At 40.0% G+C, this 72089-nt stretch overlaps 2 protein-coding genes and 2 long non-coding RNA genes across 13 annotated transcripts; 1 reads left to right on the top strand and 3 right to left on the bottom strand.

Moving 5' to 3' along the window:
- Positions 1-27927: 27927 nt before the first annotated feature.
- On the bottom strand, positions 27928-30266 carry fzy (cell division cycle 20 protein fzy). Its single transcript, XM_067769889.1, has 2 exons — positions 29697-30266; positions 27928-29636 (listed from the first exon to the last, which is right to left on the bottom strand). The coding sequence occupies exons 1-2, from the start codon at positions 30033-30035 to the stop codon at positions 28386-28388; spliced, it is 1590 nt and encodes a 529-aa protein (XP_067625990.1). The 5' UTR covers positions 30036-30266; the 3' UTR covers positions 27928-28385.
- Positions 30267-33986: 3720 nt separating this feature from the next.
- LOC137240625 (mitochondrial inner membrane protease ATP23 homolog) lies at positions 33987-63666 on the top strand. Of its 6 annotated transcripts, XM_067767118.1 has the most exons (4): positions 33987-34502; positions 45141-45294; positions 61728-62387; positions 62470-63666. In XM_067767118.1, the coding sequence occupies exons 3-4, from the start codon at positions 61758-61760 to the stop codon at positions 62665-62667; spliced, it is 828 nt and encodes a 275-aa protein (XP_067623219.1). In that variant the 5' UTR covers positions 33987-34502; positions 45141-45294; positions 61728-61757; the 3' UTR covers positions 62668-63666. The 6 variants fall into 6 exon arrangements, 5 of the variants coding, with proteins under 5 accessions (XP_067623219.1, XP_067623220.1, XP_067623221.1 ...); XM_067767119.1 differs by lacking the exon at positions 45141-45294; XM_067767120.1 differs by lacking the exons at positions 33987-34502; positions 45141-45294 and adding an exon at positions 57065-57129.
- Positions 45329-49369, bottom strand: LOC137240628 (uncharacterized). 4 transcript variants are annotated; one of them, XR_010949784.1, is made up of 7 exons: positions 49253-49369; positions 48854-49196; positions 48513-48800; positions 48275-48453; positions 48086-48219; positions 46631-46916; positions 45329-46390 (listed from the first exon to the last, which is right to left on the bottom strand). It is a non-coding gene; the product is annotated as an uncharacterized lncRNA (long non-coding RNA). The 4 variants fall into 4 exon arrangements; XR_010949783.1 differs by having other exon boundaries at positions 45329-46916; XR_010949785.1 differs by lacking the exon at positions 46631-46916.
- On the bottom strand, positions 49524-50875 carry LOC137242614 (uncharacterized). 2 transcript variants are annotated; one of them, XR_010950307.1, is made up of 4 exons: positions 50667-50875; positions 50334-50588; positions 50059-50268; positions 49524-49998 (listed from the first exon to the last, which is right to left on the bottom strand). It is a non-coding gene; the product is annotated as an uncharacterized lncRNA (long non-coding RNA). The 2 variants fall into 2 exon arrangements; XR_010950306.1 differs by having other exon boundaries at positions 50334-50875.
- Positions 63667-72089: the final 8423 nt, after the last annotated feature.

Raw genomic sequence — 72089 nt, 5'->3', positions numbered from 1 at the left:
AGGGGTGATGCTATCGTCTCTAAGCCGATGCTAAGCAGTGACGTGAATTCACATCCATAGATCAATCATTATGTATCTACATAAACGAAACAATAATTGCGTCTACACATATGTACCAGGTATGTATACGAGCAGCGGAGAGTCAATACACAAACACATGCATATATCTGAGATACTCCTGAAAGTATGCAATGAGAAAAAAATCATGCAATTGTAGTTACAGCTGAGAAGTTTGAGAGCTGCTGGACTAGTAGATTCTGGAAGCGCCTAGAAGATGCGAACGTTGAAATCCGAGAGTATAAAAGGCGGCAATTGTAGAGGCGCTGGAATTCAGTTTGATTTGAGATTTCGATTAAGACGCTATCTAGCGAGCAAGAGCAGTATTATTTTGAATAGTAGAGTTTCATTTGAGCTATCAATCAGTTTGGATTAAGCAAGCTATTCGTTGCACAGTTTGAGTGTTATTGTGAAGTACTTTAATAAAGGCCGTTTTTCCATTATTCAATATTGGAGTTATTTATTCAACAGTTTAGCGATACGAACTTAGCAAAAGGGCAAATAAGAGGATTTGCAAGTAAATTCGTTACAATATTTTGATATCAAAAGTATCACTTTAATGAATGTATTTTGCGAACGTTATTGTCGCTTATATAAATGGCAATTACGCAAATTTTTGATTAAATTTTAAGCTTCGTGCAAAATTGTAGAATAATTATAATTATTTTATAATTAATATATGTATATATTTTTTCGCCCTTCAATGTTGGTCGCCTTGTCGTCGAGAAGGGGCTTAAGTATCATGTTGGAATCTCCTCTGAGGAGGGGTTCCAACACGAGACGAACTAAAAGGAAAGCTCCATATGTCCTACAGCGTCGATGGCATATTCAGAGAACACATCACTTGTCGCTGCAGGAGATGTGAGGATTGCCGTACCAACAACACCGAAGCCAAGGTGTTGAGGTACCCGTGCCGATGGCGGTCAGCGGGTTAAGATTGAAAGGCTGATCGCGAACGGTCCCCTCCGATGCCCGGACAGGTCGGTTGTATAAGTACCTTACCACCGGTATGCTGGCTCTGCCGGGGGCTGCCTAACCATTCCATGCAAACTCGTGGGAACTGTATGCCTAAAGCAAATAAAAATAATAAAAAGGAGGGGGAGAAAGGGAGCGTTCTGTGACGATCTTCTCGCGACGCCAACAAACTCCTGGGGGAGCTCAACCTAGCGGAGCTGGGTGAGGATGGGTCGTCAATCCTCGGAAGGCGAGCAGGCGAGTCTTAACCCAATGATCAGGGTGGCTCGAATTAACCTGCAGTCGCCTCGTTTAACCTGCTGGTCCTCCTCAGGGAGGAGGACATTGATTTCTGCCTAGTGCAGGAACCATGGGTCTTGCGGTCACAGGTTATGGGCCTAGAGACACGAAACCATAACCTTTTTTACTCATATGGAGAAGGTAAACCGAGGGCTTGTATTCTCGTTATAAACACTATTAATGCTTTCTTTTTACCTAATTTCAGTAGTTACGACGTTGCTGTAGTCAAGGTCGAGTCAAGAAGCGGCCGAAGCATGACGAACGCCTCGGCTTATATGGCCCACGATCGGCCCGCTCCTGCAGAGCGCAACTGGTAGCACAAACAGCCAAGGAGGAGACGGTCGTGTTGGTTGCGACGCCAACGCAAGGCACGCGGTTTGGGGGAGCAGCGAGATAAACCAACGGGGTGAGTCTCTGTTTGAATTTATATTAGCTAACAACCTTTACGTATGTAACAAGGGCAGCTCTACCACCTTTAGTTTTCCGAGTACGGCGAACTACCCGGGTGGGAGGAAGTCCTTGATATAACACTAACATCTGACTCCCGGGAGCTTACGGTTAGAAACTGGGAGGTGTCGAAAAAACTGTTCCTGTCGGATCACCGGTTGATCCTTTTCAACATAGACTGGGAAAAAGAAATAAGTCAGCCGCACATAAACCATAAACGGACGTCCTGGAACCTATTTGACAAGATAGTGATAGTCTCCATAGAAGTAGGACCTCTATTCAATCTTCAGTCATCCTTGACGACCGAGTCCGGTCTCTGGTGAAAAGTTTTCAGGTAGCCTTTAAAGTCGCCTGTCCAATTTCGAGGAGCAAAAATACCATCCCGTGGTGGGACGAAAATATCAGCGACTTGATCGTGGCGTATGCCGACGACGTGGCGATCTTGGTCTCTGGTCCTTTCCCCTTCGTAATGAGCGAAATCACGGAAAGGGCCTTGGTTAAACTCAGCAGGTGGGCACAGTGATGTGGCCTTAGGTTAAATCCCGACAAGACGGACCTGCTTCTCTTCACGATGAAGTACAAGCCACCTGCTTTCAGACTACCATTCTTAAACGGCCAGCAAATAAACCTGTCATCGAGTACCAAGCATCTGGGACTAACAATTGACTGCAAGTTGATTTGGAAAGTATGCATCGAAGAGCGGGTACGGAAGGCCTGCATCGCCTTCTATGCCTGCAAATCAATGTTTGGTAAGAAATGGGGACTCAAGCCAAGCATGGTACTTTGGATGTACCAGGCGGTGGTTCGACCAGTGCTTACCTATGGATCCATAGTCTGGTGGGAAGCTCTAAGTAAGAGCTACAATCTCACCAGCCTGCAAAAAGTCCAGCGCACTGCGTGAGTTGGTGCCATTGGGGCCGGAGGCACTTACACTACAGCTGCTTTAAACCCCATTTTACACCTGCTTCCGATCGACTTGCATATACTTTGTACATCGTCAGAAACTGCACTGAGACTCAGGGAGTCTGGGTGTTGGAAGGATACTCAGCAAGAGACAGATTACTACCCTCGCAAACTGAAGTTTGAGTACGGTCGTAATACCGCCATTCCAAGCAGGAACGAGTGGAAGAGAAACCCGGGCATAAGGGTCGACGACATCCAAATCTACACTGGCGGCTCCAAGATGGAATCGGGAGCGGGCCGGAGTCTTCTCTTATGCGGCAGTTACCCACCGACGTGTGCCGTACGTAAGGACGTTTGTCGTATGAAGCACGTTTGACCGAGCTCTCAAGCCCGTAGGAATCATTGTGTGCGTCTGTGTACTTGTACATAACATATTTGTGTGTGTATTGTTTACAGATAAGCACTGGTGCCATTGACCATTTTGCATGCATGCTTATGGAAACATCAACTTTTTCCAATTTAATTTTTGATATTGTAAAAGGCCGGAATAAATATTAAATAAGTATAAATAGATTACATATTTATAATCTGCACCTTTACATAATTATTTCGAATTATTTTCACAATTTTTCAAACTTTAATTAGGTGTTTTTGCATAAAAGTGCAAACGGTCAAAAATTAGCGCACAAAAGTTTACTAGGCAACTCTGTCTAGTGAGAGAGCGATCAGCTGACACGTTCTTACGGAAAAAATCAAAATTGTTTTGATTTCTACGTTCCGGGCTACGTACGTACGGGCGTTGCACGTCGGTGAGTTTTCGTTTACATTGCACACTCATAAGATAGGTCGTGTCAGCTGATACGTTTTTGGTACGTACGTTCGTGAGTAACCACGGCTTGAGTCCCTAGATTTGTCTGCTTCATTCAGGCTCACTGCAGCGTGTTTCAAGCAGAAATTCTCGCGATTTGGCAAGCCTGCAAATCACTGAAGGGCTTGAATGTAGCTGGTAAAGTTTGCATCCTGTCGGATAGCCAAGCAGCGATATAAGCGCTTTCCTCGCCACACATTAACTCAAAATTAATGTGGGCTTGTAAGCGACTCATATTCCAGTTATTCACCAATCTGGAACTACGCGTTATCTGGGTTCCGGGTCATAGGGGGATAGAGGGTAACGAGAAGGTCGACGAGCTAGCACGCAGGGGCTCATCGGAGATGAACGAGGAAATAACCAGTGTCGAAGTAGGCATACCCTTAGCAGTAGCCAAGGGGAATATCCAAAGCTTCTACTTGAAAAAAGCACAAACAAAGTGGAATAACATCACCACCAGTGCAATATCAAAATCCATTTGGCCAAAATATGATGGAAAGAGGACGAGAAGTCTTCTGAACAAATCCAGGGCTAACACACGCAAACTGATAGCAGTCTGCACCGGTCATTGCGCAGTAGGTACGCATGTGGAAAAGATAGGCATTCCGTATAACGGCTACTGCAGAGGCTACAAAGATGCAAATTCCAGGGAGACAGTAGAGCACTTTATGTGTAAATGCCCGGCTCTTGCTAGAGCCCGGCTAAAGTTCCTTGGAACCCCGTTTCTAGAAGACCTCAGAAGGTTATCTGTGATAGCAATCCCGAATATTCTTAATTTTATCAACAACTCTGGCTGGGTGTAATACATTGGCCGTAAAATTCCGTAGGTTTTTAGACGAGTTACATGGCATCAAAACAGCTTTAAATAGCTATTTACCTACCTAACTATAATTATTTTTCAAATGCCATTCTTATACCTTTCATAAAAATTAAATCTTATATTAAGTTTGGTCCGAAAAGACAAGCTGAGATAGACCCAATAACAACTATACCGGAATGATCAGAATGAGCTGAGTTGACCGCCCGGTTCGGACTACTATAGCATTTATCTACGATAAGAGGATTTTGTTACAGCTTCCCCATTTTTTCAGCTAAAAGTCTTAAATTCCACGTTTTTAGTTTTTATGTAGCAGCCATTATCGGCTGAAAAAATGGTCCAAATCGGTCATAAGTATAGATTATATAACATACGACTCATTTTCCTTATATGGGGATTTTCGTAATATCTGCCCCATTTTACAAGCTGGAAGCTTGAAATTTTACCAGATGCTTACAACTATGGTATGAATAACTGTCTGTTGTTGTTGTTGGCTGACGTCAAAATCGGTCATATATACATATACAGTAGAATCGCGAAAAAGTTAACCTAAATGTCCCAAGGGTATTTAACTTTTCCGAAATATTAACTTTTCCAAGCGGTTCTCAAATTTGAAAAATACAGTAATAAATACAATTTTTGGGATATAACACACTGAATTTATATATGTTGAATTTATTTTTTGATGTTAATTTAATCTGAATCGCGATGATTTTTCTGTTTTTTCCCCCATTTTTTAACACAAGTTTTACACAACTCACAAGTTTAAATGCTCATAACTAACTACTTTTGCCCTTCGCGACACCGACAATAATTTTTCACACAGAAATTCGGGGAACACACAAAAATAGGGGAATACCCGTACTTTTTTTTGGTGCCAAACAAACAGTTCCATATTACAATTGAAGAGATGGTTGCTGTCATGTGGGGACACATTGCAAACAGGGCATGTATTTGTATGTCGGGTTAATTCTGGATAGGTAAGAGTTTAACCTGTGTCTAAGATGTTTACGGAATATACTCACGCTGTTAATCCAGTAGAAGTAATCACGAACTTGCTATGTTTTCTTCTCAATTAGGTTCTTTAATGAAAAAATTTGTAGCTATTACAACGTTTGTATTATACAGAGCACACAGAAGCAAAAAAAAAAAAGAAGTATATGTAAAGCAAATGTCAATTGCCAAAATTGCCGTTTTGTATGTTGCTTTCATGTCAGCGACAACCAGGTATGTATGTTAATGAGAAATGCGAACCAGAGTTGACATTCATCGGGTAGATTTGAGTTTTGTTATGTTTTGAACATTCCGCCCACCTTCGACGGATCGACGGCGAAATTAGCGCCTTGTGCCGCCCACCGTCTTTGGGCCGCACATAGTGATCTCCATCTATGTATGAGTTGGCTGTGTGTCGACAGGTAACACCGAAATTTTTGACAAAGGTCGTTTGATTAGGGTAGTCTTCGTCCGTATAGAGACTACGCGAACTACTCCGTCTTGACAAACGTGCGTGTCGACTATTCGGCCAAGACTCCAACACATAAGAGGTAACCGTTCATCTCGGACTAAGATGAGTTGACCAATGATGACGTTGGGCTGCAGAATACGCCATTTATTCCGCGTTTGAAGGCTATGCAAATACTCACAAGACCATCTTTGCCAAAAGTTTTGCTGTATTTGTTTCAGTAGTTTCCAGCGTTTTAGTAAACTATTAGTTGCATCAAGAAGATTTTCTTCTGGGAAGGTCAGTAATGCTCTTCCAGTCAAGAAATGGCCAGGTGTAAGCACTGATAGGTCTTGTGGGTCGTCGGATAATGCAGTAATCGGCCGTGAGTTCAAACACGCTTCTATACGTTTCAGAACCGTATAGAACTCTTCAAAAGTTAATGTAGTGGTGTGGACTACGCGTCGGAGGTGGTGCTTCATACTCTTGACACCGGCCTCCCAGATGCCCCCAAAGTTAAGTGCGCCTGGAGGTATAAAGTGCCAGGTCAAGCCCACCGCGGCGCCGAAACTAGTGGCCTGTTGTAGTTGAGATTTGAAGGCATTGATATCTTCTTGTAGCAGGTTATTTGCGCCTATGAGCGTAGTGCCTTGGTCGCTGTATAAGTCGGAGCAAAGTCCACGGGTTGATGTGAATCGAGTCAGCGCTGCCAGAAAACCCTCCGTTGTCATATCGCTAACGAGCTCAAGATGTATTGTTCTTGTGGTTAAACACACAAATAGAGCAACATACCCTTTGAAACTACGGTGACCTCGGCCTTTCGTTGTTCTTATGTTGAAGGGGCCAGCAAAATCCACCCCACTGTGCATGAATGGAAACGATATATTACAGCGTGCAGGAGGAAGATCGCCCATGATTTGCGACTGTGGCACGCACTTGTAACGAAAACAGCGTACACAGCTGTTTGTTATACGTTTCACCGTTCTTCGGCCGTCTATAATCCAGTATCGTTGTCGTATAAGTTGAAGAGTGGCTTGAACACCACCATGAAGGGTACGTTGATGAGCTAGTCTGATAACCAGCGTTGTAAGATAACTGTCTTTTGGTAGAATTACAGGGTGTCGTTCTGAGTATGGAGTACTGGCATTCCTCAATCGTCCACCAACACAAAGAATACCGTTTGGGTCTAAAATGGGATTAAGCTTTAAAAGTTTGCTTCTTTTCTGGACTGTGTTAGTGTCTTTAAGAGTTGATATATCGCTCCAGAAGGCCAGAGCTTGTACACGCTTAATCCAGAATCGCATTGCAGATTCACGTTCCTTCCAAATGCACACCATGCCTTGTTCATGAGCAATGCCTTGCGAGGATTGTATAAATCGGAAGCACCATGCAGTTACAGCTAAGAGTTTATCTAGTGTTGAATAATTTTCTAAAATAAAGGTATCGGATGTGGGTAAGTGTGTTGTTGTAACCTGGATCGATTTGCATTCCGCAATTTTCTCTGGGGTGCTCACCATGATCTTAGGCCAGTTGGCTTCTGATTGTTGAAGCCAAGAGAGTCCATGCCACCATAGATGATGGTCCAAAAGCTGAGTAATGGTCAATCCTCTCGAGGCGCAATTAGCAGGGTTGTCCCTTGTGTTAACATAACGCCAGTCACTTACATTAGTGATTTCTTGTATTTGGATTACCCGATTTGAAACAAACTCCTTTAGTGCAGCTGGTTCGGATCGTATCCCCATATTGTAGTTGTAGAATCGGACCACATATATGACGTTATAGGTGTTAAATTAAGCGTGTTTCTTACATTTTCCATTAGACGTGCGGCTAGTACCGCAGCACACAAGTCAAGGCGCGGTATTGTTACCCTTTTTAGTGGTGCGACACGTGTCTTTGACATAAGTAGGTGAATGTGCACAGAGGATTGTGTTACAATCTTTAAATACACAACAGCGGCGTATGCACTGGTAGATGCATCCGAAAACGTATGCAGCTCATACGCTTTCGCACCCTGATATGTATCAATCCATCGAGACATGCGAACTTCGGAAATGCTCTTAAGTTCGTTTCGAAAGGATATCCATTTTTTATGCAAATCTTCAGGAAGATTAGCATTCCAGTTTAAACCATTCAGCCAGAGCTTTTGGATAAATATTTTACCCCGAATGATTAACGGCGCTAGAAACCCAAGAGGGTCAAAAAGCCTTGCGACGTCGGAAAGTAATTGCCTCTTTGTGAATGTGCTTATTGTGTAGTCAAGCTTGACCCATCAACCCCAAGGTATTGAACTCACCGTCTAGTTGAAACTCGTGTGCCGATTTTGATTCAAGATCACCGGGATCGATGGACTACAATACTTGGTTTGAGTTGGAGTTCCACTTTCGAAAGGCAAAACCACCGGTTTGGAGAAGGGCTTGTAGTTCTTCACGTCGTCTGCAAGCATCTGTTATACTATCTGCCCCTGTCAGTACATCATCAACGTAGAATTCCTTGAGTAAGATCTGAGCAGCGTCAGGATAACGGGAGCCTGCGTCACCAGCTAAAGTGTGCAGTACTTTGATGGCTAAATACGGCGCACAATTCATACCGTAGGTGACAGTTTTTAGTCGAAAATGTGTAGGTGCTTGCTGCGTTTTTGATTGCCAAACAATGCGTTGCAGATTTGTATCTCTATCATCGGTTAAGATTTGCCTATACATTTTAACAATGTCACCGGTCACCGGCACTCGGTATCGACGCCAATTGATTAGAATTGAAGTTAGGTCGTTTTGAAGTTTTGGACCAGAGTATAAGCAATCGTTTAGTGATTTGCCACTGTTACAGCGTCTTCAAGCATTAAAAACAACTCTCAATTTTGTAGTGCTGCTCGATGCCTTCCAGACGCCGTGGTGTGGGAGGTAACAGATGGGCGTCGCTCCAGGGTCTTCCACATTAATTCGTACCATATGCTGCAGCGAGGCATATTCGTCCATGAACTCTTCATACATATCTCGCATATTCGGATCTCGCGACAAGCGTCGATTTAGATGGGCGAGAAGCACAATTGCATCATTTTGTGATGGGGCCAGTTGCGTAAGGTCAACATCTGGTTTGACTGGCAATCGGACAATGTAGCGACCGTCTACCGCTCGCCGTGTAGAGCGGTTGAAATTGTCCTCTACGAAACGATCCTCTTGCGATAAACTAGGTGCTGAGCTAACTTCTTCCACTTCCCAAAAGCGGCGCAGTGTTTGGTCAAGATCGAGTTGGCTGTTATAGCAGTCAATCACATCTCGCATGGCGTTAGGATATTCACTGTTGGCAGAACTGCCGAATATCACCCAACCTAGTCGTGTACTTTGAGCAATCAAATTACTGTTACCACTACGCTGTATTCCACCTAACAAAACAGCAGCGTAATCTCCGGCGTTTAAAACCACATCAATCGGCTGCGGCACGTTCCACGTAGGATCAGCAAGATCCAAACCACTAAAATGTGTAACGTCCTTGGATTTAATGTGTACTGATGGGGTGCGGTTACCAAATCGAGGCAACACTAATGCGATGCAATCAAGCTCATAGTCAGATTTTAGCGACCGTACATGAAACCGTACTAATCCCTTAGCGGTAGTTAATTTTTCCCCCATTGGCGCCATTAATAGGTACCTTTACGTTAGATTTCACCAAAAGTAGTAGGTTGACAGCAGGTTCGCTTATGAAAGTTGCTTCTGCCCCACTATCCAATAAAGCTCGCAAAACTACCGTATGTCCAGACTCTGCCCTAACCTCAATAAGTGCTGTGCCGATCAAAACAGGCGGCAATCCGTGAGTGGAATGACTTGCTGAAGATGCATTATGAGAAGCAACGGGGTGCTTACTAACGTTGGTCGTATTATTGGCGAAATATTCATGTAGCATTGTATGGTGTTTGGATTTGCAGGTTTTGCATCGATACTCGGAGGAACAAGTTGATTGCTGGTGACCGCCGTGTAAACAATTAATGCACAGGTTTGCTTGCAGTGCATAGCTATAGCGCTCCTGTAGCGCCTTTTTGCGAAAAGCTTCACAAAACATCAAAATGTGTTTACCGCCGCAAATAGAACAGCGTCCAGATGCAGCGTGATATCCAGAAATACCCGACGTGATGCCCCCTTTCTTTGGAACATGCTCTTTCCCGGGAGGCTTCACTTCGGTAAAGCTTTGAACTATTTCAAGTGATTGGGTTCTTCTTGTAAGAAACTCTGTTAGTTCATTAAAAGTTGGAATATTGTCATTTGATTTAAGGGAAAGTTCCCATGCTTTGCGAGTGGTCGCATCCAATTTGTTGGTAAAATAACCAATCATCCCAGTGTTCAATTGGCCGACCTAGATTTTTTAGCGCGCAAATAGACGCAGTCATCGTATCAATCAATTGTCTCAGTGCTGAAGCAGATTCCTTTTGAACAACTGGCAATTTACTAATCGTTGATAAATGAGCGCTGATTATTACCCGCTTATTTTCATATTTTGATTGAAGTAGCCCCCAAGCAATTTGAAAATTGGAATCTGTGGTCGTAATATGGTCTAACGCAGTTTTGGCCTCCCCTGAGAGGCTGTCCTTCAAGTACTGCAGTCTTTGCGTATTGGTTAAGGACGTGTTAGACGTAACAATGGAATTAAAAAGATCTTTAAAAGTAAACCATTGCAGAAAATTACCATCGAATGGTGGAATGCGTATGCGCGGAAGTGGTTGAGCAACCACCTGCGTTGACTGGAAAGGCTGTAACATAGAGGTGTTGGTGAGCGAATGAATGCCCTCGAAAAGATCGTGTAGCTCGCCCATTGTTTCGGTATAAGCACACTCCACCTCATCGAAGTCTGACGGCGTTGAAATTCCAGCTGCTTCCATATCTTCCACAGTGCCCTCGGTGGTTATCTGTTCGTGAAGGCTGACGAATTTAGTCCAATATTGTGTCAAAAGCTCCTTTCTAGCTTGTAAGAAGCCTTTAGTTTGTTTTGCTTTCGCCGTTTTGCGCGTGTTTGAAGCAAAATTTAGAATCGCTGTTTTGCTAGACAGCAGTTGCTTGATCGTGACCCAAAGTATTATTCTACGGCCAATTATTTGCTAAAACGCTCATGTACTTAAGAAGACAGGTGAAATTTGAGGTTACGTCGCAGGAAAACACATGTGCCGTGTTAAAGCATCCAGCGATTACGTTGTGAAGCAATGGCTTTGCAATAAATTTTTCAGCACAACATATGTAACTGTGCAGAAAACCTTCCGAAGGCCGCAGATTCCTCGCAAGGGTTGCCAAAATATCTAAGATGTTTACGGAATATACTCACGCTGTTAATCCAGTAGAAGTAATCACGAACTTGCTATGTTTTCTTCTCAATTAGGTTCTTTAATGAAAAAATATGTAGCTATTACAACGTTTGTATTATACAGAGCACACAGAAGCAAAAAAAAAATAAGTAAGGACGGGACTGTTTTCGGCAGTGCCGAAGACTTCATACCTTTCATGAATGGGGCTGAACAATAATCTTATCCCGTTCGTAATCTCGAATAATCCGATGTATAAGATAAGAAATATATAGTGAACAGATCTACATACCTAAACGATTTTTAAGATAAATATAAAATAAACAAGTAAGGAAGGTTAAGTTCGGGTGTAACCGAACATTACATACTCAGTTGAGAGCTATGGTGACAACATAAGGGAAAATAACCATGTAGGAAAATGAACCGAGGGAAACCCTGGAATGTGTTTGTATGACATGTGTATCAAATGAAAGGCATTAAAGAGTATTTTATGAGGGAGTGGGCCATAGTTCTATAGGTGGACGCCATTTAGGGATATAGCCATAAAGGTGGATCAGGGTTGACTCTAGAATGCGTTTGTACGATATGGGTATCAAATGAAAGGTATTAATGAGTATTTTAAAAGGGAGTGGACCTAAGTTCTATAGATGGACGCCTTTTCGAGATATCGCCGTAAAGATGGACCAGGGGTAACTCTAGAATGCGTTTGTACGATATGGGTATCAAATGAAAGGTGTTAATGAGCATTTTAAAAGGGAGTAATACTTAGTTCCATAGGTGGACGCCGTTTCGAGATATCGCCATAAAGGTGGACCAGGGGTGACGCTAGAATTTGTTTGTGCAATATGGGTATCAAACGAAAGGAGTTAATGAGTATTTTAAGAGGGAGTGGGCCTAAGTTCTATAGATGGACGCCGCCTTTTCGAGATATCGCCGTAAAGATGGACCAGGGGTAACTCTAGAATGCGTTTGTACGATATGGGTATCAAATGAAAGGTGTTAATGAGCATTTTAAAAGGGAGTAATCCTTAGTTCCATAGGTGGACGCCGTTTCGAGATATCGCCATAAAGGTGGACCAGGGGTGACTCTAGAATTCGTTTGTGCAATATGGGTATCAAACGAAAGGAGTTAATGAGTATTTTAAGAGGGAGTGGGCCTTTCTGGACCAGGGGTGACTCTAGACTTTGTTTGTACGATATGGGTATCAAATGAAAGGTGTTAATGAGTATTTTAAAAGGGAGTAATCCCTAGTACCATAGGTGGACGCCGTTTCGAGATATCGCCATAAAGGTGGACCAGGGGTGACGCTAGAATTTGTTTGTGCAATATGGGTATCAAATGAAAGGTATTAATGAGTATTTTAAAAGGGAGTGGACCTAAGTTCTATAGATGGACGCCTTTTCGAGATATCGCCGTAAAGATGGACCAGGGGTAACTCTAGAATGCGTTTGTACGATATGGGTATCAAACGAAAGGAGTTAATGAGTATTTTAAGAGGGAGTGGGCCTTAGTTCTATAGGTGGACGCCGTTTCGAGATATCGCCATAAAGGTGGGCCAGGGGTGACGCTAGAATTTGTTTGTGCAATATGGGTATCAAATGAAAGGTATTAATGAGTATTTTAAAAGGGAGTGGACCTAAGTTCTATAGATGGACGCCTTTTCGAGATATCGCCGTAAAGATGGACCAGGGGTAACTCTAGAATGCGTTTGTACGATATGGGTATCAAACGAAAGGAGTTAATGAGTATTTTAAGAGGGAGTGGGCCTAAGTTCTATAGATGGACGCCGCCTTTTCGAGATATCGCCGTAAAGATGGACCAGGGGTAACTCTAGAATGCGTTTGTACGATATGGGTATCAAATGAAAGGTGTTAATGAGCATTTTAAAAGGGAGTAATCCTTAGTTCCATAGGTGGACGCCGTTTCGAGATATCGCCATAAAGGTGGACCAGGGGTGACGCTAGAATTTGTTTGTGCAGTATGGGTATCAAATGAAAGGTATTAATGAGTATTTTAAAAGGGAGTGGACCTAAGTTCTATAGATGGACGCCTTTTCGAGATATCGCCGTAAAGATGGACCCCGGGTAACTCTAGAATGCGTTTGTACGATATGGGTATCAAACGAAAGGAGTTAATGAGTATTTTAAGAGGGAGTGGGCCTTAGTTCTATAGGTGGACGCCGTTTCGAGATATCGCCATAAAGGTGGGCCAGGGGTAACTCTAGATTTCGTTTGTGCAATATGGGTATCAAACGAAAGGAGTTAATGAGTATTTTAAGAGGGAGTGGGCCTTTCTGGACCAGGGGTGACTCTAGACTTTGTTTGTACGATATGGGTATCAAATGAAAGGTGTTAATGAGTATTTTTAAAAGGGAGTGGGCCTTCGTTCTATAGGTGTTCGCCTTTTCGAAATATCGCCATAAAGGTGGACCAGGGGTGACTCTAGAGTGAGTTTGTACGATATGGGTATCAAATTAAAGGTATTAATGAGAGTTTTAAAAGAGAGTGGTGGTAGTTGTATATGTGAAGGCGTTTTCCAGATATCGACCAAAATGTTGACCAGGGTGACCCAGAACATCATCTGTTGTATACCGCTAATTTATTTATATATGTAATACCTGCCAAGATTTTAAGGGTTTTTTATTTCGCCCTGCAGAACTTTTTCATTTTCTTCTACTTAATATGGTAGGTGTCACAACCATTTTATAAAGTTTTTTCTAAAGTTATATTTCGCGTCAATAAAACAATCCAATTACCTTACCATATTTCATCCCTTTTTTCGTATTTGGTATAGAATTATGGCATTTTTTTCATTTTTCGTAATTTTCGATATCGAAAAAGTGGGCGTGGTCATAGTCGGATTTCGTTCATTTTTCATACCAAGATAAAGTGAGTTCAGATAAGTACGTGAACTGAGTTTAGTAAAGATATATCGATTTTTGCTCAAGTTATCGTGTTAACGGCCATGCGGAAGGGCAGACGGACGACTGTGTATAAAAACTGGGCGTGACATCAACCGATTTCGCCCATTTTCACAGAAAACAGTTAACGTCATAAAATATATGCCCCTACCAAATTTCAAAAGGATTGGTTAATTTTTGTTTGACTTATGGCGTTAAAAGTATCCTAGACAAATTAAATGAAAAAAGGCGGAGCCACGCCCATTTTTTAATTTTCTTTTGTTTTTGTATTTTGTTGCACCATATCATTACTGGAGTTGAATCTTGACATAATTTACATATATACTGTAAAGATATTAAATTTTTTGTTAAAATTTTACTTTAAAAAAAATTTTTTTTTAAAAGTGGGCGTGGTCCTTCTCCGATTTTGCTAATTTTTATTAAGCGTATATATAGTAATAAGAGTAACGTTCGTGCCAAATTTCATCATGATATCTTCAACGACTGCCAAATTACAGCTTGCAAAATTTTAAATTACCTTCTTTTAAAAGTGGGCGGTGCCACGCCCATTGTCCAAAATTTTACTAATTTTCTATTTTGCGTCATAAGTTCAACTCATCTACCAAATTTCGTCGCTTTATCGGTCTTTTGTAATGAATTATCGCACTTTTTCGGTTTTTCGAAATTTTCGATATCGAAAAAGTGGGCGTGGTTATAGTCCGATATCGTTCATTTTAAATAGCGATCTGAGATGAGTGCTCAGGAACCTACATACCAAATTTCATCAAGATACCTCAAAATTTACTCAAGTTATCGTGTTAACGGACGGACGGACGGACGGACGGACGGACGGACATGGCTCAATCAAATTTTTTTTCGATCCTGATTATTATACTCAGTTGAGCAGAGCTCACAGAGTATATTAAGTTTGATTGGATAACGGTTGGTTGTACATATATAAAGGAATCGAGATAGATATAGACTTCCATATATCAAAATAATCAGGATCGAAAAAAAATTTGATTGAGCCATGTCCGTCCGTCCGTCCGTCCGTCCGTCCGTCCGTCCGTCCGTACGTTAACACGATAACTTGAGTAAATTTTGAGGTATCTTGATGAAATTTGGTATGTAGGTTCCTGAGCACTCATCTCAGATCGCTATTTAAAATGAACGATATCGGACTATAACCACGCCCACTTTTTCGATATCGAAAATTTCGAAAAACCGAAAAAGTGCGATAATTCATTACAAAAGTCCGATAAAGCGACGAAATTTGGTAGATGAGTTGAACTTATGACGCAAAATAGAAAATTAGTAAAATTTTGGACAATGGGCGTGGCACCGCCCACTTTTAAAAGAAGGTAATTTAAAATTTTGCAAGCTGTAATTTGGCAGTCGTTGAAGATATCATGATGAAATTTGGCACGAACGTTACTCTTATTACTATATATACGCTTAATAAAAATTAGCAAAATCGGAGAAGGACCACGCCCACTTTTAAAAAAAAAATTTTTTTAAAGTAAAATTTTAACAAAAAATTTAATATCTTTACAGTATATATGTAAATTATGTCAAGATTCAACTCCAGTAATGATATGGTGCAACAAAATACAAAAACAAAAGAAAATTTAAAAATGGGCGTGGCTCCGCCTTTTTTCATTTAATTTGTCTAGGATACTTTTAACGCCATAAGTCAAACAAAAATTAACCAATCCTTTTGAAATTTGGTAGGGGCATATATTTTATGGCGCTAACTGTTTTGTGTGAAAATGGGCGAAATCGGTTGATGTCACGCCCAGTTTTTATACACAGTCGTCCGTCTGCCCTTCCGCATGGCCGTTAACACGATAACTTGAGCAAAAATCGATATATCTTTACTAAACTCAGTTCACGTACTTATCTGAACTCACTTTATCTTGGTATGAAAAATGAACGAAATCCGACTATGACCACGCCCACTTTTTCGATATCGAAAATTACGAAAAATGAAAAAAATGCCATAATTCTATACCAAATACGAAAAAAGGGATGAAATATGGTAAGGTAATTGGATTGTTTTATTGACGCGAAATATAACTTTAGAAAAAACTTTATAAAATGGTTGTGACACCTACCATATTAAGTAGAAGAAAATGAAAAAGTTCTGCAGGGCGAAATAAAAAACCCTTAAAATCTTGGCAAGTATTACATATATAAATAAATTAGCGGTATACAACAGATGATGTTCTGGGTCACCCTGGTCAACATTTTGGTCGATATCTGGAAAACGCCTTCACATATACAACTACCACCACTCTCTTTTAAAACTCTCATTAATACCTTTAATTTGATACCCATATCGTACAAACTCACTCTAGAGTCACCCCTGGTCCACCTTTATGGCGATATTTCGAAAAGGCGAACACCTATAGAACGAAGGCCCACTCCCTTTTAAAAATACTCATTAACACCTTTCATTTGATACCCATATCGTACAAACAAAGTCTAGAGTCACCCCTGGTCCAGAAAGGCCCACTCCCTCTTAAAATACTCATTAACTCCTTTCGTTTGATACCCATATTGCACAAACGAATTCTAGAGTTACCCCTGGCCCACCTTTATGGCGATATCTCGAAACGGCGTCCACCTATAGAACTAAGGCCCACTCCCTCTTAAAATACTCATTAACTCCTTTCGTTTGATACCCATATCGTACAAACGCATTCTAGAGTTACCCGGGGTCCATCTTTACGGCGATATCTCGAAAAGGCGTCCATCTATAGAACTTAGGTCCACTCCCTTTTAAAATACTCATTAATACCTTTCATTTGATACCCATACTGCACAAACAAATTCTAGCGTCACCCCTGGTCCACCTTTATGGCGATATCTCGAAACGGCGTCCACCTATGGAACTAAGGATTACTCCCTTTTAAAATGCTCATTAACACCTTTCATTTGATACCCATATCGTACAAACGCATTCTAGAGTTACCCCTGGTCCATCTTTACGGCGATATCTCGAAAAGGCGGCGTCCATCTATAGAACTTAGGCCCACTCCCTCTTAAAATACTCATTAACTCCTTTCGTTTGATACCCATATCGTACAAACGCATTCTAGAGTTACCCCTGGTCCATCTTTACGGCGATATCTCGAAAAGGCGTCCATCTATAGAACTTAGGTCCACTCCCTTTTAAAATACTCATTAATACCTTTCATTTGATACCCATATTGCACAAACAAATTCTAGCGTCACCCCTGGCCCACCTTTATGGCGATATCTCGAAACGGCGTCCACCTATAGAACTAAGGCCCACTCCCTCTTAAAATACTCATTAACTCCTTTCGTTTGATACCCATATCGTACAAACGCATTCTAGAGTTACCCCTGGTCCATCTTTACGGCGATATCTCGAAAAGGCGTCCATCTATAGAACTTAGGTCCACTCCCTTTTAAAATACTCATTAATATCTTTCATTTGATACCCATATTGCACAAACAAATTCTAGCGTCACCCCTGGTCCACCTTTATGGCGATATCTCGAAACGGCGTCCACCTATGGAACTAGGGATTACTCCCTTTTAAAATACTCATTAACACCTTTCATTTGATACCCATATCGTACAAACAAAGTCTAGAGTCACCCCTGGTCCAGAAAGGCCCACTCCCTCTTAAAATACTCATTAACTCCTTTCGTTTGATACCCATATTGCACAAACGAATTCTAGAGTCACCCCTGGTCCACCTTTATGGCGATATCTCGAAACGGCGTCCACCTATGGAACTAAGGATTACTCCCTTTTAAAATGCTCATTAACACCTTTCATTTGATACCCATATCGTACAAACGCATTCTAGAGTTACCCCTGGTCCATCTTTACGGCGATATCTCGAAAAGGCGGCGTCCATCTATAGAACTTAGGCCCACTCCCTCTTAAAATACTCATTAACTCCTTTCGTTTGATACCCATATTGCACAAACAAATTCTAGCGTCACCCCTGGTCCACCTTTATGGCGATATCTCGAAACGGCGTCCACCTATGGAACTAAGTATTACTCCCTTTTAAAATGCTCATTAACACCTTTCATTTGATACCCATATCGTACAAACGCATTCTAGAGTTACCCCTGGTCCATCTTTACGGCGATATCTCGAAAAGGCGTCCATCTATAGAACTTAGGTCCACTCCCTTTTAAAATACTCATTAATACCTTTCATTTGATACCCATATCGTACAAACGCATTCTAGAGTCAACCCTAATCCACCTTTATGGCTATATCCCTAAATGGCGTCCACCTATAGAACTATGGCCCACTCCCTCATAAAATACTCTTTAATGCCTTTCATTTGATACACATGTCATACAAACACATTCCAGGGTTTCCCTCGGTTCATTTTCCTACATGGTTATTTTCCCTTATGTTGTCACCATAGCTCTCAACTGAGTATGTAATGTTCGGTTACACCCGAACTTAACCTTCCTTACTTGTTTTGATATATGGAAGTCTATATCTATCTCGATTCCTTTATATATGTACAACCAACCGTTATCCAATCAAACTTAATATACTCTGTGAGCTCTGCTCAACTGAGTATAAAAATAGGTAGGTTCTTTGTGTGAGGATGCAAAGCTTCACGGTTTTTGTGGTCTGCATGTAAAAACTATGACTACGAATCACGTATTTCAAAAATATATGACGTAAACGTAACTATTTGATGAAATTTGATGAATTTTGAAGCTTCTAGCCGTAAAAAGGGGCAAAAATGACAGTTTATATGAAGTATATAATATATATACCACCGATCTCTATGATTTTTTCAGACAACAATATATTCTATATACGTAAGCATTTTGTGAAATTTTAAGCTTCTAGCTGTTAAAACGTGGCAGAAATTGCGCAAAGTTTCTTATCTGAACAATCGGTTGTATGAAATATATACTATGTATACCACCGATCTCAATGATTTTTTCAGACATCAATATATGCTATACACGTAAGCATTTGGTGAAATTTGAAGCTTCTAGCTGTTAAAATGGGGCCGAAATCGCAAAAGAATATATATATACTATATATATATATACTATATATACCATCATATATATATTATATATATCACCGATCTCTATGATTTTTGACACAACAATACATACTATATACGTAAGCAATCGGTGAAATTTGAAGCTTATAGCTGTTAAAATGGGGTAGAAATTGCGAAAAGTTTCTTACCTGAACAATCGGTTGTATGAGATATATACTATATATACAACCGATCTCTATGATTTTTTCAGACAACAATATATGCTATATACGTAAGCAATCGGTGAAATTTGAAGCTTATAGCTGTTAAAATGGGGTAGAAATTGCGAAAAGTTTCTTATCTGAACAATCGGTTGTATGAGATATATACTATATATACAACCGATCTCTATGATTTTTTCAGACAACAATATATGCTATATACGTAAGCAATCGGTGAAATTTGAAGCTTATAGCTGTTAAAATGGAGTAGAAATTGCGAAAAGTTTCTTATCTGAACAATCGGTTGTATGAGATATATACTATATATACAACCGATCTCTATGATTTTTTCAGACAACAATATATGCTATACACGTAAGCATTTGGTGAAATTTGAAGCTTCTAGCTGTTAAAATGGGGCCGAAATCGCAAAAAAAATATATATATACTATATATATATACTATATATACCATCATATATATATTATATATATCACCGATCTCTATGATTTTTGACACAACGATACATACTATATACGTAAGCATTCGTTGAAATTTGAAGCCTCTAGCTCTTAAAATAGGGCAGTAATTACGAAAAGTTCCTTATCTGAACAATCGGTTGTGGGGGATATATACTATATATACGGCCGAACTCGTCAATTTTTTCAGGGAACAATATGTGCAATATACGAAAGTATATGGTGAAGTTTGAAGCTTCAATCTGTTAAATTGGGTAAGATATTACAAAAATCCTCTTTTTTTGAAAAATCGGTTGTATGGAGGATATATGCTATAGTGGTCCGATCCGGTCGGTTCCGACAAATGTCTCATCGGACACCCAAATACACCCGCTCACCAAATTTTATCAAGATATCTCAAAAATTGAGGGACTAGTTTGCATACAGACAGACGGACATGGCAAATTAACTCAGCTCTTCAACCTGATTATTTCGGTATACTTAATGGTGGGTCTATCTATTTTCCTTCAAGGACTTACAACTTTCGGTTTCGTGACGAAATTAATATACCATTTCATTTTCATGAAAGGTATAAAAAGTACATGTAAAGCAAATGTCAATTGCCAAAATTGCCGTTTTGTATGTTGCTTTCATGTCAGCGACAACCAGGTATGTTAATGAGAAATGCGAACCAGAGTTGACATTCATCGGGTAGATTTGAGTTTTTTTATGTTTTGAACAACCTGTTACAGTATCCAGATCGAACTTGAGCTAGAGTGACTCGCGTTTCCCTAGAGAGTGCGTTCCTCCTCTGCTAGTTTTGGGTATTATTCTTTGAGTACAGGATTCACCGGGAAATTCCTGGCATAGAGGTCCGACGCTTATTTGTGGATTTCTCTGAGGACTTGCTTGTGTTTTTTGGCTTCATACGGCTGTGTTCTCAGGTGCCGTATTTCCCCATAATGCTTACGGAGATGACTTCTTGGGATGCCCAGGTTTCTGGGTATTCAACAGAAACTGTTCGGTTAGCATCTCATTTCTCTCTCTGATGGGGAGTATTCTCGCCTCATTATGTAGATGGTGTTCTGAGGACCTGTGAAGGTTATGCGGGCGGTATTTTGGCAGGCCTGTATCTTCTTCCAGTGAGTAGTTTCTAGGCTTGGCGACCATATCGGGGACGCGTAGCATGCAATCGGCTGTCCAAATGCTTTGTAAGTGGTAATGAGCGTTTCTTTATCTTTACCCCAAGTACTGCCAGAAAGAGATTTGAGGAATTTATTTATAGATCCTGATCGAACGTCACACCGAAGATTTTGGGGTGTAAGACAGTCGGTAACGTGGTGCCATTGACGTGGATGTTCAAAATGGTCGACATTTGGGACGTCCATGTTGTAAATAAGGGCGCCGATGATTTAGTCGGTGATAATGGCAGGTTTCGCGAGGCGAAAAAACTGGAGAGAGCACGGTAGCCGTTTATTTTGTTGCAAAGCTCCTCGATCCTTGTGCCTTGGGGTGTGGCCATTACTGTGTAGTCGTCGGCGTAGGAAACGATAGTGACTCCTTCTGGTGGCGAAGGTAGCTTTGATATGTAGAAGTTAAACAAAAGTGGGGATAGGACACAAACCTGTGGGACCCCTTGTTGAATTCTTCTTAGTTTGGATGTTGCGTTCCAAAACTGCGCCGATGCCTGCCAACCACACAGATAATTTGGGGTCCACCTTTTTAGACTTGGGGGAAGGGTAGACCCTTCCAGGTCTTGCAGTAACGTGCCATGCTTGACCATATCAAAACCTTTTGGGAGATCTAACGCAACGAGTACTGTTCTATGGTGGGGGTTTTGATTTAAACCGCATTTAAACTGGGTGCTAATGGCATTTAGCGCGGTGGTTGTGATATGTAGTTTTCTAAAGCCATGCTGATAATAGGCTAGTTGCAAATTTGTTTTAAATTAGGGGAGCAGAATGGCTTCAAGTATTTTGGGTACAGGTGGTAGGAGAGATATTGACTTTAGTAGCAGGACCACCTTGGCCATTTTCCATTTTTCGTGGATGGCAAAGGTGGAAAGGGACAGGTGGAAAGGGACAGGTTGAAGACATGTGCTAAATATTTTAAACCCTCTTTACCTAGGATTTTAAGCATCGGCATGGCTATGCCGTCTGGGCCCACTGCTTTAAATGGTTTAGCTTGACCGATGGCATCCTCAACCTCTTTGGCGATGATGGTAATTGGGGACGCGCTGAATTTATGTTTACGTACGCGTCTGTTGGGCCTCCGTCTAACTTTGTCAACCGTAGAATGCATTATAGATTGTCGGCTAAAAGCGCTACCGCATTTTTTCGCTTCCGACAGCACTTTATCGCCAAGGCGATGGAAATTTGTCATTGTGCTTAGACGGATTCGATGGGGACTTTACCGTGGACCAAAGCTTACCAACACCGACAGAGAGGTTACAACCACTCAGATGCTCATCCCATTTCATCAGCTTGTGTTCACCCACAAGCAATCGGATTCGTTGGTTTATATCCCTTATTTGGGGGTCGCCGGAATCGAGCTGTCTTATTAGGTCACGTTCTCTCGCTAAATTTGCGGCCTCCGCCGGAAAATGAGGCCGAATTTCAGGAATTCTTCCGGCGAGAATAAAGCGAGTCGAGGCGGATTCAATGACCTTGCGGAAAGCACGCTCCCCTTAGCGAGCATCAGTCGGCATAGGGAGGGCAGCCCGGGGCTGTCTGTAAAGGATTTTTACTCATCCCACGTTCCTTTTTTAATTTTATGAAAGTGCGTTTTTCGGTGACAATGAAGTCGGCGGTTCGCTCGAGCGAAACAAGTATAGGCAGGTGGTCGGATGCCAATATTACCATCGGCTGCCAGTTGACGCAGTTTACGAGTCCTGCGCTCACGATTAATATATCCGGCGAATTGTGACGGCTTCCTACCATACGTGTGGGGCCGTCTCCGTTTATTGTGCAGAACGTCGTTTCTTCTATTTGATCCGCCAACATCTCACCCCTACTCTCTGCCTGCAAGTTTGAATGCCATAGATCGTGGTGGGCATTGAAGTTGCCTAAAATAATGAAATTATTGCCAGTGAGTAAGGCGCTGATATTAGGGCGGTATCCACTGGGGCAACAGGTGGCAGGAGGGATGTAGATATTGATGATTTCTAGGTTTGCATCGCCTGACCGGACAGATAAGCCTTTACGCTTCCCAAGGCCGTCGTCGGGGATTTTTAACGACTAAGGACTGCCATTTCAGTGTAACCCTATTTAATTTGTTGCGTTCCTCCCACAAATTTTCATCCTCCCAGCAGCTCCTTGCAGCGGGACTGCTCCATATTCTCTTGCTCCGGGAAGGTATCGAACCCAATCCGGGTCCGTCTCCTGACCCCGGTCCTGAGAAATGGTTTTGCTGCATCTGCCGGAAAAGAATCTTTTTAGGACGGTCATACTCTTGTCAGTGTGTCTCGTGTAAGGGATGGTTGCATCGGACAGGTTGTTCTGGGCTAGACCCCAAAACCAGACGTCCACGTAACTTCTATAAATATTTTTTTGGCTCCTTGCTGTTCACGTCCTAGGACGTCCCGTAGTCTGCGCCTTAGCGCCCCCCCCTGCTACCTTCCAGCAGCCCCGCTGCTGAGGAAGCCACAACAAGTACCCGCTCTTGCTCGCGCCCCACGGCGCCGCCAATTCACACGGCTGCTCCCACTCATACCTACAATCTCCGTAGTAGAGTCCGGAGCAATGCCGAGCATCAGCCTCTGCCCCCGTCTTCTTCCCCCCTCTTTTCCGGCAGCAATTGTGTAGGTCAGGGAAACAGACTCTTAGTCCCTACCTCCCTTTGCACCGTTTGCCAGCACAGAATATATACGTTTGCGACATCTGCCCAATGCAGCACCTGCCATGTACGGTGCCACTTTCCTAGATGTTTTGGTCTCCGCGACGGCAACCTCCCGACGGGTTTCATTGCGCCATGTTGCCAGGCCGCATACCCAAATACACCGGGTATCCCAATGCCTACCCAATGACGTCTAGTCCCAGGGCCTCAACAGCAATCGCGTTCTGGCCTTCCACAACCAAGGCGTAGTCACCCGTCACTTACTCCCAGAGTGACGACGTCTCCCCCTATGCACTTCAGAATTCTGCAGTTAAATTGTAATGGATTAACTGGGAAGATCACGGAGATTTCATGAAGCGGCACAACATCCGCATTGCTGTGATTCAAGAGACTAAACTCACAGTAAGATCTGCATTGCAGACCTGTTCTGGATATAATGTCCACAGAAAAGATCGCGAGAGCGGAAATGGAGGCGGCCTCGCGTTCATCATAAACTACACTGTGCAATATCATATATTTGATCCCGACATCGACCGCAGGGACAGTGTCTTAGAACGTCAAGGATTATCTGTCCGGTCGGGCGATGCAAATCTAGAAATCATCAACATTTACATCCCTCCTGTCACCTGTTGCCCCAGTGGATACCGCCCTGATATCAGCGGCGTACTCACTGGAAACAATCGCATTATCTTAGGCGATTTCAATGCCAATCACGATCTCTGGCATTCAAACTTGCGGGTGGACAGTAGGGGTGAGCTGTTAGCGGATCAAATAGTAGAAACGACGTCCTGCACTATAAACGGAGACGCCCCCACACGTATGGTAGGAAGCTGTCACAGTTCGCCGGACATTTCAATCGTGAGCGCAGAACTCGTAAACTGCGTCAACTGGTAGCCGATGGTAACATTGGCATCCGACCACCTGCCTATACTTATTTCGCTCGAGCGTCCCGCCGACTTCATCGTCGCAGAAAAACTCACTTCCATTAACTCTAAAAAAGGAAAGTGGGACGAATACAAATCCTTTACAGACAATCGCTTTGCTGCCCTCCCTATCCCAACTGATGCCCGCCAAGGGGAGCGTGCTTTCCGCAAGGTCATTGAATCCGACTCGGCTCGTTTCATTCCCGCTGGTAGAATTCCCGAAATTCGGCCCCACTTCCCGGCAGAGGCCGCAAGTTTAGCGAAAGAACGTGACCTTATAAGACAGCTCTATCCCGGCGACCCCCAAATAAGGGATATAAACCAACGCATCAGATTGCTTGTTGATGAACACAAGCGGGCGAAATGGGAGGAGCACCTAAGCGGTTGTAACTTCTCTGCCGGTGCAGGTAAACTTTGGTCCACTGTAAAGTCCCTATCGAATCCGTATAGGCACAATGACAAAGTTTCCATCGCCTTTGGCGACAAAGTGCTGTCGGATGCGAAAAAATGCGCGAGCGCTTTCTGCCGACAATACATAATGCATTCTACGGTCGACAAAAATAGACGGAGGGCCAACAGACACGCACGTAAACATAAGTTCAGCACGTCACCAATTACCATCACCGCCAAAGAAGTCGAGGATGCCATCGGTCATGCTAAACCATCCAAAGCAGTGGGCCCAGACGGCATAGCCATGCCGATGCTTAAAAGCCTAGGGAAAGAGGGTTTCAAATATTTAGCACGTGCCTTCAACCTGTCTCTTTCCACCTTTGTCATACCCGAAAAATGGAAAATGGCCAAGATGGTCCCGCTACTAAAGCCTGGGAAACCAACTAACATAGGAGAGTCATATCGCCCGATATCTCTCCTATCGCCAGTAGCCAAGACGCTTGAAGCCATTTTTCTCCCCCACTTCAAAGCAAATTTGCACTAGCCTGTCATCAGCATGGCTTTAGAAAACTCCATAGCACCACCACCGCGCTAATGCCATTAGCACCCGATAAATTGTGGTTTAAATCAGAAGCCCCACCATAGAACAGTACTTGTAGCGCTAGACCTATCAAAAGCTTTTGATACGGTCAACCATGGCACGTTACTGCAAGACTTGGAAGGGTCTACCCTTCCCCCATGTCTTAAAAGGTGGACCGCAAATTATCTGGGTGGTCGGCAGGCATCGGTGCAATTCAGAAACGAAATATCAAAGCCAAGAAGAATTAAACAAGGAGTGCCTCAGGGTGGTGTCCTATCCCCACTTTGTTTAATTTTTACATATCAGAACTACCTTCGCCACCAGAAGGAGTTACTATCGTTTCTTACGCTGATGACTGCACAATAACGGCCACAGGCCCGGGCCCAAAGATCGATGAGCTTTGCAACAGAAGAAACGGCTATCTCCCTGATCTCTCCAGTTTTTTCGCCTCGCGAAACCTGGAATTATCACCGACTAAATCATCCGCGACCCTATTTACAACTTGGACGTCCCAAATGTCGACCATTTTGAACATCCACGTCGATGGCACTACGTTACCGACTGTCCTACACCCCAAAATCTTGGGTGTGACGTTTGATCAGGATCTATATTTTGGTGAGCACGCAGCCGCAATTGTTCCGAAAATCCAGAACCGTAATAAAATCCTCAAATCCATTGCTGCCAGTACTTGGGGTAAAGACAAGGAAACGCTCATTACCACATACAAAGCAATTGGCCAGCCGTTTGCGCGCTACGCATCCCCTATATGGTCGCCAAGCCTAAAAACTACCCACTGGAAGAAGCTACAGGCCTGCCAAAATACTGCGCTCAGAACCGCCACGGGCTGTCTTCTTATGTCCCCAGAACACCATCTACATAATGAGGTGACAATACTCCCCATCAGGGAGAGAAATGAGATACTAACCAAACAGTTCCTGTTGAATAGCCAGAAACCTGGCCATCCGAACAGACATCTGATTGATGAGCCTGCACCGACTAGGGACTTAAGTAGTCATCTCCGTAAGCATTTTGAGGAAATACGGCACCTGAGAACTCAGCCGTATGAAGCAAAAAAAAAAAACACAAGCAGGTCCTTGGTGAACTCCACAAACAGGCGTCGCACCTTTATGCCGGGAATTGCCTTGTGAATCCAGTACTCGGGGAACAGTACCCAAAAATTCCGGAAGAGGTACGCATACTCCCCAGGGAAACGCGAGTCACTCTGGCTCAACTTCGTTCTGGATACTGTAACAGGTTAAACTCTTACATATCCAGAATCAACCCCGACATACAAAATGTATGCCCCGCTTGCAATGTGTCCCCACATTACACCAACCATCTATTTATGGTAATGTGGAACCAACGCTTCTAACACCCCTTTCATTATGGTCCACCCCTGTCGAAACAGCAAGTTTCCTTGGACTCTCGTTAGAGGATATTGATGACAATTTGTGATCGGTCGCAGCTAATGCAGAAGACGGGGTAAGGGGATGATGCTCGGCATTGCTCCCGACTCTACTACGGAGATTGTATGTATGAGTGGGAGTAGCCGTGTGAGTTGGTGGCGCCGCGGGGCACGAGCAGAAGCGGGTACTAGTTGTGGCTTTCTGAGAAGCGGGGCTGCTGGAAGGTAGTATGGGCGCTAAGGCGTAGACTACGGGACGCCCTTGCGCGTGAACAGCAAGGAGCCACAAAAGATTTATAGAAGTTACGTGGACGTATGGTTTTGGGATCTAGCCCAGAACAACCTGTCCGATGCAACCATCCCTTACACGAGACACACTGACGAGAGTATGACCATCCTAAAAATAATCTTTTCCGGCAGATGCAGCAAAACCACTTCTCAGGACCGGGGAGACCCGGATTGGGTTCGATACCTTCCCGGAGCAAGAGAATATGGAGCAGTCCTACTGCAACGAGCTGCTGGGAGGATGACAATTTGTGGGAGGGCGCAACAAATTAGATGGGGTTACACTGAAATGACAGTCCTTGGTCGGGAAAAATCCCGAGTCGCTCCGGTACATAGAACCGACTGCCTTGGGAAACGAACTATACAACTACAATTCTATTGTAATATTAATTCATTTTAAATTTAACTATTTACAATTCCTGACTAGCACTGTAAAATAATCCACCAAATTGCGCTAGGAAAATATTTAAATAAATAAAGCTATGTATTGCGCTTAACAAACAATTCAATCTCTTCGCCGCTTTGTATTTGACTTCACTTTACCATCGCCACCGTCTTCTTCGTCTACATTTTGTAATGACCTTGCCTTTACTTTTCCTATTTCCTTTTCTTTTCTTTTCCCCTTACCTTCCTCTTCTTAACTAAAAATGCCACTAGATTTTAAAGGAAAACAAGATTCAGTGCACTGTGTTCAACTATGTCTCCACTACATTGCCATCCTCTTGCTCGTATTAAAAGATTGAGATTACCTTGTTAATGATTTTTGTCACAGCGACGGAAATCACTTCCCATTATATTTAGGAAGGGGTTCACTCATTACAAACAAATCATACCAACTGAAACCCTTTTATACAATTCAAGCATGGTATCTTTATTTAAGAAAAACATGAATTCAATCATTGCAAAATATATATAAAAAATATAGATATTACAACTTGATGAAAATATCAAGCATACAAATATTAAAATTTAAAAAAATACAAAGGAATACAATGATAAACGATTACAATGGTAATAAATTACAAAACTCTAATGCAAAAAATTACGTTTACAAAACAACCATTACAAAATTTTAAAACATACATAATATATAATTTATTTACTGCATCATAACATTCGTGGAGAGTTAACATAAAGAAGACGTTGAGACGAGTTTACATGAAAAACTTGTAATTTTAAGAGTACTTTGAACATTGCATAACTGTAAACATAACTTTACATAATTTGGTTATTACAAATTATTGTGCATTACTATTCACTCTGTTTCAGGTTATAGCAAATAGTTCTTTTCATATCGTAATTTTGTTAAATAAAATTTATCTTATGCTCTGCCGGAACACACTCTGTTTAGCCTTTCCTGTACCTGTACTGGCCTTCTTTGCAGCTAGTGGATCAGGCGCAAAACAATTCCATAAGCGAAGAGTTTCATCGGCACCAGCACTTATAACCGTACTACCATCAGGAGACATAGCCATTTGCAGCACACGAGCTGTATGTCCAGTTAACTCTGCTTGTTTTATCATTGAAGGATACTTCCAAATCGTTAGCTGATTATGTGCAAAACCATGAGCGGAGATCAATTCTTTATAGTTGCGTGACCATAAAAGTGCACATACTTGTGATTTGGCATCGACTGAATTTATCAAAGAACCATTATTAACATTCCAAAATTTAATACAACGGTCAGCCGTTCCACCACCGCTTGTCAATACATTTGTTTGCCATGGACACCAAGCCAATGCACGTACCGCCGCTTGATGCTCGTTGAGTACATGTAATGGTTCGGTAGCAGTACCTGCACCTCCGCTAACTCCTGACCACACATTAACCAAATTATCATTGCCACCACTAGCAAGATATTTAAAATCAGTTGACCATTTTAAACCACACACTTCCTGTGTATGACCATTTAATGTGGCTACTTTGTGTTCACGTGATCGTACATCATGATGTATAATAGATCCATCACGGCTACCAGAAGAAACAAGAAATGAATTCCATGCCAAACTTGCCACACGGGCCGAATGCCCATCCATAACCCGTAAACGTTTAACCTTAGAACAATCCCATAATTCTACAGCGCCTGTATTATTACCTATAGCTAAAATTTGGCCTTCCTGTATCCAAGAGAGTGCGCACGCATGATCACCTTCTTCATATTCAACCAATTGTTCGATATTGCCTGTTCCTGCATTCCATAGGTATACAGCATTACCTAAAGCTACAGTAACAATATTATCAGCACTCCAATCCATTAAATTTAAATAGTAGTCATTTATTATGTCTGGTGCATCCAATATGCGATCGGATGTCGTAGGTATATAACGAGAGCCACTCTTAGTCGATATGGGTGTATTAATAGAATAAACTACTTTTAATGGATTTTGATGTGATTCTGGTGCAGCCGGTGCTTTATTTTGATAGCATAATATACGACTACTTTTTGTATCACCAACTTTAAGGCTTTCTGAAATAAGTTTTTGTCGCTCAACTTTTGAGGGTGTCTTTTTGTTACCATTGTTGCTGTTGTCATCATCATTTTCGGATTTATCCTGCTCTTGTTTTATCTACATGGCATTAATAGGTTACTTAAAAAAAAAACAGCTAAAAAGTGAAAAGTATTTTACCAAATAATGCCCCAACTCAAAATTGCTGGTTCCCCGATTTGGTATGAAGCGATCACCGCCACTTGGTGTTCGGGCACCTTTGCTGGGTGTCGGCGTTTTCTTACATTTTGCGTCGCCCCCAACTTTACGTGGTGTTTTTGTAGGTTGATTTAGTCCGGAGAAACTAGTATTATATGACATAGATAGAACCGTACGGGATGTGTTTACACTGCCATTGAGGCTATTCGCCATTGCAGAGGCTTCCAATTTTTTCTGCCAGCGCGGTACAGGCCCACGAGAAATTTCACCGTCCAGCGTTAAAACGCTGTTGATTTCGTTCAAATAGTTAAACTGTGACATGTTTTTGTTTACAAACTTACGGCTTCAAGTATTCTAAAATCGCAATTTCACTTTATTTTACAATTTTAATTTTTCCAGTCTTTAATGTATCACAAATGGCGGTTGTAGAGGAAATTGAATTTTGCGCAGAGAAATGTATGTTATCAATGCTGCCAATTTCAAGGATAGCAGGGTTGCTAGTGCGCCAGTTCACATATAGATACAAATTGCCGGCAACAAAACTCTATTCCCGGATTTGTGGCGAATAGCGCGACGAAAGTTGCCGTAGTGAAGTTATTAAATTATATATTCAAATCCTTTACATAGAACGATTGGTTGCATTGCTTCGATTGACAGATGAATTTAATGTTTGACACCCGTATAACGTGCTACACAATGTTTGTGGAATGTACATCGCGGCAAAAAGTGGTAATTCTTTACTTTAGGGTACAACTGCTAAAACTCGTCCAAAAATATCGGGAGAGGTGTCAAAAGACGCGTTTGGATCCCAGGACCAGGAACCAAAAGCGGAAATTCCAATTTTTTTCTGTCAAAAGATATTTTCGCAAAATGGCCCGGAGCGCTGAGAAAACGGGGGGTCGGATCCGTAGTATTTCTGTGCAGAACACCTTTCTGCATTTGGCGGTCTTCGGCCGCGCTTATAAGAAGTTACCCTGGGTGGGTTCAACACCGTTTTGAAGACCAAATCTATATCCGCGCAAAACACGTTTACCCACAGTTTTTCTTGTGGGTAACACAAAATCATGAAAATTACACCAACCACATTACAGCTGGATTCGATACTAGAAAAAAATCGATTTAATCGATTAAATCGAACCAAACAAAGTTTATTTAAATCATGGCGCAACGATACAAGGTGGCAGCATGGAACACCTGATTATAAACTTTTTTTATTTGATTTGATACATCAACTTCCGGTGCAGTACGATTTTGACATTTGTCCATCGAATTTACAAAAACAAAGTACATGTAATTTTTATTTATGTTTGTAGGTATGTCACCATACTGCCACCTTGTATCATTCCGCTATGATTTAAATGTTGCTTATTCTTTGTAACTGTGTACATGTTTCGTACTTAACCATTTACACGATTATTCCCGGCAAATAAAGCTGGACAGTTTCTCTCTCTTTTCGTTGCCTGCCGACAAAATTGGAAGCATTAAGGAATGCCACATGGGTCTTTACTTGATCCTTTCATCGGAGTGAGATAATTAGTATACCCTGCAAAAATTGTTGGATTACGTGTTCCATTTTCTTCATGTTGGAGTACTCTAACAATACTCCTTTGCAATGTGTTTGCGGACCACCATCAGCCGATCATTGCTCGTTTTTTAACGACAGTGATCACGACACGATGACGATCGAACAGAGTTGCCAAAAGTAAAATATTGCATGCAAATAACTAATAATAAAATTTTACTTTGGCAACTCTGATAAAATGCAAACAGCGCACTGGTTTTATGTATACATATTATATTAGTTTCTTTATTCACGTATGCGTATGCGTATTATATTAGATTCTTTATTCACGCAAATGCTAGATAACATAAGATTTGCGCAAGAAGTAAGGGTAAGAATACCCCAGCGGGTTAGGGGATCAGAATATACCCGCGGTAGGTATGCCTGTCGTAAGAGGCGACTAAAATACCAGATTCAAGGGGCTGTGTAGCGCAACCCTTCAGGTTGCCAGCGCAATATATAGCTTCTCCAAACCCAATTGTCAACCTCACCTATCTGCGGCGAATCCTGTTTCACTAACAGACGAGGCTCTGGCGACCCCAAGCTCCTCATGGAACTTGAGGGTAGGGAGGGAGGGAATGGCCTGAAAGTTTAATGTGGCCACATAAATCGTTCCCGAGATGGTCGGGCTAGCACCTTAATGGTGCTATGGTACCGGAGCGTACCGGATTTGTATCCGGCAAAGGACCATCACATCGATAACACTCCCCAAAGCCTCCGGGTAGCAACCTTATCGCTACAACAACAATAACAGCATAACATAAGAATATTCGCAGTATAAAATATAAAAGTTGTATTGCCCCTCTTCATTTTCTTTCATTTTAAATTAAATTCACTTCGATAATTCTTTCCGACACAATTCCTCTTTAGTACTTTGGCATATGATCCTCTGTGGGTGCTCCATGGAGTACTACAGTGAAAGTACTTTGGAAAGTACTCTAACGTATGTACTCTATGGATTACTCACAAACAAAGCGAGAGTGGGATCACCTACTCCTCTCCTAGGACATCGCAATGTTAATTGGAGCACATTTTTTGTATGAATACAGAGTAGATTTGGAGCAGTCCTATACTCCCAAAGGAGTATTCCTTACATTACTTATAGAGTAATCGCGTTTTTTGAAGGGTAGACTTTACCGAAATGTGTTTACCGAATGCGTTTTTTTGTAAAGAAAGCAACCTTGGGAACATTAACAAATACACTTTATTCTTTAATACTTATTATTAGAATATGTATATTATTGTATTGTATTGATCTATGTTCAGCATCATATAAATAGGAAGTATTTAATACAAACGTTTGGTAACATGTTCTCAGTATACGTTTTGCAGCTTTTTAATCAATGTGATATACGGAACTTTCAATTGACAATATACGGCGATTTGTGACATGGTTTTCGTAGTTTCAGGCATTGTTCGATTATATGGTTGGCTCACCTCATCAGCTGATTTTATTTATTTCATTGCATGGTCGATGGGATTGTCAAAAGGAGATGGCAAACTCAAAATCATGGTTCAACTATATACAGGTTGGCTCATCTGTAAAGCAACAAAATATGTCTGTTCAAATTGTCAAAATCTTGGTGCGAATGGTATGGAATGGAAACATAAAACTTAGCAGTTTTTGTATGTGTAAGTAAAATGTTGCCAATGTGTTGGTTTCATTTTGAGTTTGCCATCTCCTTTTGACAATCCCTTCGACCATGCAATGACATAAATAAAATCAGCTGATGAGATGAGCCAACCTGTACATAATTGAACCATGCTCAAAATGAAACCAACACATTGGCAACATTTTCTTACACATACAAAAACTGCTAAATTTCCCTGCAAAAACGCTCCACGTCATTTGGCTAGTCATTTTACGGTCATTGTGACTTTCTGCAGCGGTTATATTCATAGTCACGTTTGCATGGGCGTGATGAACTTTTGTGAACAAATTTTCCGTTTCGTTCCTATTAATGTGATCGTGCATTCCGCTCCCACTTATAGGATGTGAGCATAGCACTGTTCTGCTCACACACGGCACAATGCTCGTCAAATGGCGGTAATTTCTTCAGTCATTTCACTCTACATTTTCGAGTGTTTTGACAATAAAGTTTACTGCGGTTTTCCATTTATATAACCGCCATATAACTTGAATTTTACCTGCCGATTTACTTTACCTGGAGCAGCCACATGAATAAAATATGAACCAAAAAAATTGAATTTTCAATATTTATTATTTTCAATATTATTATATATGTACATGAAATTGGAACTTATATTAATACAGTTCATATAAAAAAGAAGTAAGTACTTTAATAATAAATAAACTCGCTTAATTGGTTTTTGTTTTCCAATTGAAATCTTTTCTAAGCGAGCAGAAAATAATTTTAAGCTTTAGAAAAAACTCCAATTATTTGAATAATCTACAACTTAAAGCTTAGTAGAAATCCAGATTAGGTTTACTTTTTTTTCAGATCAAAAATATTCAAAGGTTTCGTGGAATCCGATTGCTGTCGTAATTGGCGAACTTAAAAATGTACGACTAGTAATTGAGTCAGACTTATTATTGTTCTAAATCTAATCATTCAAGCAATAATTCTGCAACCCTTAGCAGGAGTATTGATTGGTTTCAAATCTAATTCCAACAGCAATCGTACCACGACTTACCTTATTATATATGTACATGAAATTTTAACTTAAATTAATACAGTTCATATTAAGAAAAGTAACAGAACAATTTTTTTCAGCCAGCCAGTAAAGAAGTGTTTTAGCGCGATATACAGATTTATAAAAAGATAAACGAGAAGTGTGAAATACACTCGACAATTTTCAGCCTGCCTATAAAGGAATGTTTTAGCGCGATATACAGATTTATAAAAAGAAAAACGTGAAGTGTGAAATACGACAGCAATTGCACTAAGCAAACACGTGCACAACGTGTGAAAATTTACTTCGTGACTTTATACAAATTAGCGAGGAAAAAATTTCAAGCAAATACTAATCAACAAGCACAAAATTGTTAACCACTACGAAGCAGCAACGCAGAAGAGCTGAAGAGCCTGACCAGTGTGACAAACCGAGGGTGGAGGTTGCTCCTAAAATCTAAAGCAAAATAAATACAATTATTTCATTGTGTATAACAAATTTAAAAATACCATATAAAGATAAGTGTATGTAAAAAGAAAACTTTTATGTGAGGTACGCAGTCCAGCGCGAAGGGCAAAATTACTTTTTAACTGGTAAGTTCTCTTTTCATTACATATGTAAATGCAAATTTAACACATTAGACGGTTCACAAACATAATGGCCGACACTACGGCGTCCAAAGGCCCTGGCGAGTCCAACGCTGATGGAAAGCCTGACGCAAATTGATTTGAAGAAGGCCGAAGTCAGAAAAAGTTGGAAAACCAGAGGAAAAGACAACTAAAAACCAAAAGTGAGAGCAATGAAGATTACAGACGCACCAAAGTAGGTACAGGTGACGACCTGAAAAGAACAAAAACGGACGACACTAAGAATATACAAATACCACTACAAGGCATGCTAGTGCCAAAAGGTACCTTTGCCAAATTGGCGGCAGACGCTCAAGTTTTGGCGGCAAATGCAAAGACATTGGAAATGTCAAACACAGACACAAACAAAAAAAGTGCGGAAAATAAAAAAAACATGGAAGTAGAAGCAAACGGTAATGCAATGACTAGCAATACTAAGACGGCTAACAATACAGAAAACGGTAATCCAACTTCCAGTAAAAAAATAGAAGAATATAATGCGAAGTATACAGAACGTCACAGAGGTGACTTCTGTGTCCTAATAGACACATCAAAAAGCTCGCTGTGTAACAATGAACTAATGAAAAATGGCCTATTTTTATGGCACAAAATCCAAAACTTTGAAATAAACGGCATTAAAAAAATAAATGCAATAGGAAGATTCCTTTACAAAATATACTTTCACACCTTTGAACAAGCAAACCAATGTCTAGAAAATTCCAACTTAGACAAAAATAACATGAAAGCCTTTATGCCACGGAACTTAGTGGAAACAATGGGGGTTATTAGACAAGTTCCTCTTGAGTTCTCAGAGGACGAAATTTTAAAGAATATTATATCTAGCATTCCGGTAAAATCAGTGTGTAGACTAATGAGGAGGGACCCCGACGACAGGACAAAGTTTTTACCAACCTTTACTGTGAAACTAGGATTCGAAGGTAGCGATCTACCAGAATCTATTGAGCTGTTTTATGTGAACCTAAAAATAACTCACTTTATACCCAAAGTGCGGCAATGTTTTAACTGTGGAAGACTAGGGCATACTAGGACAGGATGCAAAGGGAAGAACAGATGCATAATGTGCGGGAAGGAGGAAGGTTGCAGCAGCCAATGCAACAAGACAAACAACTGCATTCTATGTGGAGAAGAAGGGCACAGCACTAATTGAACAAAAACAAATGCAACGTATGGCAAAAGGAGGAAAAGATCATCGAAATAATGACAATCAAAAAAATTTCAAAAAAAGAAGCGCATGACATTTACAATCTATCGAACGACAGCAACAACCGTTTTGCGATCTTAGACAATTATGAAGAAAGTTTTCCGCCGATAAGCCTAAAAACAACACCGACAATCAACAATGATAATATCGTCAACAGGAAAATTACTACAATCAAATATGGTCGGGTGGCACAACAACCCACACAAACCACCACAAATGAAAAAAAATAAAAAAAACTCCGCGCGTAAAGCCACAACCGGTCTTCCTCAACCCCAACTGGGACAAGGTCTCAGAAATAGAAAAACTAGTCACGCTACTAGTTAAAAAATTCGAAATAGATACTGATGAACCCCTAGTCAGGCTGATAGGGAACATGTGTAAAAAAATCTAAAGGACAGGATCGATAACAATCTCCACAATAATGATGATGCGAATACTACAATATAATATACAAAGTCTTAAAGCCAACAAATCATATATTGATCAATTTAATAACTTAAATAACATTGATATTGTTTGCTTGCAGGAAATTTTTTCCCACGACGAGCAAACAAATAACCAAAAACTGATTAATTTTAATCTTTTAAAAAAAACCAGAAACGACGGCTACGGAGGAGTAGCCATCGGCTTCAGGAAAGGCATAAAATTTACCAAAATTAAATATACTACAAATCAAGATATCATTATAGCAAAAACCACCAACCTTAGCAACAATACAATAATTTGCAATGCTTATTTCCCACCAAGCATGACCAACAGAACATTTGAAACTGAAATCAATAAAGTTTTGAATTTTCTAAGCAATCACAACAAAGTAATCCTATTAGGCGACTTCAATGCACGCAACTGCAATTGGGGCGACAGTATCAACACACCCAAAGGAAATACACTGGAGAAGGAACTCGAACACACAAACTTAAAATGCCTAAACGACGGGACAAAAACGCACAGTATCGGAAGCAGCAATGGTTCAGTACTGGATCTAACGTTTACTAGTCTACCACAGAACAACATTAAATGGGAATGCATTCAAGTAGGCATAGGAGGCAGCAAACACTATCCTATCAAAATCAGCATAAGCAATATCCAGAAAAATCCAAATATCTTCATACCAAACAGCACGTTATTAAATAAAATAAACTCAATTACTTTCAGTGACTTAAACAACCTACAAAAATACATACAAACAATCAAAAATACAATCAGCATTGATCTCAACAAAACAAAACGAGAACCTAAAGCATGGTGGAATGAATCACTCAACAAACTATATAGGCTACATATGGCCAAAAGGAAAAAAGCAAATAAGACAAACTTAATTGTTGATATGAACCAAGCTATAGAAGCCAAAAAAGAATGGGGCAAGGCTGTGAAAGAGGCGAAAAAGGAAAGCTACACCAACAAAATAGAGGAAGTAAACAAATGTTCTAACACCAGAGGAGCCTGGAACTTCATTAACAATGTAAAAGGCAACCAAAAAAGCACAAATGACTGGGCAGAAGAAGACAATCAAACATATTTAGAAACACTCAAAAATCAAATAAGCCCAACAAATGCTCCCACAAGGGTGAATTACACCTACAATAACAACGACAACTGCGACTTTCGATTAGACCAATTCATCAAAATTCTGAACAATAAGAAATCTACAGCCGGTGGATGTGACAAAATAACCTTCAACATGATCAAACACTTGTCTCCCGAATCAAAAGAGGCCCTTTTGAAAGCCCTCAGTACACAGTTCAACAACAACGAAGTTCCTGACTCGTGGAGGAACATACAAATAGTGCCCATACCGAAGGCAAACAAGGATCTCAACGATTTTAAAAACTTTCGCCCAATCTCCCTAATTTCAGTTCTCGCCAAAAGTTTAAATATGATAGTTAAAGAAGTGTTAAATAAAGTCACTGAAGAAACCAACATAATCCCTCCAAAAAGTTTTGCATATAGGAAACACAGATCGGCCACAATGTACTTGAATGAAATGCTACATCTAATAGCCACTAAAAAGAAAAACAAATACAAAGTCTTTCTCTGCGCACTCGACATGACTGATGCGTACAATTGCGTAAATATCGACATCCTACACAACATACTAATCGAGTTTAACATCAATACAAAAATAGCAAATTGGATACACAATTTTTTCTCCAAACGAAGACTAACCCTGGGTAAACAGGTCGTCGAAGTAAATAACGGACTCCCTCAAGGAAGCTGCTTATCGCCCACACTCTTTAACATATATACGTCCAAGCTACACAGCATTAATGACCGAAGCACACAAGTTTTCCAATTCGCAGACGACATTGCCATAGTGGTTTACGACAACAACATTAACACGGCGAAACTTAAGCTTGAAACAAAAGTCAACGAAATTCAAGCAATTTGCAACTCACTCAACCTAAAATTTAACGTCAGCAAAACGCAAGTCATGTACATGACCACAGGGAACAACAGAAATCACAACGTCCAAATCAACGGAGAAAACATTCAACAGACGCAAAAAATTAAATGGCTCGGACGAACTATTAATGCAAGCTCATCAATCAAAGATCACGTTAAAAACATAAAAAACAACACCAAATCCGCAAAGAATGTACTCAACAGACTCACAACAATAAAAGCCGGTCTAGCACCTGCGGTTGGACTAAATATCTACAAAACCATTATCAGACCCAAAATGGAATATGCCAGTACCAGCTATGCGAATGCACCAAAAAGCTTCGACAAACAACTGCAAACAATTGCAAATGAATCCCTAAGACGATGTCTAGGGGTCCCCCCCAACACACCCACACTAGCTAGATATGCCTTAGCATGCGAATTACCCCCCATCTACAGAGCCACTTGGCTAACTTCCAAAGAATTAATTAAACAATGGTTCATCAACTCGGAACTCAGAAATGATCTGGAAAACGGAACGCCCATCAACTCCAGTTACAGTCATACATACAACCAATTTAAACACATAATCAACAGAATCAACACCAATGTGTCATTTACCATACACAATAAATTAACGCTTACGGAATCGGAACTGGGAGGCTCCAAAAACAACATAACAAATGAACAACTCAAAGGTATATACTATGAAAAATTAACAAGACTACACAGCGAGGATTACATAACTATTGCAACGGACGCATCAGTCAGTGATACCAATACAGGCTGCGCCGTATATGATATAGCCAGAAATGTCTCCTTTCTATTCAACATCAACGACAAACTTTCATCAACTACAGGCGAACTAATAGCAATACTACAAGCAGTCGAATTAGCTCACAAGAACAACTGGACAAAAACAGCGATCTTCACGGACAGCCTCGCCGCCATCAAATTACTTAAAACAGCCACAACACAAAATTACATTATCGCCAATATTCACAATTTGGCAGCAAACTCTAACATTCAAAAGCTTACAATTACCTGGGTTCCAAGTCATGTTGGAATCAAATTTAATGAAAAAGCAGATATAGCAGCAAAAACTGCAACAACTATAGGCAAAAATTTAGCAATTGCACCTGTAGGGTTCTTATTATTTTTATTTTACTTTGTATTTTAGTTACTTTGAACTTTTTAATTTTTAAATGTATTATCAATATTTTAAGTTTCAATATTGATTTTCAATTTTCAAAAATTTTCATGATGGTGAAAAATAAAAAAATAAAATAGACGCATACTTTTAGGCGTGTTTAAAAAAATATAATTTAAATTTTTATTATAAAATAAAAACGTAGTTTCAATTACTACATTGGGCAGTTAAATTTTTGCATTTTAACAAATCACAATAAGATACAAAAAAATACGTGAAAAGAACGAACAATACCAATACCAGTGCGATATTTGTAAAAATTTTTTAAAACAAAGTCGGTTTTAAATAGACATAAACTATATAATAGCGGAGAAAAGGCCAATAAATGTGATCTTTGTAATAAGCGATTTATATATGTTGCGTACTTAAACCAGCATATGCGTACTCATACCGGTGAAAAACAATATAAATGCAAATATTACAAAAAAGTGCACTGAATCCGCATTTACGTCTACATCTGGGTGATAATATACACAGATGTAAGTTTTGTCCCTTAGCCTTTCGTTTGGCTTCGTAGCTACGGTTACACTCAACTACACATAAAGATGAAGATCCAGAGACGCGTGAACAAAATATGGCAGCTTTAAGGGAAGAAGAGGTTAAATTGAAAGTATATAAAACAAAAATATGATTTATATATCTTGAATACTATATGAAGTAAATAATGAGATTGTTTAGCTGAAGTGATAAGATATTGAGGAATTAAAGCCAGAAGATAAGGAGTTGGAAGATTTATTTGACAGTTACTTTGATCCAATAAGCTAAATGTAAAATCAACAAATTCCACTGTGAAATTATCAACAGTCAACACAATTTAAAAGTACTCAAGTGGCGTCAAAACATTATCATCAAACCAATTTCAAACAATTGCTACCGTACATCATCATCATTCATAGGCAAAACCTTCAAACGTTTAAAAAACAACCAAAGGAATTATTATCCTCGAATAACTTAAAGGAGAAGCAGTAGCAACGGGAACAACTGCAAACACAACACCATCAAAAGCCATTGCATAAGTATCAGTTATGGCAACAAACTAAATATTCGCAAGTATTTGAATAAAAATATCATCTTTTATGTATGTATACTAAAATATAGATATATTATTATTATTATTATTGTAAACTCTCTTTTCATAGAATTACTAGTTAATTTTACTGTTTTGCTAGTGAACTCTCTTCATTTAATTCAATAATGTTTCGTTCACCACAACATAATACACAAATATCTACACTTTCTAATAAACTAAATGATTCATTTATAAATACACCAAATGACACTCCTCAACAACAAATTACAAATCCATATACAAATGTTACTCAAAATGAAATTTTGGCAGTTTCAGTAAAACTACCACAATTTTGGACTAATTGTCCGGAAGCATGGTTTATTCATGCCGAAACACAATTTAGTACTAAAAACATTACACAAGAAAACACTAAATACGAACACATCATTACAGCACTTCCGCAGGAAGTGATAATAACTATTTTGGATTTTATCCAAAATCCCCCCATTAATAACAAATTTACTGAACTTAAAAAAGTGTTGATAGAAAGACACTCACTTAGCGAAAATTCGAAACTTGATAAAATTTTAAACGATTCTGAGATGGGTGATCGTAAGCCATCAGAATTTTATCGTTCATTAATTACATAAATTAGCCGTATCAAATTTTAGTGAAAATATTTTAAAGAAAATTTGGATGCGTAAACTTCCTAAAAATTTGAGTATGATTTTGGCTAGTTCGAGTTCTAATAATATTACCGAATTAACAAAATTAGCAGATAATATTTGGGAAGTGATAAACAAAAATGAAGTATTTTCGGTTAATAATTTTTCGGATACAAAAGCACAAAATTTTGTTGTTGAAAACTTGGTTAAAACCACTTCTTTAATGTGTGAAAATTTTCAGAAACTTTCTCTGGAGTTAGCTGAAATTAAAGCAGAAATGTATCGGAATCAATATAGGTCGCGTTCCAATTCTAGGAACTATTTTAGAAATTATTTTAGGCGTCGTTCTAGCTCGCGTAATAATCCAAATTGGTCGTGTAGATTTCACTACAAATTTGGAAATTATGCTAGAAGTTGTGAACAGCCTTGTTCTTATAACAAAAAACAAAGATTCAGCAAACAAAATTCTTCCGATGTTGCAGCGACGAGCCATGGAAATTTAGAATTTTCGACGCGTCGCTTATTTATTTTTGACAGAGAAAACAAACAAAATTTTTTAATTGATAGTGGAGCAGAAATTTCGGTATTACCCGCGTCTAAATTTCCTCATACGAAACGTTCAGACATAATTCTCACTGCAGCTAATGGATCAACAATTGCCACTTACGGGAAAAGGCTTTTAAACGTAAATTTGGGTTTAAGACGTGAATTTCCCTTTACATTTTTGATTGCGGATATAGCCAAGCCAATAATTGGCGCTGATTTTCTTTGTAAATATGGTCTTCTTATAGACATTAAACATAAACGTTTAGTAGATCCATTAACCAATCTCTCAGTTAATACAGTATCTTACTTTTGTGATATTCCATTACCCAAATTATTTGTGATTGAAAATAAATTTACAAAATTATTAAAAGAGTTTCCGTCACTTAGAACAACATTTAAAAGATTTACGTATCCTTTTTCAACGCCTTACAGAGTACGGTTTAAACATTAAACCAAGTAAATGTACTTTTGGTGTACCTAGTATCGATTTTTTAGGACATAACATTTCTGGAAAAGGTATTCGACCTTCCGATGAAAAGTTATCAGCTGTTCGCAATTTCGAACGTCCAAAATCAGTTAAGCAGGCACAGAAGTTTATTGGTATGGTAAATTATTATCATAGATACATTCCAAAACTAGCAGAATTTACAAACAAAATTTATGATCTAATTAACAAAGTAAATAAGAAACGTGACAAAACTTTGGTATGGGATGAGAATTCGAATGAAGCTTTTGAATGCATTAAAGATAAATTTGCATCTACGATATTGTTAAATCATTTTAACAAAGATGCTAAATTATCTTTAACAGTAGATGCATCTAACACAGCGATTGGGGGCGTTATACAACAAAATTACAATAATAAAATTGAGCCCATTGCATTCTTTTCTAAAAAACTTTCTTCAACTGAAATTAAGTATAGTGCTTTTGATAGGGAATTATTGGCGATTTATTTAAATATAAAACATTTTAGATATCTTTTGGAAGGACGACAATTTACAGTTTATACGGACCATAAACCTTTGACTACTGCTTTAAATTCAAAAACAGAACGAAGTCCTAGACAAACGAGACACTTGGAATTTATAGCACAATTTACTGATGACATACAATACATTAAAGGAGAATCCAATGTTGTAGCAGATACGCTATCTAGAGCTTTTGAGGTTAATGCAATATATAATACAGAACTGAATTTTAAAATTTTACAAACTGAACAACAAAAAGATGATGACTTAAATCAACTTGTATCTGATTCTCAATATCTAAATTTAAAGTTAATTAATATTCCGATTTTAAATTTTAATATTTGGTGTGAAATTTTAGGAAAAACTCCTAGGCCATTTGTACCGAGTAATTTGCGAAAGACAGTATTTGATATTTTACATGGAATAGCACATCCGGGTACAAGAGCTACACGACGGCTCATAGTTAAAAAATATTATTGGCCTAATATGAATAAGGATATTAATATTTGGTCAAAAGAGTGTCTTAATTGTAAAAAGTCTAAAGTTTATCGTCATACAAAATCCCCTGTTGTCAAAATTCAAATTCCCAAGAATAGATTTGAACACATCCATTTAGATATAGTTGAACCATTACCTATTTCAAAAGGACATCGCTATATTTTAACGATTATTGAAAGATTTACCCGTTGGCCCGAGGCATATGCATTAAAAGATATTTCAGCAACTACAATTGCAAATAAGTTTTTTAGAGAATATATTTCTCGGTTTGGAGTTCCGTTAAAGATAACAACTGATCAAGGTAGCCAATTTACATCGAAATTGTTTTCAGAGTTAACTAAATTACTTGGTAGTCACCAAATTACAACATCCGCATATCACCCTCAAGGAAATGGTATGGTTGAAAGGTTTCATAGACAATTAAAGACTACTATAATAGCTAGAGAGGACACAAATAATTGGTATGACGAGTTACCTGTCATATTACTTGGTTTGCGATCTATTTACAAAGAAGATATTTCGGCTACACCAGCGGAAATGGTTTTGGGTCAGAATTTACGTTTGCCAGGGGAACTTGTTGTGCCATCAGCTAAAAATTTCTCATCAACTGAAGTTTTAAGTAATTTACGTGAACATTTTCGAAATGTTAAATCAAATTTAAGTCATCATAAAGATGCTGATACTGGAATTTATGTTCCAAAAGATCTTCAAACTTGTAAATTTGCATTCGTTCGAGTCATTAATAAACATTCATTACAACAACCATATGAAGGACCTTACAAAATTGTGGAAAAAGACCAAAAATGTTTTAAACTTGAAATAGATAATAATATTAAAACTATTCCTATTGATAAATTAAAGCCTGCAATAATTGAGACAACAGACACAAACAACACCAAGAATTTACATAAAAAGAGAGTTACATTCAATTTGTTTAATGATAAATTTTCTTGAAGGGGGAGTAATGTAGGGTTCTTATTATTTTTATTTTACTTTGTATTTTAGTTACTTTGAACTTTTTAATTTTTAAATGTATTATCAATATTTTAAGTTTCAATATTGATTTTCAATTTTCAAAAATTTTCATGATGGTGAAAAATAAAAAAATAAAATAGACGCATACTTTTAGGCGTGTTTAAAAAAATATAATTTAAATTTTTATTATAAAATAAAAACGTAGTTTCAATTACTACAGCACCCACGCCTGATGAAGCGCTTATGAAGATTGAGAAGGAGCTTTGGATGGCAACCAAACAGGAAATAAAAACAAAATGCACTAATTGGGATGACGGTACCATTGACTGCATAGCCTCCAAGATAAAGAAACCATGGTTCAAAAGCAAAAAAATAAACATGGAACCGTACGACATTAAACTACTGAACAGAATCATCATCGGACGCACATACAACAAAACCTACTTTGGACGTTTTCACAATAATGTTACTGATATATGCAATACTTGCAATGTCACAGAAACACCGAAACATCTCATTTTTGATTGCACAAAACATAGATCATTGAGAAACTACTATAGCATTTTTTCCAAATTTAAAGACATTAAAGAACTCATAAACTCAAAAGATATAAAATCCTACAATGAACTAATTCAATTCCTGCACAAAGCTAAACTGGACTGCGCGCTATGAAATTACCAAATTGTCATATACATATATAAGCACATCCAAACAAAAAAAAAAAAAAAAAAACTCCCTAAATACAAAAGGGGTTCGAAAAAAAAAAAAATTTATACAAGTTCCTTATATACTAAAGTACAAATGATGTGATCTAACATATCATTATCTAAAAACAAGACTGATACTACCAGGTAGTAACAATTAAACTAAAAACACTAAAGGTCATATACCTATGTATATATTAAACATTAACAAAAGATTCACACCTTCATTTAAATTTAGATACGTAAGGCACTAGCTATCTAGTCATCACTTAATCTCTCATGACTCATTACATTTAATCAATATCATTGTAAAACAAAAATCCATAAAAATCTCATTCATTGTAATTATCAAGTTGTCAAATACAATATCGTTTTGTAATTATCTGTAAATATATCACTTTTTGCACCTCCACCCTAATATGGCAGAAACATCACAATAAAGCAATCAACATACAACCAAGGAAACACATCACTACCCAAGTACAACCTGGCGCTATAGCGGACACATAAACATCCGTGCCATCATCAATACTCACAAACGAGTATTCAAAGCCCCAAAAAAAAAAAAGAAAAAAGAAAAGTAAGTATTTTAATAATAACATAAACTCGCTTAATTTGTTGATATAAAAAAGAAATAAGTACTTTAATAACAACATAAAACATATATTAATTGCTTTGAGCTATATTGTTGCAGCGTCATCTAAGTGGCCAGCACTGTACATAGCAAAATATTGTTATATTACATTATATTATATTCATAATAATTAAATGCTTGCAAAGCTTAAGCGTTTTTTGGTTTAAACTTACTATCAAATTAAAATTTTAATAAATTTCACACTTCAAACGTCGCCGCAACAGCCTACACTAAACCAGTAAAAAAATGCATAATCCTTTTTTAAGTTCAAAGAAAAATTGTTTAAGCTCTCGCTGCGGCAGTCAAACGTTCTTTATCTATAATGCGACGTCATCTTGTTGGTCAATCGCGGGCCGCAATAGCCATTGGTGGGAATTGACATTCATCATAAAGTAGCGAAGGCACGGTCCTGCGTAAGCACATCGCTGACCTGTGTTGGCAAAAGATATGATGATACTGTCTTCGATAGTTAGTCGGAACAGCCGCTACTCGGCGAAGTAGAGATGACCGTTGTGTCGGTGGCAGCAGTTACAACAGCAGTTTCTGACTTTGCATCATCCGTACAGTGTGATGAATGCTTCTCTGCTTTTTCCAATTGCCTGGCGGCAGCAATTTTTGCTACTTGTAAAGCTAAAGCTGTAATGCAAATAAATGGGTTAAAATGATTTTCGTATGTTATTCAATAACTCAGCGTCTAATGCCATTATCACAGCCTTCTTATCGATTTTGAATATGTTTACTGTTTCAGTATTCAGACCCAGTTCGTTTGGTGCAATATTTTCGATTTGATGAATATGTATACTATCCGTTAGGCAGAAAATTAGATGCGTTCGATTCATTCATATACTGTGGGTATTAGAGCCGTAGACGCAATGGCAGATATTTTGATTCTTTTTGAAGTGTAACATTTGTAAACAGTTGGGTTTCTCTGCTGTCACCATCACCACTAGAGAGCTATTGAAGAGACGCTCCGAGTCACGCTGTGGCCACCTTGTCACAGTTACTGATGGAGACATCTTTACCATCTTATAAGTAAATTGAACTGTGGAGGAAGAAACATTTTATAAAATTTAATAAAATCAAAAAATGATAGTTGTGTTAAAATGGGGTAAATTATTGTATGTTAAAGTATAGCGAAGTTTGAATAGGTTTTATTCTTAATTCTTAGAAACATGTACGAAGGTACCTGATAAGATATTAAAAATCCTCAAGGCTTTTTTTGCAATAACTTTAAAAAACTCATATTCAAACTTTTGCTTAACTTCTACATATCAATAGCTACCTTTACCACCAGGAGTCACTATTGCTTCTACGCCTATGCTATTGTTTCCTACATCGATGAGCTTTGTAATAAAAAGAAACAGCTCTCCAGTTTTGTCGCCTCGCGAAACCTGATATTGTCACCAACCAAATCATCGGTGACCTCATTTAAAACATGGCCGCGCCAAATGTCGACCATATGACATTACCCTACCGACTGTCTTACACCTTAAAGTTTTGGGTGTGCCTTTCGATCAGGATCTACATCTTGGAGAGCATGCATTAGTAATTGTAACGAAAATCCATAGCTGTAACAAATATTTAATGTAATTCGGATAAATCGGCTGTACTTGGGGTAAATATAAATAGACGTTAGCATGGTACGCGTCTTAGATATGGTCGCCAAGCCTAAAGGTTATTCACTGGAAGAAAATACAGGCCTGCCAAAATGCTGCCCCCAAAACCGCTACGGGCTGCCTTCTTATGTCCTCGGAACACCACCTGCACAATGAAGCGAGAAAACTCCCAATAAGGGAAATAAATGAAATGCTAACCAAACAGTTTCTGTAGAATACTCAGAAACCTGGGCATCTCAACAGACATCTGATTGTTGATCCAACAGCGCTTAGGGGCTTAAAGAATAATCTCCGTAAGCATTATGAGGAAATACGACACCTGAGAACTCAGCCGTATGAAGCAAAAAAACACAAGCAGGTCCTCAGTGAACTCCACAAACAGGCGTCGTACTTTTATGCAAGGAATTGCCCGGTGAATCCAGTACTCAAAGAACAGTACCCAAAACTTGCGAAAGAGGACCGCATACTCCCCAGGGAAAAGCGAGTCAGTCTGGATAGTTGTGATAGTTCTGGATACTGTCACAGGTTAAACTCTTACCTATCCAGAATCAACCCCGACATACAAAATGTATGCCCCGCTTGCAATGTGTCCCCACATGACACCAATCATCTCTTTAATTGTAATGTGGAACCAACGCCTCAAACACCCCTTTGATTATGATCCACCCCTGTTGAAACAGCAAGTTTCCTTGGACTCCCGTTAGAGGATATCGATGAAAATTTGTGATCGGTCGCACCTATTAGGTGGGGCGAAGCATTGCTACAACAACAACAACCATCTCGGGAACGATTAATATCATCACTTTAAACCTTCTAAGCCATCCCGCCCCACCCCCTATTTCCACGATGAACTTGGGGTCGCCATTACACATTACACTGAACGAGTCCACGGCGACGTTACTGATCAGTTTAACGCCTTACAGGTAGTTGGCAAAAGAAACGGCATATACGACCAGAAGGCACTAGAAGACGATGCCTCAAAACTACAACCAAAAGCAATAATTATCATTTCACTGACACAAATTTTATAGTTTTTTCTTCCGGAGTTGGACACAATCTTTTCATAATATTACTTAACAATTTAAGATTAGACATTTTTTTCAATTTGTATTTTGACTTACCAGCAACAAAAGAATCATACCTAATTGTACGCCGCACAATCATTATAGCATCATGTAACGAAGCTCAGTTTCTTCCAAAAATTGTTCGGCACCGCCACGTAAAATCAATGTATATGTTCTAGCATTAACGCAACCTTTAAATAATTATAAACTATAAAAATGAAATTAATGTCAAACCCACTATCAAACCTTGGAAAATGTTGAAATGTTCACCACCAACTTGACGTTCTTCAAAGTAATCACATTGACCCAAAACACTTGAATTAATATCATTAGCTGTAGTCATAACAGCACCACCACAAGCTTTCATTGTACGTTTCAAATCTTCTTCTGGTACACTAACAGAACATTTCACGATCTGCAAAATACTGTGTACCAACATCACCAATTGGTAGTTTAGAAAACACAACATTGGCGCCTTACTTACCTAGTTTATTGTACAGGAGACGCCATTCAGCATTAACAATTTTCTGATACTCTTGGACATTGGGGGACATTGCTGTGGCAGAGCATTTTTCCAATAAATCACTTTGTTGTTCCTTTGATTGGCACTTCGACATGTGCAGCCATGTCATATTTTGGTCATGCATAATTATAATGCTTGACGTATAGCTTTAATGATGATACGTGCATGCACACCTTCCTCAACATATGGTTTAACTTGTTTTAAGATTTCACTTGCTTAAAGTACTACTGAAGTGGTGCCATCGCCGACCTGATAAGAGAAACATTTATATTCTACACATTCTAATATAACAAAAAACTTACCTCAGCATCTTGAGATTTGGCGATGTCGATGTGTGGTGAGTTTTACGGCTGGATGCACAATATCCAAAAGTTTCATAATAGTTGCACCATCAAATTGTGGTCTTACCACTGGAATCAACAATATGCTTGTCCATACTGCGTGGACCCAATGTAGTGCGTACAGCGTCCACAACTGATTGCGAGGCATTGATGTTGGATATGAATTGAGGTTTACCTTGAGAGCTATCGGTACCCACACATTTTTTACACAAAAACTTATATGTACCCAATACAAGTTCAGGACGTTCATATTTATCGACACGCCATCCGGTGTGGCCCAAATCTTGCAAATATACAGTTGGCACTGTTGAAAAAAAATATGGATCAATGAAAACAGGTAAAAGTGAAAGATTTGTTTACCATCTGTTGTTACTTTACACATAAGCCATTGGCAACGACGACCAGCATCTACAAATTGCATATGAGCCTTGCAACGATTACATCTAATTGGACCCAATTCACCAAAATTTACAATGGGTGGCTCATATTCACCGTCAACCGTTCGTGCCATTGGTTAGACGGTAAAGGTAAGGTCACATTAGGCTGCACTACGCAGCACTGCACTGCGCTACAAAATATTCTTGGCATGTATTCTTATGAGGCAATTCACATCTAGCGTCAGCAGCACTGCGCGACCCGGCACAGCGCGGCAAATTTGATCAACTAGGCAAAAAAGCCGCGTTGGGAAGTGTCGCGCAGTGCTGCTGCCGCTAGGTGTGAATTGCCTCATAAGAATACATGCAAAGAATTTTGCACCATATTTTTTCAATCTGGGCAAAAGAGTGTGGAACTCTCCTTCCTCATATCATGAGGATGAGATGTCTTGGACCCATAGCCACGACCTTTTTCTTTTCTTTCGCACAAAAATGAAATAATTACAGCTTCAAAAACTGTGTCGTCCATTTTGCAAACAAAAATAAACACAAACTTTTGCTGCAATGTATCGCTCGATTGCCGCTTAATGTGAATTGCCAAAATATGTCGCTCTGTGAGGCGCCGCTGCTGCTACGTGTCGCGCAGAGTAATGTGCGCGTACCTTAAGTGTAATGGACAAAGCTGTTGTTTTTAATAAATCAGCTGTTGCAGGTATGCAATACAAAGAGGACCTGCAAAGAAGAAAAATCAATGTAATTGCCAAACAAAACATTAATTTCGAATAGCGATACCTAACGTAACGTGGCGAGGAGTTACCCTGATCTTCTACCACATATTTTGTGGTCACCAATGGTGGTAATAAACCCTGTTCATTAGTAATAAAAGCATCACCAGCGCTATTTTATTATCGGATTTGGCATCTGATCGGGATCTAAACGGCCTTGGGCTTGATCATACTGTTGCGGCTGTTGATATTTACCAGTAACAGGTGCAGGTGGTTGCTAAAGAAAATAACACAAAAATAATCATCAGCAAATTTTTAAATATATTAGTTGTATTAGCATACATTATAACCAGGACGTCCGGGCGTGTCCGGGTATTGGGGGTTAACCCGGCTTGGGTGGTTGACTGGGCATCGGCGCCTGTCCAGGTTGTGTTGGTGGCATCATTTGACCCACGTAACCACGTGGTGCACCTGGTTCTTGTAGAGGATAACCTGACTGTTGAGGTTTTCCATTTGTGCTCGATTTCCAGGCAACGAAGCGTATTGTGTTGTTGATTCCATTTGTTGGAGACGTGCACGAAGTGCAACAATTGTTTTCTGTAAAAATATTAGAATTTGTAATATTGTAAAACAACAAACATAAATACATATTAAATTCACTTTCCAAACACTTACATCCAACATCGCTATGTTATTTTAATTTCATTTAATTTAATGCTCCAAAATTAGCACAGGCCTGCAGCTCAATTCCCGGAAAATGGTGGACTCGCTGAAAATTTTTTTCCACACAAAAATTACATATTTCACAAAACCTATGAATATAGTAGGTGCGAGAGAGCACGATACATTGTGGCAAAGCCAAATTTGTCACCATGCTATTTCATTTGGAGAATTTTTCATTCCAAATCGTCACCCCTGTCAAAAATTCGTGTGGCTGTGTGCGTTTTGGGTCACACGATTTTTGCAGGGTTTGTGTTTCCATTCCATACCATTCGCACCAACACCAATACACAGATTTTGACAATTTGGACATATTTTGTTATTGTACAGATGAGCTAACCATATAGTTGAACCATGGTTTCAGTTAAAAACTTTTTGGAAGTATTTCTTAGCTAATTGAAAATAAAAAAGAATAAGGAATTTAATTGACGAAATTTCATAAAAATTGCCACTTCTGTTTTCGTGTTTGCTGCTGTCTATGTATGTCGTAAAAAAATTGGTTTTATATATTTCTTAAAGAGTGTGTTTTTTAATTTACTTGTGAAACCAAAACGTACCCAGGATCCAATCATTGTGTAAAAGATCTGAATCCGTTATCTTTGCCAATCCTAAAGGGTTACATATTTGTGGCAATCATTCTAATACGTATATGACACTACTTTATTTTCGTGTATTTTTTCTTGTATTTTATCTTAAATTTTTTGTCGCACTCCCTCCTAATACGGCTTCAGTACTGGTGTAAGTGTGTAAACTATATTTTAAAAAACTAACGAAATACAAGGAAAATACAATCTAGTTCATTAAAAACAAACGAGCCAGTTTGTATTTCGATAGGTTTTTTTGACATTCGGCCGTTTTTATACTCAGTTGAGCAGAGCTCACAGAGTATATTAAGTTTGATTGGATAACGGTTGGTAGTACAGGTATAAAGGAATCGAGATAGATATAGACTTCCATATATCAAAATCATCAGGATCGAAAAAAATTGAGCCATGTCCGTTCGTCCGTCCGTTAACACGATAACTTGAGTAAATTTTGCGGTATCTTGATGGAATTTGGTATGTAGGTTCCTGAGCATACATCTCAGATCGCTATTTAAAATGAACGATATCGGACTATAACCACGCCCACTTTTTCGATATCGAAAATTTCGAAAAACCGAAAAAGTGCAATAATTCATTACCAAAGACAGATAAAGCGATGAAACTTGGTAGGTGAGTTGAACTTATGACACAGAATAGAAAACTAGTAAAATTGGACAATGGGCGTGGCACGGCCCACTTTTAAAAGAAGGTAATTTAAAACTTTTGCAAGCTGTAATTTGGCAGTCGTTGAAGATATTGTCACGGATATTAGCATCGCTAAGTTATACCATCACTAAGGCCACGATAAGCAGTATTTACGTCAATAATCAAATCATGTATACACATATATAAGGCAGCCGAAAGATGTCACATACAGATGCATTTACTTATACGCCTATGTATGCGCGAGAGACTGTAAACTACAAACATTCACATCAATAATTCAATCATTATGTATCTACATAAACGAATAAATAATTGCGTCTACACATATGTACGTATACGAGCAGCGGAGCGGCAATGCACAAATACATGCATATATCTTATCTGAGTTGTCACAAGAGAGAGCAATAATTTGTGCACGTAGTTGTGGCTGGCGATTTTGTAGCCGAAACTAACTAGTAAGTTCTGGAAATCGAAGAGCCTAGAAGTATGCAGCGTAAACTATAAAAGCGGGGCAGGCGAGTAAGAAGTAATTCAGTTTGATTTGAGATTTCGATTAAGCGCTATCTAGCGAACTATAGTAGAATTATTTTGAATAGTAGAGTTTCATTTGAGCTATCAATCAGTTTGGTTATTAAGCTTGCTATTCGTTGCAAATTACAAGTGTTATTCTGAAGTACTTGAATAAAGGCCATTTTGCATTATTACATATTGGAGTTATTTATTCAACAGTTTAGCGATACGAACTTAGCAGAGGGTTGCAAATAAAAGGATTTGCAAGAAAATTCGTTACAATTGGTGTCAGAAGAGGAATTGTTGAATAAATTCCAGAGGACAACAAGGACATGGCAAAGTTCAGTTAATTGAAGATCCAGCAACTGAAGAAGGAATTGGAGAGCCGTGGATTGAATACAACCAGCATTAAACTCGAACTTCAGGCACGACTACGAGAGGCAATGGAATTAGAAGGAATTGACGTGGAAGAGTATGATTTTCATCTTGATGGCGAGGAAACAACAAAAATGGAAGAGACAGTTACGCAGACAGTTACGAGCACAGACTTGAACATGATTTTGGCTGCAATATCTGCTCAAACATCGACAGTGGCTTCTCAACTAGAATCCCAGGAGAACCGTATAACATCCAAGATGGAATCCCAAGAGACACGAATAACATCGAAGATTGAAGCACAAGAAACGCGTATGTCAGAAATGTCGACACAGATTACATCGAAGATTGAAGCACAAGAAACGCGTATGGCAGAAATGTCGACACAGATTACATCAAAGATGGAGACACAACTGAAAGAACAAGAGGCACGCATAACAGTACAACTCGAAGCGCAAGAGGCGCGTATATCATCAAAACTCGAAGCACGTATGGACGAGAAAATAACGCAGTTTGAGGAAAAAATCGAAGAAGAGGTGGATGCTTTGAGAGGTCGTATACAAGAGTTGCAATTAAACGCCCAGCTGTTTCAGCAAGCAATACAAAGGTAAAAACACCATCCTTTGACGGTTCTGTTCCTTTCCAGGTCTTTAAGCTACAGTTTGAGAAAACCGCAGCAGTGAACAACTGGAATGCGGAAGATAAAGTTGCTGCAGTGTTCGTGGCATTGAAGTGGCCAGCAGCGGAAATTCTACAGACGATTCCCGAAGGAGAGCGGAACAATTATGAAGCATTGATGGCTGCTGTAGAACGACGTTATGGAAGCGAGCATAGAAAACAGATATTCTAAATTGAGTTGCAAAACCGCTACCAAAAAGCAAATGAGACATTGCAGGAGTTTGCTTCAGATATTGAAAGATTGGCTCATCTTGCAAATGCGGACGCACCCGTGGAATACACTGAAAGGGAAAAAATCCAGAGTTTCATAAATGGCATACGGGACGTGGAAACGAAGCGAGCTACATACGCAAACCCAAAGCTGACATTTGCTGAAACGCTATCACATGCATTGACTCAGGAAACGGCCTCACTATTGAGTAAACCAGCATACAAAGCTCATCGTGTGGAAGTGGGAAGACCAGATTGGGAAGACACAATTTTGGAAGCACTGAAGGGATCACAACAGAAAAATGCCGGAGTGATTAAATGTTTCAAGTGCGGCAACCCAGGTCATATTGCACGACATTGCAGCACCGGTTCCAATAGCTCCAACAATGTGGGTGGCCGTAAACGCAGAGGTGAACGAGATGAACAAATCTCCAAGTTCACTCAATCGTTAAACTAAAGCGAGTCAGCCGCAAGGGGCGACAGCTGGCTCCCTCAATTGAATGCCCCATAGTCTCTATCTCACAAATTGGAAGAAGGTCAAACAATCTTACTGTCGGAGGACATGTGGATGGAAAGGAACGTTTACTGACTGTAGGTACGGGTGTATCTCATTCCATCATTCGAGCGGATTTAGTCAACAAGAAGATAAGACCATTGCATGGAGCAAGATTGCGTACAGCCACTGGAGAAGACAGCACGGTTCTAGGAGAAGTATCATGTGAAGTCGCAATTGGGAACGTCACGGTAGTACACAATTTTATAGTGGCAGAGATTGCTGATGAAATCATAATTGGAGTGGACTTCTTAATCGACCAGGGCATCAAGATTGACATGCAAAGCAAGACGATGCGATATAAGAACATGGATGTACCACTTAATTTCGGCTACGAGAGAGGCTACAGCAGTAAACGAGTGCGGGTGGAAGAGAGTCAGCGAATACCACCAAAATCCGAACAGTCATCTGGGCAAAGGTTGATGGAGATTGTGTGACAAACAAATTGTGGGTTTTCGAAGCAGCAAACAAATCAGCACTGAACATACTTGTAGGAAAAACCCTGGCTATGACAAAACAAGATGGACGTATTCCGGTAAGAGTACTCAATGAGTTCAAGTCACCACTCAAACTGACTAAAGGAGCTATTTTGGGAAGATGCCAAGAGGCTGAAGTAGTTATTAACTGTGAACAGCTCCAGGAACACGTTTCAGCTAGTAATACTAATCTTTCAAATGACATCACGGCATGGACGCAGGGGCTAGAGGAAGCATATCAGAGTAAGGCAAAGCAACTGCTCCTAAAGTGCGCGAACATATTTGACCAGGATGGTTCTAAACCAGGCCGCACCAACGTTGTGAAACATCAAATTGACACTGGAGATGCGAGGCCGATCCTTCAAGCTCCACGTAGTGTTCCACTAGCGAAGCGGGAAGTTGTGAGTCAAATTATACAAGAAATGAGCGACAGCGGCGTCATCGAACCATCAGCTAGTCCCTAGAGCTCACCGGTAGTACTTGTAAAGAAGAAGGATGGAAAAATGAGGTTTTGCGTGGACTACCGGAAGTTGAATGACGTTACGAAAAAGGATAGCTACCCATTGCCAAGAATTGACGACACTCTGGACTCGCTCTCTGGTACGAAATGGTTTTCCACACTGGACTTGAAAAGCGGCTACTGGCAAGTGGAGGTGAAGGAGGAAGACAAAGATAAAACAGCCTTCAGCGTCGGAGATGGTCTTTGGCAATTTACAGTAATGCCCTTTGGACTATGTAATGCACCAGCTACTTTCGAGGGACTCATGGATCAGGTATTGAAAGGACTACATTGGAAAACATGCTTGGTGTACCTGGACGACATCATCGTATTGGGCAAGAATTTCGATGAACATCTTAAGAACTTAGAGGAAGTTTTCCAAAAAATAGCTGGCGCTGGTCTGAAGTTAAGTCCCAAAAAGTGTGCGCTGTTTAAAAAGGAAGTAAATTATTTGGGTCACAAGGTGACGACAGAGGGCATCTGCACTGCGAAAGAAAAGAAAGAGGCTGTAAAGGATTGGCCAAGACCACAGAACCTACATGAATTAAGAAGTTTCCTTGGGCTGTGCACATATTACCGCCGATTTGTACAAAATTATTCCAGCGTAGCCCATAGCCTCCATGAGCTTACAAGAAAAAATAAAGCTTTTGAATGGAAGAAGGAGCAAGAAGTGGCTTTCCAAACATTGAAGGAGCGTTTGTGCACTGCCCCAATGTTAGCATATCCGATTCCAGGAGCAACATTTATTCTAGATACAGATGCGTTTTATCACAACTTTTCGGTCGACAGGAGAAGGTAGTTGCATATTACAGCCGTTCGATTGGAAAACCAGAGAGGAACTACTGCGTTACGCGGAGAGAGCTGTTGGCATTGGTAGAGTGCATTAAACATTTTCACAAATACCTCCACGGCCAGCGATTCCGTGTCAGGACAGATCACGCAGCTTTAAAATGGCTACTGCAGTTCCGTAATCCGGAAGGACAATTGGCACGGTGGATCGAGCGACTACAAAGCTATGACTTTTCCATTGAGCATCGAAAAGGTAGTACGCATGGAAATGCCGATGCAATGTCACGAAGACCATGTAGTTTGGAATGCAAGCACTGTTCAAAAGCCGAGGCTAAAGAAGACATTATAGATGTCCGGCTAATGACTATAACATGTACAGATGAATGGGGCAAGGAACAGCTAAGAAAGTGCCAGCTAGAAGATGCAGATCTGTCACGTGTTATGCAAGGGCTCGAATGAAATGAAAGACCAAACAGAGAAGAGATGTCAGCAGAGAGTCCCATTGCGAAGTCATATTGGGCACAGTGGAACAGTTTAGAATTGATATCCGGTTGCCTTCATCGAGTATGGGAGAGTGAGAATGGTAAATACAAGAATAAACTGATAGTTGTTCCCAGAAAGAGGATTCCTGATGTGCTCAGCGAGCTGCATAATGGTCCAATCGGAGGTCATCTTGGAATCACGAAGACGCTCGAGAAGATTAAACAGAGATTCTATTGGGTTGGTTGCCGTCAGTCGGTCACTGAGTGGATTGCTAACTGCGAGGTTTGCAGCAGAGCGAAAGGGCCCAGAACACGAAGTCATGGCCAGATGAAGCAATATAACTCAGGTGCGCCATTTGAAAGGATCGCTATGGATGTCGCCGGTCCATTTCCTACTAGCAACGGCGGAAACAAATATATACTGGTAGTTATGGATTATTTCAGCAAATGGCCAGAGGTATACCCAATCCCAAATCAAGAAGCGGAAACGGTAGCATAAGTGTTTATAAACAATTGGGTTGCAGGGTATGGTGTACCAATGGAGTTACATTCTGACCAAGGCAGGAATTTCGAATCAGCTGTGTTCCAGGAAATGTGTAAGTCATTGGTCATTATACTGACGCGAAATATAACTTTAGAAAAAACTTGGTAAAATGGTTGTGAACACTACCATATTAAGTAGAAGAAAATGAAAAAGTTCTGCAGGGCGAAACAAAAAACTTTTGAAATCGTGGCAGGTATTACATATATAAATAAATTAGCGGTATCCAACAGATGATGTTCTGAGTCACCATGGTCCACATTTTGGTCGATATCTGGAAAACGGCTTCACATATACAACTACCACCACTCCCTTTTAAAACTCTCATTAATACCTTTAATTTGATACCAATATCGTACAAATACATTCTAGAGTCACCCCTGGCACACCTTTATGGCGATATCTCGAAATGGCGTCCACCTATAGGGCTAAGGCCCACTCCCTTTTAAAATACTCATTAAAACCTTTCGTTTGATACCCATATTGTACAAACGCATTCTAAAGTCACCCCTGGTCCACCTTTATGGCGATATTTCGAAACGGCGTCCACCTATAGAACTAAGGCCCACTCCCTTTTAAAATACTCATTAACACCTTTCGTTTGATACCCATATTGTACAAACGCATTCTAGAGTCACCCCTGGTCCACCTTTATGGCGATATCTCGAAAAGGCGACCACCTATACAACTACCACCACTTTCTTTTAAAACCCACATTAATACCTTTTATTTGATACCCATATCGTACAAACAAATTCTAGAGTCACCCCTGGTCCACCTTTATGGCGATATCTCGAAACGGCGTCCACCTATGGAAATAAGAATCACCCCCTTTTAAAATACCCATTAACACTTTTCTTTTGATACTCATATTGTACAAACAAATTCTAGGGTCACCCCTGGTCCACCTTTATGGAGATATCTCGATATCTCACATGTCTTACAAACACATTCCAGGATTACTCTCGGTTTATTTTCCTACATGGTTGTCACCATAGCTCTCAACTTAGTATGTAATGTTCGGTTACACCCGAACTTAACCTTCCTTACTTGTTAACTTTAACTTTGTGATAGAGATAAAATTTTATGTATTTGGCCTGTTGCTAACACCGAGCAAACTAGCTAAAAGTAAATACAACCGAGGTGATTTTCATTCTTCCCCTTGCAAAAATCGTGTGACCAAAAACGCACACAGCCAAAGAGGATAGATATAATAAGAGACGTCAATCGGCTATTCGTTTCTTTTCAGAAACAACAACTGGCCGAATATGTCTCAGCAAACATTCGTTGCTTCGTTCGAGCGAGCAAATTCGCTACTTTTTCTCGATTGACGTCTCTTATTATATCTATCCTCTTTGTCAAAAGACTCGAAAATGTAGAGTGAAATGACTGAAGAAATGGCCGCCATTTGACGAGCATTGTGCCGTGTGTGAGCAGAACAGTGCTATGCTCACATCCTATAAGTGGGAGCGGAATGCACGATCACTTTAATAGGAACGAAACGGAAAATTTAGTCACAAAAGTTCATCACGCCCATGCAAACGTGACTATGAATATAACCGCTGCAGAAAGTCACAATGGCCGTGAAATGGCTAGTCAAATTACGTGGAGCCTGTTTGCAGGGTCATGAAGAAATATCGCTACTGGCGAAATGTTGTCTGAGGTGATTGTCATTCAAAAGAATCGAATGAAGGAAAATCGCCAATCACTGATACATTTGGATAGCAATCACCTACACAGATTGCGCATTCACGTGTTCAAAAGTGCGCAGCACGTCACAGTTGACCATGAGGGAATAAAAAAAAGAGCTAAAGGAAAAGGGTCAATTCTTACGTCATAAAATACAGCTGATCTAATGCTTACATTAGGGTTGCCAGATTTTTATTTCGATTTCCCGGGACAAACCTCAAATTTGAGCCAATTTCCCGGGACATTTGAAAAATAAAAAACGCCTACGAACCTACGAACTATAAATACAGGACAAACGACAACAACAGATCAGAACGAAAATCGACACTGACGATGGCACAACGCCGAAACCGGTTTGTCTCAAAACCAAATTTGAGAAGGGCTACGGAAAATCGTTCCAATATACATCAAACGCCTATATATTTGCATGGGTTGCTCACTCGGCGAAATAATTTTTACATATATTTAAAGTTTTTAAATTCTTTTATTTATAACAAATATTTTTATGAAACAGGCTAACAAATAATAAGTTTACTGTGTTTAATGCGAATTCAATTTTCTATGGATTTATTTTCCAAACGTTATTTTAAAACACAACACTTGCCTTGCAATATGAATATTTAGGTGTGCGAAATGTCAAACATTGACAATACTCAGAACCACAGTAGGGATGAATTTTTCTTCTTTACTCTTTATAGGACCCCTGGGGTCCTATTCAGTAACTATGAGTTTTGAAATGTACATTTTTCTTTCATACAAATTATATGACGAAAAAGTATACATTTTAAAACTCGCAGTTACTGAATAGGACCCCAGAGTTGAATGCAATATGCTAATGAGCTGAATACAATCGAAGCCGCAAATATGGCTATGTTTCGTAGCAGATTATAATTTATTAATTATTTATTAGCTGTGTTTTTTTACATCTATAGGTGTACGCTTAAACTTTATATTGACTGCTAAGCATCAAACTTTAAATACACCTCTGAAATTGCTGCGCATAAAATTAGTACTACTAAATTTAAATACGCATTATACTCGGATGTAACTGAAATATGTGTCTATGTTTTACCTCTACACTAATTCTATGTGTCACCTCTTAAAATGGTGCGTGTCCACAATTCATCGCAACAGATTCAACTATATGTTTTACATTATGGCCGTCAGAGGTTTGTGTCTCCGATTTAGGTAGGTAGTTATTTAACCACTGCCGCTAGATGGGTCTCCTAAGCATTATCTAAGCGAAGATAAGCGTTTTTTTACGCGCAAGCGTAAACGTATATGCTTCTAAAAAAACACGGCTATTGTGAAAATGCCGGGACAAAGCATTTCCCGGCGAGACATTTTAAAATTCGTGAAAAATACGGGATGTCCCGGCCAATACGGGACATTTGGCAACGCTAGTGTACATGTACATTGCGCAATCTTCTTGTGAGATTTGCGAATAGCAATAGCTAATGCGGCAGTTACTCACGAACGTACGTACCAAAAACATGTCAGCTGACACGACCTATCTTATGAGTGTGCAATGTAAACGAACGACGTGCAACGCCCGCACGTACGTAGCCCGGAACGTAGAAATCAAAAGAATTTTGATTTTTTCCGTAAGAACGTGTCAGCTGATCGCTCTCTCACTAGACATAGTTGCCTAGTAAACTTCTGTGCGCTAATTTTTGACCGTTTGCAGTTTTATGCAAAAAACACCTAATTAAAGTTTGTATAATTGTGAAAATAATTCGAAATAATTATGTAAAAGTGCAGATTATAAATATGCAATCTATTTATATTTATTTAATATTAATTCCAGCCTTTTACAACATCAAAAATTAAATTGGAAAAAGTTCATGTTTCCATAAGTATGCATGCAAAATGGTCAATGGCAACAGTGCTTATCTGTAAACAAGACACACGCAAATATGTTATGTACATGTACACAGACGCACACATTGATTCCTACGGGCTTGAGGGTTCGGTCAAACGATAAACGTCCGTACGTACGGCAAACGTCGGTGGGTAATTGCCGCTTAACACTATTTGCGATTTTTCTTTCGCGGAGAAGCAATCACCAATAGTAAAATATCGTTCCATCACTAATCTAAATGCTGCCAGCATAGATTAGATTGATACGAATCTTTTGTTTACGCTCTCATATTTTCGCTCTCACGAGGGATTTATCTCCTAGTTGTTGCTGGCAACAATCACAGATAAATACCTCGCGCCAGCTGAAGCGGGTGCCAGCCAAAACGAAAATCGTGCCAAAAATTTTGGTAAACTTTAGTTTGTCCTACAACTGTAGAATAGCGTTCAAAAATTATGGGAAAAAGGATAAAAATACTTGCTTAAGTGTAAGTATTATTAGTTCGAAAGCGGAGGGTAAATATTATTTCCCATTCAAAAGGTATCACTAAAAAGAAGTTTTGTAAATATGAACTCTCGATGCAACCAGTCCATTTTGATCACAGAACCTGGAACGCCAGACATGTAGGATAAACCCTATCCATTAAATAATGTTAACTATTATATCATAGGTCCGATTTACTGAAATTTAAAAGAATATATGGTTTTCACTGCGAGTGAAATGCGTTGCAATATTTGACTAATTAATTTAATCGAAATGTTGATTTTCTTATATTTGTTTATAGTTAACTCTAACTAGTCGTATTATTTTAAAATAACTTTAAGGAAATAAATATTTTACGACTATCATTTTATTAAATGATTGAAACCATAATCGCCGAAATGTATGTCAAAAATCCCCATTTTCAGATCTATTCATTTCTGTTTGGAGTGGCATCATTGATAAATGTTATAAAAAATGTGCATTTTGACAGCGCTCTCTCGAAACAAAGAGTTGCAAATCCATTCATCTATGCTGCCAGTGTGGCGGTTCATGATAAAACAGCTGCTTTTAGACAGTTTTTCTCTCTTGTATTATATGTTAATATGTTATTTAACATTTTGCAGGGTCAAAAACTTCTCACCGGCGTTTTGGCAATGGGTTTCTTTACAAAAGCTGAAACCAAAGCACCAATAGAACCGTCACGGTCACCTGATGATGTAAACAATTTAATGCCATCCCCCCCGGATCAAAAAATTGAAAACGGCGATGCAAATAAATCAGAAACAAAGGAATGGGGTTATGATTTGTACCCAGAAAGAAAAGGCGAAGCTTATAAGCCGAAATGGTCCCGCATATTTCTTGGTATGGAAGGACAAGAAAGTTTGGACAAAATGAAATGTGAAGCGAACGTGTTTTGGTGTGTAAAAAATAGTCCTTTGGTCAAGTTAATGATGGGTGCTTTACGTAGTTCTGGTTGCCCAATTAATCTGCGTCGTCATATATCATGCGAGGTATGCGATACTAGCGTTACAGGAGGCTACGATCCAGTGTTAAATCAAGTTGTCGTATGTCAAAATATGGCGCGAGATAAAGGCATGGTCCAAGGTGTCCTCACTCATGAAATGATACATATGTTCGATTATTGCACCAGTGAATTAGATTTTCGAAATATAGATCATTTGGCTTGTACTGAAATACGTGCAGCAAATTTAGCACATTGTTCATTTTTAAGTGCAATGATGCAAGGTGATGCGTCAATATTCGACATAAAAGAAGCTCATCAGGTAGATTGACCAAATAGTACCTATTATATTATGCTTTATGAGTTGCAGTTATCGTAGCGTTATGTGTTTTGCTCTGTTGTAGAATTGTGTAAAAACAAAGGCACTACAATCTGTACTAGCAGTGCGTAATGTTAGTAAACTAGAAGCGATAGAAGCAGTTGAACGTGTTTTTCCAAAATGCTATGCAGATTTGGAGCCTATCGGTCGTCGTATTAGGCGCAACTCGGCTGACCAACACAGAGCTTATCATGAAGGACCAATGTATGGCTACGATGTATGACAGAAGTATGTTTATATTTATGTTTAATTTATTCAGTCTATGATCAGAAATAATTTTACAGACTAGAAACTAATCAACTTATAACTGTACAAAAAAATGTAAAAACATGAAAATTAGAGGTACACTTTCAGCGTTAACTTGAAAATATATCTCGTTACTGTTCCTTGATAAGTTACAATCAGGGCCAGTAGATTTATTTTTAAGTGATTAGTTTTGTTATACTATTCGCTAAATATACGTATAAGCTATTTTAAATGAATATTTAGGTAAATTATAACCATAATTCTTTAATTTATATAATCCTCACTTTCAGTCAAAATGACAAAACTAATTTGGATTGTTGGTTGGGTAATATGTTTATTCATTTATTTGAAGTTAATTGCTACTCGATACTTCGCACACACGTTTGCTATCTGGACAATTAGAGCTTTTATATTCAGATAATTACATGGATCATTAAATTTTTAAATTCGCATTTTGGTAATGCATAGAAATAATACCTATAAGTACATATTTTAGAATAGTAAGTTAAACGTTTTAAATCGACTGTTGGAGTTACTTTGCGATTACTGAAAGTTGAAGAGAAATTTAAAATTGAAAAAATGTTTTTTGATTTACTTGGTGGTATTTTTAATTTTATAATTGGTTTACTATTTCCAAGTACGTTCTGTAAAATTATGCTTCACATTTAAGTTATATAGGAATTAACTCACATACCAATTTGTTTTTTTGCATTGCTGTTTATATTCAGGTTCAGGCGATGAGCCTGATTCAAGGGAAATTGAGGCAGTTGATATAACAACGGAGGCTGCAGCAGAAACGTTCACGTGACATAAGTGTGTATTTAAAAGCTTACATTTTAAACAGCTACAAATTAAGATTTGTTGTATTTTGTTATATAGTTAAATATAATAATTTTTTGTTTATTTGTTATTTGAGAAAAAAAACATATGTGGGTATGTAAAAGTTGTAGGCTAACATGGGATAATAAAAACCTCACCTACCATTTTTATTTTTGACTAGCAGATTCGGCATACGTTGCTTTGCCCTATCATTGGTCTATGTGCATAACTTTCAAGCAGTTTTTACCTCTTACTCTCCCTTTTCTTCTCTCCGACTTTTCCTTATATTTTTATTAACTCTTCCCACTGTTTTTCTCTTTCTCCTTCTCCGTCTTCTCCCTCACTTCTTTTCCGCTCCATCCATCCATATCGATCTTTCTTGTTGATGTTGTAGCGATAAGTTACTCCCCGAAGGCTTTTGGGGAGTGTTATCGATGTGATGGTCCTTTGTCGGATACACATCTGGTACGCTCCGGTAACAGAGCACCATTAAGGTGCTAGCCCGACCATCTCGGGAACGATTTATATGGCCACATTAAACCTTCAGTCCATCCCTCCCTCCCCACCACCAAGTTCCATGAGGAGCTTGGGGTCGCCAGATCCTCGTCTAGTGAAACAGGATCCGCCGCGGATAGGTGAGTTTGACAATTGGGCTTGGAAAAGCTATATATTGCGCTGTCAACCTGAAGGGTTGCGCTAAACAGCCCTTTGAATCTGATATTTTAGTCGCCTCTTACGACAGGCATACCTACCGCGGATATATTCTAACCCCCTAACCCGCTAGGGTGCTCTTTCTGCGTCTACCTCTATCTCTTTCTAGTTCTTATACATCTCTTTATCCCAGTCCCAATTCCACCACAAGCCCAAGTCCCAGTCTCAGTGCCGTTTCTAGTCGGTCCCGCTAAAAGTATTCCCGAAGAAAGTATCAAATACTAATCTATGCAAAGGGCTACCTATATACCAAGTTTCATGCAAATTGAACCGTGAGTGGAATTTGTTCGAATAGATCGGTCGCTGGTCCACTTCCCGGAAAGAAACTGCACAGGAATGCTATTCCACCTTTCAAGTTAGATCAAACTGCACATTTGATTGAAATCGGTTGAGTAGTTTAGGAGTCCATCGCGGACAAACAACGTGACCCGAAATTTATATTGTAACGAATTTAGGTAAATTCCTCTTATTTGCAACCTTTTACTAACGTTCGATCGCTAAACTGTTGAATAAATAACTCCAATATTCAATAATCCAGCGAAGAATCAATCTTGCCAATAAATGCTACTTTGGACTAGGTAGGCAATTGAAAAGTAAAGTCCTCTCTCGGCGAACGAAAATCATACTCTACAGGTCACTTATCGTACCCGTCCTGCTATATGGGGCAGAAGCATGGACCATGACAACAGCAGATGAAGCGGCTTTGGGAGTGTTCGAGAGAAAAGTACTTCGAAAGATTTATGGACCTCTACGCGTTGGCGATGGCGAGTACCGAAGAAGATTTAAAGATGAGCTGTACGAGCTATACGCTGACATCAACATAGTCCAGCGAATTAAAACGCAGCGGCTGCGCTGGCTGGGCCATGTAATGCGAACGAATGATGATGCTCCGGCCAAGAAAGTGTTTCTATCGGAACCCGCCTATGGAAGCAGAGGTAGAGGGCGGCCCCCACTCCGTTGGAAGGACCAGGTGGAAAACGATTTAAACTCCCTTGGTGTTACCAATTGGCGCCGGTTGGTGGAGCGAAGGAGCGACTGGCGCGCCTTGTTGGACGGCCATAACCGTTTAGACGGTTAAGCGCCAATTAAGTAAGTAAGTAATATTCAATAATGCAAAATGGTCTTTATTAGACTACTTTGAAAATACTTTACAATAACACTTACACTTCGCAACTGATAGCGTGCTTAAATCAAACTGACTGCTGCCTACTCAGCTTTCGCTCCTTTTATACTCTCTGCTGTCTCGTTCGCATACTTCTAGGCGTTTCTTCTTCTAGAATTTACTATTTAGTTACCAGCTATAAATTTACTAGCTATACACCCCTATTACCGTTTACAACTCAACTCTGTTTGATTTGAAATTTCGCAATTTGGTATTACAGATCACAACTCAACCTGTCAAAAAAAATGTCGCTTGAGTTGTCTAGTCTAAAAATTTTTTGTGGCATTACCGTTTACAACGTTGTGTTAGTGTAGTTGTTAAAGACGTCAAAATCTTACAACTGATTACTAGCAGTTGTCTCATACAATTTTGCAGTTGTTTTAAAAAAATGTTACATTTTAGAAGACGGTTCACCACCTAATTTTTAACAAACTTTTTCAGTCGTTATCAAAAGACACGTTTCGACCTCCGATTTAAGAATCCGAAAACAAAAATTAAAAATTTAATTTCTGTGATATCCTTTCGGTTCCAATTTTCATGTGGTTGTTGTATTTTGCCAGATTTTTTGTACACACTAATGCAGAAAGGCGTTGGACCCACCCAGGGTTATTTTTACAAATCGCGGCCAAAGGCCGTCAACGCAGAAAGATGTTCCGGGCAAAACACTGTGGATCGGACCTCATATTTCGGACCCTCTCGGGCCATTTTGTGAGTTTTTGTAAATATTTTGCGACAGAAATAAAATTTTTAATTTCCGCTTTCGAATCCTAAAAACGGAGATTGAAACGCGTGTTTTGATACCACTTTGGATAAGAGTTAGATGGTGCACGGGCTCATAAAACGTTACAAAAAAAAAAAAATTTTAAATTTAAAGCCGGTAGGTACATTTTTTTTTTTAATCAAACAATAATCAACAATTTTGTGCACATTTATAGTAAAAACAACGTTTAAACGAAGGATTACATTGAATAAGTTTTTGACTTTATGTAGTGACATTCCGAAGTTGGACCAGGCTGGCCGCAGTTCGGATGCAGGCATAATAGGTCAAATTATGCGAACGTGAGTCCCATTGATACTAATCACTACTCCTGGGCATCCTGTTTTAGAGTAAAATACTATTTTTGCTGTTTGGGTTTTAATCCACTTCGCACAAATATGCTCAATAATATCTAAAACCAGTCCAACACCAAAATCATTTCCACAGCATTTTTGATAGCTGCCACCAGCAAGGAATCTGAATGTGGCGCATAATTTTGAAATAGGGGTACAGCCTTCCCTGTTGTTGTTGTTGTAGCGATAAGGTTGCTCCCCGAAGGCTTTGGGGAGTGTTATCGATGTGATGGTCATTTTCCGGATACAAATCCGGTACCATAGCACCATTAAGGTGCTAGCCCGACCATCTTGGGAACGATTTATGTGGCCACATTAAATCTCAAGGCCATTCCCTCCCCCCTACCCCCAAGTTCCATGAGGAGCTTGGGGTCGCCAGAGCCTCGTCTGTTAGTGAAACAGGATTCGCCGCGGATAGGTGAGGTTGACAATTGGGTTTGGATAAGCTATATATTGCGCTGGCAACCTGAAAGGTTGCGCTACACAGCCCCTTGAATCTGGGGGCCTACTCTGTATTGCGATGCGAAAGAAAAAATACGCGAAATCGCAAAATCGGTACTCTGTATCTTGACATTCGCATGTATATTTTGACTTTCGCATTCACATTTTGCCCATTCGCAATTTTTCTCCCTTTTCGCATTGCCGGCACTCTGTAAAGCGAAAGCGAATGTCAAACAGCATTCATTTTCGCATTTTTCTTGCTACAAGTAATAGGCATTCGCATTGTTCAAATATGTAAGTATTAATTGATGATTTTATAAATTGATATCTTTATATTCATTTAAAAATATATAGGACAACTCAAACAACAAAACAAACACAAAAGCAACAATTTGTAATCCTAGTGTACTTAAAATACATAAATAAATAACAATACTTTTTTATAAAACATTTCTATTTGAAATCATGTCATTTTTTATTTGTTTTCTGATACAACTAGCAATATTTCCCATTCTATGATTTTCCACGTTTTCTGTATTTATCACGTTCACTTCTTCCAGTTCAATTTCTGAACTGGGAGGATTTCTTCATTTAAATCAATCCTTTCTTCATTTAAATCGTTCCATAATGCTACAGAATCCTCTTATTAATTTGTTCAACAAAAATTAATCGTTTGCCGAAATTGTAATCGCCTTGTTTCTTTTGTTCTCTTTCTTTGAGTTTGGTCAGTGATGCATACTCAAGCAAAAAATTTGCGAAAAATAAAAAAGCGACATTGTTAGCGATGCGATAGCGCTACAGAGTTCCAATTACCTTTCGCATCGCAATTTATTTTCGCATCGCACTGCCTTTCGCATCGCAATACAGAGTAGGCCCCCAGGTATCACAACGCTGGACGTAGTCCCTGACGTCCTTAGCCTGCTGCGGCCAGAAGCCTGCTGCCGCCATGGTAACTCCGGTTAGCGTCATGTGCTAGTCTCACTGCTTCCTCAGTCAACCCTTTCGGCAACCATAATCGCCACAGCGAGTCTTCTTCCCCTTCCACTCCCTTACGAAATTTAACTCATTTGAAAATTACCCCGCCCACCACTCGCAAATCCGGAAGCGATTCCTCATTTTCGGTGACGGTCCGAATTAAGTCTAAATATTCGTTGCTGCTAAATTCGGGAGAGACTAAATCTATTTCCCCGGATGTGGTAGTGAAAGACAACTCATCGGCATCAAACCGCGACAGCGCATCTGGTACTACATTCAGGGTGCCCTTACGATGTTCCATTTTAAAGTCGTATCTTTGCAGTAAGAGCGACCACCTCGCCAACTTCCCGCTCAAGTCCTTCTGTGTCATTAACCACTTGAGACTGGAGTGGTCCGTGATAATACGAAACGGTAATCTCTCAACATAGGGTCGGAAACGCTTCACGCTGATTATGGCGGCGAGACATTCCAGCTCGGTTACCGTGTAATTGCGTTGAGCATTATTCAGTTTTTTCGATACAAACGCGATCGGATGCTCAGCGCCCTCGTCATCGACCTGGAACAACACTCCGCCAACACCTATTTTGGAAGCGTCGCATTGTATCACGAATTCCCTTGAAAAGTATGGTTGGGCCAAGACAGGGGCGGAACTCAAAGCTACTTTTAGCTTTTCGAAGGCCTCTATAGCTTTAGAGGTAAGCTTGAACGGGCCTGCTGACTTACGGAGACAGTCGGTCAAGGGACCTGCCAAGTCAGCAAAATTGGTATTAAACGCCCTGTACAATTCGCCATGCCCACAAACCTACGCACTTGCCGAGGGGATTTAGGGATCGGGAAGTTTTGCATTGCTTCTATTTTTCCCGGATCCACTTTCAGACACCCGCTGCCTATCAAGCGTATTTCCTTCTGACAAAATTTACTTTTTTCCACGTTTATTGTCAGCCCTGCGTCTCTCAAACATTGGGCCACTTCCGGTAACAATTTCAGGTGATCCTCAAAATTAGTGCTACATACCATCAGATCGTCCAGGTAGACAAAGACGTTCTCTCGCAGACGCGAAGGGATTGCCTTGTCCATCAGCCTACTCATAGTCTGCGGTCCATTGCACAGACCAAATGGCATTACTTTGAAGTGGTACAGAGGCCTCCCCAGAACTGCGAATGCTGTTTTTTCCTTAGAGGACTCTGTCAATTTGATCTGGAAGAACGCGTCCTTCAGATCAATGCCACTAATAAAATGCGTGTCTTTCAGTCTGCTCAATAAGCCGTTGATATGAGGCAGGGGGTACGAGTTTTTCTTAGTCACCGCATTGACCTTCCTGGAATCTATGCACAGCCTAACTTTACCTGCTTTCCGGACCAGTACTAGAGGACTACACCACGGGGAGTTTGATTCTTCTATAACTCCTAATTCGAGTAACCTGTCTAGTTCGCTAAAAGCTTCGGCTTGCCTCGGTGGCGAAAGAGGGAAATATTTGCTTTTTACGGCATCACCGGTGTCGATGTGATGCTCCACTAATTTAGTTTGCCCTAGGCCTAACTTCTCGTACGAAGGAAACGTCTCGATGACCTTTTGCAATTCTAATTTTCGTTCTGGTGACAATTCATGGAGGTTAAGTTCCTCTTCCCTTTCAAGTCTAATCTCTATGCACTCTACGCTTGGGAATATTTCGGGAGCTAACGCAAATGCTCTCCAAAAATCTACCCCCAAGTAGGCTTCTTGGAGAAGTGAAGGGACAAGGTAAAAACGAATAACCTTTGTGATATTTTTAAAGGTGACCGGTAGAGATACTGAGCCTAAAATTTTTTGCTTGTTGCCACCCGCGGTATATATGAACGCATGTAGGGGCTGATATTCGAAGCCGTTATCCTCTAGGAATTCTAATCCATTTTTCCCTAAGATGGAGACGTTGGCTCCCGAGTCCAACAGCCCTACAAGAAAACTATCTTTAATTTTGGCCTTTACGAGAGGCCTTTCATCCTCTGTAAGCGTTAACGTGGTGGCTTGCAGCAGTCTTCGCTCCTGTACTGTCCTGTGGTATCTCTTCCTACACTTCAAAATATTGTCCGATACCGGGTATTGTTCGAAGATGGTATGTCTTATTTCTTTATACCTATGTTCCTTTTCTTCTAAGTTTGGTGGAAATTGCTTTTGGCAAGCGACATCCCTATGCTGGCGTTGCAGAATTCTGGTCGGCTCTCCCATCGCTGATGAGGACGTTTGACTCTCGGATTCAGAACTATTCGAATTGTCGGTACAGTCAGGGTAAGTTATTATCAAGTTTGAGGGTTCTTCTGCCAGGGTACTACTGCACCTCGGAAACGTATCACCTCCATGCAGAGATTCACCCTCTGGTTCAGTGCACGGGACGACGCCTCGAGCACTGGCTGGTGTGGGAACTATGAAGCCGAACGAGGTTCCCCCGCCTTCTCGCTCGGGTACTGGTTTCCCTGCCTGCGATGATCCCTAGGGCATTTAGGAGTAAATACACCCTTATACCCACATTTAAAACAAAAAGGATTTTTTATGGGTTCCTCACAGTATATATAGGAGTGCCCCATTGCCTGGCAATTCCAGAATTGGATTCCCGAATAGTCCGGTCTTCTGTTGCGTCGATATTCCAGCGCCTCTATTTGTGGATCCATTTCGCCATCCTCGCTTTCCCTCCTCATGTCTGGGGTTGTCGCGCGTGCTTCGTTTACATGCCGTCCTGGGTAAGCGGCTCCCAACAGCTTGCTTTCTTTCAGCACTTTCTCACCTCTGCGTGCTACATCGCGTAGATCATGAAGGGTCCTTACATCTGCGTTAAAAAGCATCAGCTTAAGGCTACTGTTGACGTTCCTTTTTATTATGTCAATCAGTAGAAGCTCCAACATGGGTTCTCTTAAGCGCGCGTTCAAGGAGATTATGTCTGTGTGGAACACGTCATAGCACTCGCTTTCTTTCTGCTTGCGCATGGAGATCTTCATCATGATCTCGTGGTCAGTTTTCAAAGTGCCAAACTCTCTCTTCAGTGCCGTCGAACGCGATTTTCCACTCCTGCGGTTTCACTACTATGCTGCTCGGTGCAGGGTACATTGGTGGTACTACCGTTTGGAGCGGGTTACGGTCCATCCTATTTGTGTTCCGGTTTTGATTCGCTGATTGCTGCACAGATTCGAGAGCGGCGTTGAGCTGGTCCATATTGTTTCTGATTGACCCCATCTCTCTCGGCATTTCCTCCTGCGAAGCCTGGAACAGCTGGTGTAGCACGTCCACCCACGAGCCTCCACGAGTAGCTTCGTTCTGGATCCCTGGAGTATTCGTCCGGTCACTTGCAGCTTCTCTTATATTTCCCATTCCATAATTAGGTGGTAAAGCACCAGCTCCATCTGGAGCGTAGGTCGACACATTGGTCATTAGCCCCGAGATATCATGCGCGTTTAATAGGGGCGCGTTCAATTGACTGTTGCTTCCCGGTCTGTCCAATTTTTCGCGAGGGTCAGTCATGTCCGAGCCCATGTTTGTTCTCGCGGGATCTCCATATGGTCCACCTACTGGGGTGTGCACCACCAAGGGACGCCTGGCCTTGGACAAAGATCCCTATTATTACCGCCCCGGTTCTGGCTCCCCCGAAAGCTTCCCGCACTCCCGAACGGAGTATTTTGGCTCGGTTGGCCGTACGACTGCTCGCGTGACATAGTCCGTAAAAAAAAAATGTAACTTAGTTTTGATAAAAAAAAACTTTTGCCGCTTAATGCAGTTAGGGGTCAAATAAAAATGTATATAAGAAAAATTGCGTTAATAACTGCAGTAAATAATCGATGCTCGTATCGAAAGACAAAAAAAACAGCTGAAAGAAAATTAGTAGTTAAGTTAAATATATAGCGCAAGTGATCAATGGGAAGCTGGCATCCCCTTCCCGAAGGCACTCGGGCTACTGGTAAAAAAAAATACATAAATTCATTCATACTTGTCCTTAGTGCTCCCAACCGCAATGCGAGGGGTCTTAAGCCTCCACCGAGACTGGTTGGGGCAACTAGGGTCAGTTCCAGGCACACGCGGGTTGGTCTCAACACGCCCAGCCGCAACGCAGGGGCAGTCTCCAGGGGCTTGCCCCTGGGACTGGTTGGGGGTGTTGAGGCCTCCCGTCCATTCTCACTGTACACCCCTCCTGCCTCCGCCGCAATGGGTGGAGCGGT

This window comes from Eurosta solidaginis, chromosome 2 (genome assembly GCF_040869045.1).
Source record: "Eurosta solidaginis isolate ZX-2024a chromosome 2, ASM4086904v1, whole genome shotgun sequence".
NCBI lineage: Eukaryota > Metazoa > Arthropoda > Insecta > Diptera > Tephritidae > Eurosta > Eurosta solidaginis.
Note: the sequence above shows the minus strand (reverse complement) of the source record. Positions and strands in the feature narration are given on the sequence as shown.

Coding starts and splice junctions, on each gene's coding strand:
- fzy (XM_067769889.1), bottom strand. CDS start 30,035: ATGTCACAGTTTAACTATTTGAACGAAATCAACAGCGTTTTAACGCTG. Junction 29,637..29,696: donor TTGAGTTGGGGCATTATTTG/GTAAAATACTTT, acceptor AATGCCATGTAG/ATAAAACAAGAGCAGGATAA.
- LOC137240625 (XM_067767117.1), top strand. CDS start 61,707: ATGTTATTTAACATTTTGCAGGGTCAAAAACTTCTCACCGGCGTTTTG. Junction 62,388..62,469: donor ACATAAAAGAAGCTCATCAG/GTAGATTGACCA, acceptor GCTCTGTTGTAG/AATTGTGTAAAAACAAAGGC.